This window comes from Jaculus jaculus, chromosome 2 (genome assembly GCF_020740685.1).
Source record: "Jaculus jaculus isolate mJacJac1 chromosome 2, mJacJac1.mat.Y.cur, whole genome shotgun sequence".
NCBI lineage: Eukaryota > Metazoa > Chordata > Mammalia > Rodentia > Dipodidae > Jaculus > Jaculus jaculus.
The window spans coordinates 11,870,867-11,941,835 of record NC_059103.1 but is presented as its reverse complement, the minus strand read 5'-3'; the positions used below and the strand labels follow the sequence as shown (position 1 = coordinate 11,941,835).

At 48.5% G+C, this 70,969-nt stretch overlaps 2 protein-coding genes across 2 annotated transcripts; one reads left to right on the top strand and one right to left on the bottom strand.

Annotated features, from left to right (window-relative positions):
• The first annotated feature begins 4,243 nt into the window (after positions 1-4,243).
• Hspb1 (heat shock protein family B (small) member 1) lies at positions 4,244-6,848 on the top strand. Its single transcript, XM_045144093.1, has 3 exons — positions 4,244-4,803; positions 6,328-6,391; positions 6,516-6,848. Exons 1-3 carry the CDS (start codon positions 4,422-4,424, stop codon positions 6,703-6,705), a joined length of 636 nt encoding a protein of 211 aa, XP_045000028.1. The 5' UTR covers positions 4,244-4,421; the 3' UTR covers positions 6,706-6,848.
• A 25,573-nt stretch (positions 6,849-32,421) lies between these two features.
• Positions 32,422-69,444, bottom strand: Ywhag (tyrosine 3-monooxygenase/tryptophan 5-monooxygenase activation protein gamma). The gene is made up of 2 exons (XM_004666275.2): positions 69,086-69,444; positions 32,422-35,740 (listed from the first exon to the last, which is right to left on the bottom strand). Exons 1-2 carry the CDS (start codon positions 69,170-69,172, stop codon positions 35,084-35,086), a joined length of 744 nt encoding a protein of 247 aa, XP_004666332.1. The 5' UTR covers positions 69,173-69,444; the 3' UTR covers positions 32,422-35,083.
• Between the last annotated feature and the right edge of the window lie 1,525 nt (positions 69,445-70,969).

Genomic DNA, 70,969 nt, shown 5'->3' with positions numbered 1-70,969 from the left:
CTGCCTTTCTCTCTCGTTCCCTCCTTTCTCCCCTCCCTCCCTCCTCCCCCTTCTCTCTATCGCTCTCAAATAAATAAAAATAAACAAAAAATTATCTATTTGCAAGGAGAGAGAATGGGTGCACCAGTGCCTCTAGCCACTGCAAACCAACTCCAGCTGCGTGTGTCACTTTGTGCATCTGGCTTTATGAGGGTACTGGAGAATCAAACTTGGATCCTTAGTCTTTGCAGGCAAACATCTTAACTGCTAAGCCATCTCTCCAGCCCAAAACGGATAATTTTTTTCAAAGATGATGAATTCAGATTAAGTGAGCAGAGTGGCTGCTGTGCCCTGGGTTGCACAACTTCCCCTGCCCCGGACAGCAAACAACCTCCTCGCCCTGGTTTCAGGCAAGATGAAGGGAGCTTGCGTCTACAAAGACTGGCAGCCCTCACCCAAGCGTGGCTGGGCCTGGCAGGGCCACACTTGAAAGCACCCATGACCACACCTGACAGCTCTGTCTAGGGTGGGGTAACTTGGACTCCCGTCCAGACCAAGGTGGGCAGGCAGAGTCAAGCAAGCATGCTCTGACCTCACCACAAATTTATAGCGCTAGGGGTGGGTAGGGCACGGAACAAAGGCCCAAGCTTCCTAAAGAGAGATATTGGGAAGGATAGGGTGGCCAAGAATGATAAAAAATCATGACATGGCTGAGCAAGGAAGGTGGAAAGGGAGCACAGCTCCTGAGTGCTTCCCACTCATGGCCCCTAAGAGCTTCGGGATCTCACAGGTCTCGCCAGCGTGACTCAGACGCATGACCCAGTTCTAGACTAACAAGTCGGTAGGAAAGACAGGTCTCTCATAAAAGGATACTGAAGCCAGGCTTGGGGGAACAGGTCTATAATCCCAGCTACTTAGGAGCGGAGGCAGGATGATCACAAGTTCAAGGCTGGTTTAGGCCACTTCGACCCTGTATCAAAAGAGAGTAAAGAGCTGGGTGTGGTGTTGCACGCCTTTAATATCAGCATTCAGGAGGCAAAAGTAGGAGGATCACCATGAGTTCGAGGGCATTCTGAAACTACATAGTGAATTCCAAGTCAGCCTGGATTAGAGTGAGACCGACCCTACCTTGAAAAACCAAAAAAAAAAAAAAAAAAAAATTTAAAAATTTAAAAAAAGAAAGAAAAGTAAAAAGAGGGCTGGGGGTGTAGCAGAAACTTCTGCCTATAACCCCTCAATGAGGGGTTGGGTATGTGGCTCACTGGTAGAGCACTTGACTAGAACCCCCCAGTGAGGGGTTAAAGACCTGGCTCAGTGGTATAGTGCTTGCCAAGAATGCAGGACAGTTCATCTCCAGCAACAGGAGAGACAGAGAGAGAGAACAAATAACCGAGGCTCACAGAGGGCTCAGAACTTTCTGCTCCCCAGTTCAGCTCACCAAGATGTATAGTCTGAAATCTTGCTACCAGTTCTTCAGATTCCCCTGGAGAACATTAGTGACCTTGCTACTATAGAACTCATAAGAATAGAGCCTCCGGTCCTGACATTTTACCATGACAGTGGTCAGTCAATATCTGTGGTTCTTGCCTGGATGTATTGATGTATTGACACCGGTCTATAATCCTAGTACTTGGGAAGCTTGAGGCAGGAGGATCAACAAAAGTTCTAGGTCAGCATGGTCTACATAGAAAATTCTAGGCCAGTCAAGGCTACCCCAGGAGACTTTGCCTCAAAAACAGACCAAAAAAAGGGGGGGGGGTGCTGGAGAGATGGCTTAGTGGTTAAGGCTTGTCTGCAAAGCCAAAGGACCTTGTTTGATTCCCCAATACCCATGTAAGCCAGGTGCACAAGGTGGCACATGCATCTGGAGTTCATTTGTAGTGGCTGGATACCCTGATGCACCCATTCTCTCTCTTATTCCCTCCCTCCCTCCCTCTCCCTCTCCCTCTCCCTCTTTCCCTCTCTCAAATAAATAAATAAAAATAAAATATTTTTTTTCAAAAAAAAAAGGAGGCTGGAGAGATGCGGTCAAGGCGCTTGCCTGTGAAGCCTAAGGACCTAGGTTCAATTCCCCAGTACCCACGTAAGCCAGATGCAGGGTGGTGCATATGTCTGGAGTTCGTTTGCAGTGGCTGGAGGCCCTGGTGTGTCCCATTCTCTATCTGCCCCTCTCCCTCTGTCTCTCTCTCCCCCTCTTTCTCTCTCAAATAAATAAATAATATTAAAAAAAAAAAAGACAAACACTGGGCATGGTGGTGCACGCCTTTAATCCCAGCACTCAGGAGGCAGAGGTAGGTGGATCACCATGAGTTCGAGGCCACCCTGAGACTCCATAGCGAATTCCAGGTCAGCCTGAGCTAGAGTGAGACCAAAGAGATCACAGGATCTAAGCGATGGGCGAAGGCAGTCTGGGGCAGGGGGTTACAAATGCAGGAAAGAACCAGGTCAGTGTGGGTTAGGGCCGGGGGGACCCGGGAGTGCCTGCCTCTAAGCTGGCAGATGGACGTCTGACCTTCCCTACAGGTAGTCAGATGGAGGAGGACAAATCAAGGGGTTGGTGACAGGCTAAGACATGTTTCTATTACTCAGACCTCTGTGGGCCCCTGTGTTCTGCCAAGACTCAAGCACAATGGGGTATGAGTGGGACATGGTGACCCACTGGAGGGTGACATTAAACTCCTGATCCTCCTACTTTTACCTCACCAGTACTGAGTTCACAGGCTTGCACTGACTCCCTTGGGGGAGGGGGGGGTTTCTGATTTAGGCCAGTCCCGTCCCACCTTTTGTTATTTGGGGCAGGGGAAGAGATGACTAAACCATTCCAACTGCCCAGGTCGATCACAATGACCTGCAATTATGACGCACCAAGCCCTGGGCTATCATCTTCTCGTCTATGAAGTCACTAAGTTCTCATGCCAGCCTGGTGATGTCAGCACTATCACCGTCCTCTTCACCCCCTCCATCTTGTACATGCAGAACGTGAGGAGGAGGCCGGGCGGGGCGGTGCACGCCTTTAATCCCAGCACTCGGGAGGCAGAGGTAGGAGGACTGCGGTGAGTTTAAGGCCAGCCTGAGACTACATAGTGAATTTCAGGTCAGCCTGGGCTACAGTGAGACCCTATCTCGAAAAGCCAAAAGGGCTGCAGAGATGGCTTAGCGGTTAAGCGCTTGCCTGTGAAGCCTAAGGACCCCGGTTTGAGGCTCGGTTCCCCAGGTCCCACGTTAGCCAGATGCACAAGGGAGCGCACGCGTCTGGAGTTCGTTTGCAGAGGCTGGAAGCCCTGGCGCGCCCATTCTCTCTCTCTCCCTCTTTCTTTCTCTCTGTGTCTGTCGCTGTCAAATAAATAAATAATTTTAAAATATATATTTTAAAAAAAGAGAAAGCTGGAGAAATGGCTTAGTGGTTAATGTGCTTGCCTGCAAAGCCAAATGACCTAGGTTTGATTCCCCAAGACCCATGTAAGCCAAATGCACAAGGTGGCAAATGCATCTGAAGTTTGTCCACAGTGACCAGAGGCCCTGGCACACCCATTCTCTATCTGCCTTTCTCTCTCTCTCTCTCTCTCTCTCTCTGAAATAAATGCACCTGATCTTAGCCAAAAGGCCAGAAAGCAATTCAAATAAATAAAAATATTTTTTAAAAAAGAGAAAGAAATGAAGAGAGAATCTAACGTTTACAAAATCACCAGCTCAATTGCATTAATGGAACAGTCTGGTGGTCCCAGGCCACCTCCCCCCACCCCGCCCCAACACACACACTCCCAAAGGCCACATCAAGCAGTTATGTCACATTCCTGTTAGGCATGGCCACATATGCCTGTAATCCCAGCACCTGGGAGGCGCACCTAGAAGGATCAGGAGTCCAAGGTAACACAGTGAGTTCGAGGTCAACTTGGAATACACGAGACCCTGTCCAGTCCCCTCCCCCCCCCCAAAAAAAATTAAAGACAACACGCATAATCAGAGCTTCCCTCCTGGGGTTCGAACTTGACTTTGACACTTCTTAACTGCGAGACAACCCACGCTCTCCTGGTTTTGTTTTCCAGAAAAAAGATGGAACGGGGTCGGGGTCACCAGCTGTCAGCGCCCCGCAGCCTGCAGCGGATTTAGCGCCCGGGGGAGGGGTGGGGTGCCGTGACAACTGCCCTACAGTGGGCGACGTTCCAAAGGCCCGGTGCTCCAGTCATTTGTTTTCTTTCACCAGCGAAGTTTCCAGATGGGGGCAGAGCCTTCCACGCCCCGCCCGCAGCTCGGGATAGACCCGGGACGCGCGAGTGTAAGTGGAGTGCGCGGGGGCGGGGCAGGCCCTGGACGGTCATGGCCATTAATAGAGACCTGAGCACCGCCTGCTAAAAATACCCGGCTGGGAGACCCATAAAAGCGCCAACGCGGAGCCCCGGCCCGGCACTTCCACCTTCCAGTCCGACTCGCCAGAACCGAACATGACCGAGCGCCGCGTGCCTTTCTCGCTCCTGCGCAGCCCCAGCTGGGACCCTTTCCGGGACTGGTACCCTGCCCACAGCCGCCTCTTCGATCAGGCCTTCGGATTGCCCCGGCTGCCCGAGGAATGGTCGCAGTGGTTTGGAGCCAGCGGCTGGCCCGGCTACGTGCGCCCGCTGCCGCCGGCCGCCGAGGCCCCCGGCGCCGTGACCGTGGCCGCGGCCGCGCCCCCCTACGGTAGCCGCGCGCTCAGCCGGCAGCTCAGCAGCGGCGTCTCGGAGATCCGGCACACCGCCGACCGCTGGCGGGTGTCCCTGGACGTCAATCACTTCGCCCCCGAGGAGCTCACGGTCAAGACCAAGGACGGCGTGGTGGAGATCACCGGTGAGACCACCCCTCCCCCCCGAAACCCACCCCCACACACCCCAACTTGCCCCTGCAGGGAACGGAGCTGGCACGCTTTGAGGGCGCTGTGGGTGGGTGTGTGGAGGTGGAGGACGGATGCGGCTTGCTTTTTAAGCGTCCTGGGGGACTCTTAAAAAACCCTCCAAAAGTGGCCCCAGATCTCATACTCACAAGTGACCACAGCAGGCTGTTTTATGTCACATTCCTGTTGGGCATAGTCCATGGGGGGGGGGGGGGGAGGAGTGGGGGTTAGAACCGGGCGTGGTGGCGCACGCCTTTTCATTCCAGCACCCGGGAGGCAGAGGTTTGGAGGGTCGCAGTGAGCTCGAGGCCAGCCTGAGACTACATAGTGAATTCCAGGTCAGCCTGGGCTAGAGGGAGACCCTACCTTGGAAAAAAAAAAAAAAGAGGGAGGAGAAACAGCTGAGAATGTAGGTCAGTGGTAGAGTCTTTCTAGCACTCCAAAAGCCCTAGGTTCTATCCCTAGCACAGGAGAGAGACAGAGACAGACAGACAGACAGACAGACAGACAGCTCATTCCCCAGACCCCAGCAGCCTCATCCCCAACTAACTACTCTCCAGCCCAGGCCGCGGAGGGGGCGTGTGCGCCTGCGCTGGTGCCCAGCTTCCTCCACCAGGGCCGAGCCCCTGGCGCTGCTCCCTTTCGCGTCCCGAATCCCTGCATGGAACTTTCCGGAAAAGTTTTTTTTTTTTTTTTTTTTTTTCGAGGTAGGGTCTCACTCTAGCTCAGGCTGACCTGGAATTCACTATGGAGTCTCAGGGTGGCCTCGAACCCACGGCGATCCTCCTAAACCTTTGCCGCCCAAGTGCTGGGATTAAAGGCGTGCGCCACCACGCCCGGCTTCCGGAAAAGTTTTTGAGGGTCGCGTCAGTCAGGCAGCCCGCCAAACTCCTTTAGTCCGTTCAGTGTGCGGTTAGGGATCCAATGACACCCCCCCCCCCGCGCCCTCTGAGCAGGTGGTGGTGGGGCCCCCTGGCCAGCGAGGCATGTTAGGATGCCTCTGACCTCTATCCGCACACAGACACCCACCCATCCATCCTTCACATCCCAGCAGGCGCAACCCCCAAATAAGCAAGTCCCCAAGGCTCCACCCTTTCGGGTCCCCTGTCGGGTCCTCTGAACTCGATCAAGCCCCTTCCCCCGCCGCCGTGCGTGCAGCTCTATGTGCGCCTGCGCGGGTGCCCAAGCGGCACACACTCTTGATCCCAGCACTCAGGAGGCCGAGATAGGAGGGATCATTGTGAGTTCGAGGCCACCCTGAGACTGCAGAGTGAATTCCAGGGCTAGAGTGAGACCCTACCTCGAAAACAAAACAAACACCCCCCCCCAAAATAATAAATAAATAAATAAATAAAATAAATCATTGTGCATTTGGAGATTGTGAGCCCTGAACAGGTGATGGGGCCCCTGACCAGCAGGGCATGTCGGGGTGTTCTCTGTAGATAACCTTCTGACCTCCCCCTCCTGTCCCTACTCCCCAGGCAAGCACGAAGAGAGGCAGGATGAGCATGGCTACATCTCCCGGTGCTTCACGCGGAAATACACGTGAGTCCGGGTGTCATGTATGGGGGCGGGGGGCTGGTTAGGGAGAGGGGTCCGGAGGGGAGGCTCGAGCGCGTGGGGAAAAGAGAGGCGTGTTAACTCATGTCCTGCTTCCCTGCGCCTCTAGGCTGCCTCCCGGTGTAGACCCGACCCTGGTGTCCTCTTCCCTGTCCCCCGAGGGCACACTTACTGTGGAGGCTCCACTGCCCAAGCCAGCCACACAGTCAGCGGAAATCACCATTCCAGTCACCTTCGAAGCCCGTGCCCAGATTGGGGGCCCCGAAACCGGGAAGTCAGAACAAACTGAAGCCAAGTAGATGCCAGCCACCCTGCTGCCACACCCAGTAGGGGTTCACACATGACCGTGCCCTGCTGCCAATCTGTATGCTTTTCTTTTTATATACATATGTACACACATAACCTTCTGTTTTTCTCAAATAAATTTGGAAGCAACCTCTTGCCACTGCCTCAGACTTTGGAGTTTGTGGAAGCTTAGGGGTGAGGGCTCTAAAAGGTGTGTGTGTGGGGGGGCGGTGCTGGTGCGTTCAGAAGACACAACGCCTTCCGACACCCTCACATCCACCCATGGTGGTAACTTCGTGATTAAGACTTAAAAGCGCGCGGGGGAGGGAGGGGGGGCTGATGGTTCAGTGCTTGCCTGCAATACCTAATGACCTGGGTTCGATTTCCCAGTACACACGTAAAGTCAGATGTACAAAGTGGTGCATGCATCTGGAGTTCATTTGCAGTGGTTAGAGGCCTTGGTGTGATTGCTCGCACTCACATACTCTCTAAAAACCTTAAGGGCTTGGGAGATGGCTTAGTGGTTAAGGCACTCGCCTGCAAAGCCTGAGGTCCCAGGTTTGATCCTCCAGTACCCATATAAGCCATATACACAGGGTGTGTTTGGAGTTCCTTTGCAGTGGCTAGAGACCCTGGCCCATACCATTCTTTCTCACTAGCTGCCTCTTTCTCTCTCATAAATAAATAAGTGAGCAAATAAATAAAATATTTAAAAAGAGAGAGAAGCCTGACGTGGTGATGCATGCCTGTAATTGCAGCACTGCAAAGGCAGAGGTAGGAGGATCGCCATGAGTTCGAGGCCACCCTGAGACTACATAATGAATTCCAGGTCAGCCTGAGTACAGTGAGACCCTACCTCAAAAAAAAAAAAATTAAAAGGGACTTGGGTTGATGGCTCAGTGGATAAAGTACTTGCCTTGCAAGTACGAGAACCTGAGTGGGACCCCCTACCTTGAAAAACAAAATAATAATAATAATGATGATGATGACCTTCAAGGGTCAGGTGTAGGGTAGGAGAATCGTGGAGAAATTCACAGGTGGTGAGGCAGTCCCAGGCAGATTTCTAAGGAGTCCTCCCATGCAGGTGTCTGCAGGATGGGACCTGAGCTGCCAGTCTTGGGAACCCTGCAAAGAATGATGGGTGTGGTGAGGCTTGGGTCAAGATTGACAGTGATCCTGGCATAGGCTCAGGAGAGCTTGTCTTGACTAGCCTGGGCCAGAGCAATGACACCTACCTCAGCCTTCCCTTGTCTGTATCCCCACCTTCCCCCAGCAGGTCCCACAGGGGTGTGAGGGAACCTGGAGGGCTTCGGAGCCCAGTCTGGAGTTCTCTTAAGAGTTCTAGGGACCCAGATGGACACGGTAGTATGAACACAAAGTACAGCTTAATCCCAGGACTCTGGAGTCAGAGGAGGATGGCTGGTTCAAGGTCTGCCCTGGGCTACATAATGAGACCCTGTCTGGAAACAAAGGCAGGGATGGGATGTAGCTCAGTTGGCAGAAGGCTTGCCTTGCATACACAAAGTCCTGGGTTCCATGTCCAGTACCCCATAAAATTGGTCATGGGGGTGCCTGTCTGCAATCATTAAAGGACCAGAAGTTCAAAGTCATCATCCTCCTCCACTACAAATCCAATTCAAGACTAGACTAGGCTACCATGAATCCCTGTGTCAGGGACGAAAACAAACAGGGACTGGAGAGATGGCTTGGTGGTTAAGGCACTTGCCTGTGAAGGCTAAGGATCCAGCTTCAATTCCCCAGCTACTAGGTAAAGCCAGATACACAAGGTGGCACATGCCTATTCTCTCCCTCATTCTAATAAATAGAAACAAAATATTAAAAAATATTTCATTATTTATTTATTTGAGAAAGAGAATTGGCATGCCAGGGCCTCCAGCCACTGCGATTGAACTCCAGACATGTGTGCCACCTTGTGCATCTGGCTGATATGGGATCTGGGCAATTGAACCTTGGTCCTTAGGCTTCACAGGCAAGCGCCTTAAGTGCTAAGCCATCTCTCCAGTCCCAAAATAATGAAAAAATTAAAAAAAAAAAAATCCACACACACACACAGCCTGAGCTGAACTTGTTGGAACAGCCTTTACTCCTAGCACTTGGGAGACAGAGGTAGGAGGATCACTGTGAGTTTAAGGCCACTCTGAGGCTACATAGTGAATTACAGGTTAGCCTGGTCTAAAGTGAGACCCTACCTCAAAGAAAGAAAGAGAGAGGGGGCTGGAGGGATGGCTTAGTGGTTAAGGTGTTTGCTTGCAAAGCCAAAGGACGCATGTTTGAATCCCCAGGACCCACATTAGCCAGATGCACAAGGGGCCACACGCAACTGGAGCTGGTCTGCAGTGGCTGGAGGCCCTGGAACACTCATTCTCTCTCTCTCTTCCTCTTTCTCTGTCAAATAAATAAATAAATAAAATAAAATTTTTTAAAAAAGAGAGAGAGAGGGAACGAAAGAAAGAAAAAAGAAAGAAAAGGAAGGGAGAGAAAGGGAAAGAAAAACTGAGGGGACCCACAGGCATTTCACCTGGAAGGTCTCGGAGCAAGACACACCCGCATTCCTTTCCTACAGGGACCCTTTTCCGTACCCCACCAGTTTAGCTTCTCCATCTACACCTCCTCTTCCCTGGTGTGGCCCCCGTCACACTCCCCACATCTGAAGCAGGCAACCAGCCAGGGCAGGGCCTGGAGGGCGGCCAACGGGAAATAAACACCAGCAGAAGAAATGATACCGGTCCAGCTGGCGGTACGGGTCTGAGCCCATCAGCCCGGGCACTGCCCGGCCTCCCCACCCTTCCACCCACTGGCCAAGTCTGTTCAGACCCATCCCGAGCTCCAGACCCCACCACGCCTCGTCCTGGACAGACATCTTCTCTCTCTCTCTTTCTCGGAGGACTTCTGGACATCACCTCTGTGACGGGTCCAGGAGAATCAGGCTGGCTTTGCTGGCAGGATTGCAGGGATGGTTTGCAGGGGTACGCCTCCATCACAGTGGGCAGGGGCAAGGAGGCCCCGAGGCACCCATAATGTAAGTGGCATCGTCCTGCCAATCCTGCAGAGAGGTAACAATTACTCCTGCTTAACAACGGGGTATGGTGTGTAAGAAATGGCCAGACTTGCTGGAGGAAGAAGGCGGGCTAGAGGCCAGGAAAGCCCGCTGGACCCAGGCTCAAAGGCAGGGAGGGGGCACGCCCAGCTGCGGCTTGGAGCACAGGTTCGCGTGTATGTGTGTGTGATGTGGGTTGCCCAGGCACACGTGTGTGCAAAGGCCCGAGGAAAACATCAGGTATCCTCCTCCATTGCTTTTTTTTTTTTTTTTTTTTTTTAAGGTAGGGTTTCACTCTAGCCTAGGCTGACCTGGAATTCTCTCAGGGTGGCCTCGAACTCACAGCGATCCTCCCACCTCTGTCTCCTGAGTGCTGGGATTAAAGGCGTGTGCCTGGCTCTCATGGCTCTTTGGTTGGGACCAAGTCTCTCTCTCTTTTAATTTTTTAAATATTTTATTTTTATTTTTTTATTTGAGAGAGAGAGACGAAGAGGCAGAGAGAGGGAGAGAGAGGAAGAGAGAAAGAGAGAGAGAGAGAGAGAGAATGGCATCAGGGTATCCAGCTACTGCAAATGAACTCCAGACACATGTGCCTTATGTGGGTCCTGAGGAATTGAACATGGGTCCTTTGACTTTGCAGGCAAGTGCCTTAACTACTAAGCCATCTCTCCAGCCCTCTTTTAATTAATTTAATTTTTTTTGTTTGTTTTAGAAAGTACCATCTGGCTTTAGCCCAGACTGACCTGGAATTCACTATTTGGTCTCAAGATGTCCTCAAACTCACAGCAATCCTCCTACCTCATCCTTCCAAGTGCTGAGATTAAAGGTGTGTACCACCATGCCCAATAAATTTTTTTTGTTTTTTTTTTTTTTTTTCAAGATAGGGTTTCTTAGCTAGGAGTGGTAGTGCATGACTTTAATCCCTGAATTTAGGAGGCAGAGGTAGAAGGATTGATGAGAGTTCAAGGCCACACTTAGAATTCAGAGTGAATTCCAGGTCAGCCAGAGCTAGATGAGACCCTACCTCAAAAAAACAAAAATAAATAAAATAAAATAAAATAAAGTTTTAAAAAAGGTGTGCACCACCACACCCAGCTTCTAATTATTTTTAAAAATATTCATAGGGGCCTAGAGAGATGGTTTAGCAGTTAAGCACTTGCCTGTGAAGCCTAAGGACCATGGTTCAAGGCTCGATTCCCCAGGACCCACATAAGCCAGATCACAAGGTGGCACATGCATCAGGAGTTCATTTGCAGTAGCTGGAGGTCCTGGAGCACCCATTTTCTCTCTATCTATCTGCCTCTTTCTCTCTTTGTCTGTTGCTCTCAAATATACATACATACATACATACAGATAGATAGATAGATACATACATACATACATACATACATACATACATACATACATATTTTTTTTTAAACACTGATCACTTGGGAACTTCCAGCTGTGGATGTTTTTCCCTTGGCTCTGCTGAGGCCCTGTCCCAGGCCCAGCCAGGAGTGAACCCAGCCCTTACTCTCCACATGGGCTTCTTGATCCCTTCCAGTTCCCCACATAGCAGAAGCTCCTTGGACTTTCTTCTTTTCTTTCCATGCTGTCTTCTAGCAGGCCCTCAACATGGAATCTCTAGCTAGCCAGATGGTGCCTTTCCTTAGCTCTGTTCTTCCCTCAACAAATAGAATAATTTAATAATTAGACTTTTTTTTTTTTTTTTGGTTTTTAGAGGTAGGGTCTCACTAGCCCAGGCTGACCTGGAATTCACTATTTTGTCTCAGGGTGGCCTCAAACTCACAGCGATCCTCCTACCTCTGCCTCCCGAGTGCTGGGATTAAAGGTGTGCGCCACCACATCCATCTTAAAAAGTAATTTTAGTGATTTCTTTGCACACAGAGAGAAAGAGAGGATATGGGTGCACTAGGGCCTCCAGTCTTCTTTTTCGTTTAATTATTTGACTAAAATTATAAATGAACCTAGGGTTTGGGCGTTTGAGGACTTTCCTGGACCCTAACCCCCTGCCCCCCATTACAAGCTCTGGCAGAGGGGGTCCCTGCTACTGGCTGCCCTTTCGTGTTTGCCGCTTTGGGTTTTGATGGGCCGTTCGGTTGTTCCTCTCTGCCTGGATGCAGGGAAGCAGCATCTTCCACCACTGAGGGAACTTCCCCCTGATCTGTAAACTTGAAATCAACCCCTTCCTCCCATAAATGGTGTCTGGTTTCCATGTTCATCCCAGCCACTTTGAACTGTCCACAACAGAAGTTTGATTTTGGTGTTTTGGAACTTGTGTGTTGGAGGACGAATATGTACGGACTTGTAACTGCAGACGCCTTGCAGTGTGGTAAGCCAAACTTTATGGGCTATTTTGGTGATTTGAAAAATGCTAAACGAAGAGGGAATTGTATTTGGAGGCTTAGATTATGAAATTTCAAGAGGGAAGGAAAGATGCCGAGTGTGGTGGTGCACACCTTTAATGCCAGCACTCAGGAGGCAGAGGTAGGAGGATCACGGTGAGTTTGAGGCCACCCTGAGACTCCATAGTGAACTACAGGTCAGCCTGGGCCAGAGTGAGACCCTACCTTGAAAAAAAAAAAAAAAAGAAAAGAAAAGAAAAGGTTAGGGAAGACCACAGAGAACTTTGTTGGAACTGGGCTACTGGCATAAAGGCTGTCTGCACCCTGTTGCCCATGCCCGGAGGTTTTCAAAGTTGAACTTGAAAGTAATGGACTGATGTGCTTAGAGGAAGATACAGAACCAAAAGTGTTCAGATATAAAATTCGAAAAATTCAAGGACGTTTGAAGGTACAGGCATAGAGACAAGTTTTAGGTTACTGAAGCTGCCACTGTTAAACAGATCACCACTATTACCTGCTACAAACTGAAGCAATGGAGGGAGGGTGCCTGAGGTATTCCACCCAGGAAGGACAGACTGAATGGTAGGAATGCCAAAGGAGATGACATGAAGAAAGGAAAACATCTGATCTTGAAGGTTAAGGTTTATTTCCCCTTGAATTAAAAATGGCTGTGTCTGTAGCCAGGCGTGGTGGTGCACGCCTTTAATCCCAGAACTCGAGAAGCAGAGGTAGGAGGATTGCCATGAGTTCGAGGCCACCCTGAGACTACATAGTGAATTCCAGGTTAGCCTGGGCTAGTGAGACCCCACCTCGAAAAACAAAAAACAAAAACAAAACAAAAATGGCTGTGTCTGCTGGACTTGAACTGCAGATCTTTGATGTTGTGCTGATGGTTGTTGACTTTCATTGGTCCAGTCTCTCCTTGTTATGCCTTATAACAATGGAAAGATTTACTCTCTGCCATTATATGTTGAATATGTAACCTGTTTAGATTTTACAGAATTCACAGTTAAGAGACTGTCTTAAATCTCCGATGAAACTTTGAGACAATCTTAAAGTTGGAAAAACCTATGGAGACTTTTGCAGTCGGACTGAATACATTTTTTTTTCTGAATACAATTTTTTTAAAATTTTATTAACATTTTCCATGATTACAAAATATATCCCATGGTAATTCCCTCCCTCCCCACCCCCACACTTTCCCATTTGAAATTCCATTCTCCATCATATTACCTCCCCATTACAATCATTGTACTTGCATATATACAATATCAACCTATTAAGTACCCTCCTCCCTTCCTTTCTCTTTCCTTTATGTCTCCTTTTTACCTTACTGGCCTCTGCTACCAAGTATTTTCACTGAATATAATTTTTATGTGAGACGTGGTCATGAGTCTATTGGGGGGCCAGAGGCAGATGTGGTTGTTTGAATGTATGCTCCCCAGAGACTCAGGTGTTTTGTTAAAGTTTGTAACTTGGGTATCCAGCTGCCTAGCTGGAGAAGGTGCCACTGGGGGTGGATGCTGGGGTCCAGCCCTAAGGTGTGTTTGGGGGAAGACATCTAAGAGAGCACTCAAAGCTCTGGCAGAGTCCCTGCGGCTTACTGCTTTTTTTTTTTTTGGTGGGGGGGGGGGATCTGAGTGTGTGTGTGTGTGTGTGTGTGTGTGTGTGTATGTTGGTGCTGTTGTTTAGTTTGATGCAGTTTTTCTTTCTGCTTGGATTTATGGATTTATGAAAGGGAGCCAGCTTCTTCTGCCATCAGTGGAACTTCTCTTGAGTCTGTAAGCTTGAAATAAATCCCTTCCCTCCAAAAAATGTGTGTGTGTGTTTGTGTGTGTGTATACATATACATATATTTATGATATTTGATTTATTTCTTTGCAAGCAGGGAGAGATAGAAGAGAGACAAGGAGGATCAGGGCCTTCAGCTGCTGCAAATAAACTCCAGATACATATGTCACTTTGTGCACTTGGCTTTACATGGGCACTGGGGAATCAAACTCTGGTCATCAGTCTCTGTAAGCAAGTACCTTAACTGCTAAGCCATCTCTCCAGAAACCTTCTTTTTTGAGGTAGGGTTTGTCTCTACCCCAGGCTGACCTGCAATTTACTATGTAGTCTCAGGGTAGCCTCAAACTCATGGCAATCCTCCTATCTCTGCCTCCCAAGTGCTGGGAGTAAAGGCATATGCCACCATGCCTGGCTTCTGTTTCATATATATATATATAATTCATATATATATATATGAATTATATATATATATACACATATATATACATATATATATATGTATGTAATATGTAATATGTAATTTTACTTGACAGGGGGAGAGAAATTGGTGAGAATGGGCATGCCAGAGCCTCTAGCCACTGCAAATGAATTCCAGACACATGTGCCACTTTATACTTCTGGCTTATGTGGGTCCTGGGGAATTGAACCTGGGTCCTTTGGCTTTGCAGGTAAGTGCCTTAACCACCAAGCCATTTCTCCAGCCCTTGTTTTCTGTTTGTTTGTTTTGTTTTGTTTTTCAAAGTAGGGTCTCATTCTAGCTCAGGCTGACCTGGAATTTACCATGTAGTCTCATGGTGGCCTTGAACTCACAGCGATCCTCCTACCCCTGCTTCCCGAGATCTGGGATTAAAGGTGTGCACCACCACACCTGGCCAGCCCTGGTTTTGTTTTTTGAAATTGGTTTTCATATAGCCCAGGCTGGTCTTAAACTCCTGATCCTCCTGCCTCCACTTCCTGAATGTAGGGATTACTGTTGCTGTGCTTGCTACTATGAAGGTGGTGGAAGTAGGTCCTTGGTGACGCACCTCTTTGAAGGTTGTGGCTTAGCTCTAGTTCTTTCTGCTCACTGGGTCAGCATGTCTACAACAGCCACCACTCACGCCACACCTTCTCCCACTGTGATAGCCTGTAACTCTCAGAAACCGCGAGCCAAAATAAGCCTTTTCAGTGTAGTGTTAGTGGTAGAGTGAACACAAAGTAGATGTTTTCTTCCACAAGTTGTTTCTGTTGTGTATTTTGTTCACAGTAATGCAAAAGTAAGTAATACAGTCAGCATCCTTAGGCAATGTTGTGTATGCTGGTCCCTGGAGAAGGGTGGCAGACCCAGCTCCCTTGGAAACCCATCCCTCACTGGCTCTGGTTTCCCCAGAGATCTATAGGTTCCCCAAGCCACCTCAACTCCAGGGTGATCCCCTCCCCAGCACCCCCCCCCCCGTTTCCCTCTTCACCAATGCAGAAATAAGACATGGGGGTGCACAACTATCATCCCAGCACTTGGAAATCAGGAGTTCATCATCTTTGGCTACAAAACAAGTTCAAGGCTAGCTTGCACTACATGAAACCCTGTCTCAAAAAGAGGGTAGGGGGCTGGAGAGATGGCTTAGCGGTTAAGCGCTTGCCTGTGAAGCCTAAGGACCCCAGTTCGAGGCTCGGTTCCCCAGGTCCCACGTTAGCCAGATGCACAAGGGGCGCACGCGTCTGGAGTTCGTTTGCAGAGGCTGGAAGCCCTGGCGCGCCCATTCTCTCTCTCTCCCTCTACCTGTCTTTCTCTCTATGTCTGTCGCTCTCAAATACATAAATAAATAAAGTGAACAAAAAAAAAAAAGAGGGGAGGGGGCTGGAGAGATTGCTCAGTGGTTAAAGCACTTGTTTGTAAAGCCTAACAACCGGGTTCCATTCTACAGTACCCATGTTCAGCCAGATCCCTCAAAGTGCTACATGAATCTGGGGTTCATCTGCAGTGGCTGGAGGCCCTAGTGCACCCATATTCTCTCTTTCTCTCTGAGTGCAAATAAATCAACAAAAAATATTTTTTTAAGATGGATGTGGTGCACACATCTTTAATTCCCAACACTCAGGAGACAGAGGTAGGAGGATCACTGTGAGTTCAAGACCACCCTGAGACTACATAGTGATGGTGAATTTCATGTCAGCCTTGGCTAGAGTGAAACCCTATCTTGAAAAACAAACAAGACAAACAAACAAAAAAACACCCACAGCTCTTGCCTGTGCAGCCTAAGGACCCACATGCGCCATATGCACAAGGGGGCACACGCGTCTGGAGTTTGTAGCAGCTGAAGGCCCTGGCACATGCATTCTCTCTCTCTTTCTCTCTAATAAAATAAATAAAAATAAACTTTCTAAATAAGAAACGCCAAAAACAGGGCTGGAATGATGGCTTAGCAGTTAAGCACTTGCCTGCAAAACCTAACGGCCCTGGTTCAAGGCTTGATTTTCCAGGACCCACGTTAGCCAGATGCACAAGGGGGCAAAGAGGTCTGGAGTTCATTTGCAGTATCTGGAGGCCCTGACTTGCCCATTCTCTCTTTTTCTGCCTCTTTCTCTCTGTGTCTGTCTGTTGCTCTCAAGTAAATAAATAAAAATAAACAAAAATTATATAAAAGAAACACCACAAACAATATGTATGCATGTATGTATGTAAGTAAAAAGGCATGGCAGAGGGAGAAAACCTGAAGGTGTCTGTCACTCAGTGGTAGATTGCTAATTTACTTCCATCCCCGAAACCACCTACATGTACAAAAAGCAGTCATGAGGAATTCAGAGTCCTTCATTGCAGGACCCGCTGCACTGGCCAGTGAAACTCTCTGACAGGGAAATGAGAAGACAGTGGGTGAAGCTAGATCTCCCACCCAGGATCGGCCCCATTGTTGACCTTGCTCCAGGTCCACCCAGGGGAAACTCAGGGCAGGGTAGGAATCCATCAGGCTGATCACATTTCAGTTTTGTGGCCTCACATGGAAACCCCAGCATGCACACAGTGGGACCAGGAAGTTTGGGTTAGTTCTAGAGGTCAGACTTAGGTTTGTCCAGCAGTCACCCTACTGGCCAGCTGAGGAACACACATGGAAGGGGGTGAGGAAGTCACAGGGCAGAGGGGACAGTGAGGGAGGAAGGCCAGCCTTAGCAGTGTAGTGTTGATCTCCAAAGTCCCTGGGAAGCTGCCCTGAAAACACAGGAGGATTCCTTGTGTGTTTATACATACATACATACATATATATATATATATATATATATATATATATATATATATATATATATAATTTTTATTTATTTGAGAGAAAGAGAGAGAGAGTGGCAGGTACATAGAAAGAGAGAATGGGTGTGCCAGGGCTTTCAGCCACTGCAAATAAACTCCAGATGCATACGCCCCCTTGTGCATCTGGTTTACATGGGTCCTGGGGAATCGAACCTGGGTCCTTTGGCTTTGCAGGCAAATGCCTTAACCGCTAAGCCATCCTTCCAGCCTTCCTTGTGTGTTCTTGAGTGTTGGGGTCAGCCTGGGCTACACAGGGAGTTGTAAGCCATCATGAGCTTTTTATTTCTAAATATTTTATTTTATTTATTCATTTTTTTTTGTTTGTTTACATTTTTGTTTTTTTGAGATAGGGTTTCATTCTAATCCAAGCTGACCTGAAATTCACTATGCAGTCTCAGGGTAGCCTCGAACACACGGTGATCCTTCTACCACTGCCTCTCGAGTGCTGGGATGAAAAGAGTACGCCACCATACCCGGCCATATTTATTTGTTAGCAGAGTGAGAGTGACGGGAGAAAGAAAAGAAACAGACAAACAGAATGGGCACACCAGGGCCTCTAGTCAACTGCAAACCAGTTCCAGACACACATGTCACTTTGTGCATCTATCTGGCTGTACATGGGGACGAAGGGATTGAGCCAGGATTTTTGGCTTTGCCAACAGGCGCTTTAACCTCTGAGCCATCCCTACAGGCTCATATTTACTTGTTTTGCTTGTTTTGAGATAGGGCCTTACTCTAGCCTAAGGTGACTGGCCTCAAACTCAGAGCACCCCTGAGTGCTGGGATTAAAGGCGTGAGCCACCACACCCAGCTCCTTTGAATTCACTTTGTCTTGCTATGTAGCCCAGGTTGGCCTCAAAATTGTGCTCTTCCTGCCTCGGCCTCCCTGGTGCTGGCATTATGGCGGGTATCACCTCATCCAGATCTAACTACCCTTTTACAGTGGGCTTGAAGACTGCTTAACTCCATGGTGGCCTTGAACCCTGGGGGTGTCCACACAAGTCAGTCCTTCAGCAGAGGTCCTGGAGTGCCACGGCAAAGGACTTTGGCGTGGAGAAAGCAGGGGTTGGGGTGGGGTTGGGGGAGTTATTGATCCCCAGCAAGCAGGTGGAAAAGCCCTCAGGGGTGTTTAAGACACTGAGCCCAGGCAGGAAGCTTGGGTCCCACCAGTACCAAGTGATGCTTTGAGACTGCCCTTGCAAGATCCCCAGGACAGGAAGTGACTGGCCCCCTGGTGCTCTCAAGAAACCCCACAATGTCCATCTTTGCAAATCAATGCCCAGGTTCCAGGCTGTGCCAAATAAGAGTACAAATAAGGGCAAGAGGTCCCATCCCCACCAGGCCTTTGGCCAACCAAGGTCTTCTCTGCTCCCAGCCTCTTTCTCCAGGAGTTCCCAAGGCTGCTGGAATTTTCCATGGGATGATCTCACTCACCTGGCTGCTTGCCCAGCTCAGCTACTCCAGGATCTGGCAGCAAAGAACTAGACCCTGTTCTTTGGCCTGCCCTGGTGCTCCTTTGGGGCAGGAATAGTTAGTTGTTCAGGGTGTCTGATACTATGGGGCACCTGCTAGCTGCCACTCACTCGTCAGCTGACTAAGTTCTCCTAGCTACCTTAGGCTACTGAAAAGCAGTAGAGGCTCATGCATGTATTTGCTCAAACTGCTGATTTCAAATCTCCACTCAATCTTTTTGTTGTTTTTATTTTTTTTATAAATTAATTAATTAATTAGTTTTTTTGAGGGAGAGAGAGAGAATGGGCATGCCAGGGCCTCTAGCCACTGCAAACGAACTCCAGATGCATGCGTCACCTTGTGCATCTGGCTTATGTGGGTCCTGGGGAATTTGGCTTTACAAGCAAGTATCTTTAACTGCTAAGCCATTTCTCCAGCCCTGTGGCTTTTATTTTGTTTTGCTACAAGATCTCGCGTATCTCAGGTTGGCCTTGAATGCTTGAACTTGTTATATAAGTACTGCGCTTAGCTAAGAATGACTTTGAACTCCTGATCCTCCTGCTTCTACCTTCCAAGTGCTGAAATTAACAGGCAAGCACCAGCACACCTGGTTTATGCAGCACTGAGGATGGAAGCCAGGGCTCTGAATATGCTAAGCAAGCACTCTACCAACTAAGCCACACCAACAACCCCTCCTGCTTCCCCCCCTCTCTTATTTTTTATTTTCAAGGTATTTCCTTGACCTGGAACTCACACTGTAGCTCCAAGGCTGACTTCAAACTCTACCTCTGCCTCCCCGAGTGCTGTGATCAAAGTGTGTGTCACCACGCCTGGCCCTTTCTTTGTTTCTTCTTCACAGGTTCTCACTGTGTAGTCCAGGCAGGCCTTGAATTCATGATCCTCTTTTCTCAACCTCCCCACTGCTGGGGTTACAGGTGTATATCCCCACACTTACCTTCTCTGTCATTTTTGCCATGCTGGGGAATTGAACCCACTGCCTTCAGCATACTAGTGTGGGCCCAACAACCGAGCCTCATCCATACCCTCTAAGCTTTAGTCTCTTCATTTACAAAAATGAAATGGATTACAGGAATACATGTGATGTCTTCAGGATATTACCTGGGGTAAACAGCAAGAACCCAGTAAACACCAGACATTCATTCATCCATTTATTTATTGCTGTGGTACTGAGGATTGAACCTAGGGTCTTGCACATGATAGTCAAGTTTTATTTATTTGCAATCAGAGAGAAAGAAAGAGAGAGAAACAGAGAAAAGGGCGCACCGGGGCCTTCAGCCATTGAAAATGAGCTTCAGAAGCATGTGCCACTTTGTGTATCTGGTCTTATGTCAGTACTGAGGAATTGAGCTTGAGTCGTTGGGCTTTGCAGGTAAGCACCTTAACCACTAAGCTATCGCTCCAGCATCCACTTATTTACATGAGTACTGGGGAATCGAACCTGGATCCTTGGGCTTTGCAGGCAAACACCTTAACCTCTAGAGGAGCCATCTTTCTAACACCTCTAGTCATTTTTTCTAAGCTATATAGGGCTATGGTTGTGCCACATACCTAGGATACAATGGAATGTGAATTCAAATCTTGAGTTTTCACCCCCATGATAGTGCACACCTTTAACACCAGCACTGGGGAAGCATAGGTAGAAGGATCGCTATGAGTCTGTGGCAGGCCTGGGCCGACAGAGTGAATTCCAGGGCAGTCTGGGCTACAGTGAGACCCTACCTTGTAAAACCCAAAACAACAAGAAAAACAATTTTGAAAGTTATTTATATTTGTTTATTTATTTGACAGAGAAAGAGGGAGAGGATGGGTGCGCCAGGGCCTCCAGCCAGACGATCTGGCTGACGTGGGTCTTGGGGAATGGAACCTGGGTCCTTTGGCTTTGCAGGCAAACGCTTAACTGCTACGCCATCCTTCCAAACCCCCTCCCCATTTTTTTAAAATATTTTTTGTTTATTTTTATTTTATTTATTTGAGAGCGACAGACAGAGAGAAAGAGACAGAGAGAGAGAGGGAATGGGTGCCCCAGGACTTCCAGCCACTGCAAACGAACTCCAGATGCGTGCGCCCCCTTGTGCATCTGGCGAACAAGGGTCCTGGGGAATCGAGCCTCGAACCGGGGTCCTTAGGCTTCACAGGCAAGCGCTTAACCGCTAAGCCATCTCTCCAGACCCCCAATTCTGTTTTAAAATTTTTCTTCCCACGCAGATGATGAGCCATGGCTGAACGACAGAACAAAACGGATCGTTTACTGATAAACTTAGGAAATTGGGGTGGGGACACCGGGGTGTCACTTCCAACGTCGTTACAAGGCTGACTTCACTGACTGCCGGAAGCGTGAGGACATCTGAACGCCTGGGACATGTGCACAGCTGCGTCTGCACGGGTTGACTGATGCCTTTGGTTGCGAGAGAGGCGTGGGCAGGCCGATGCCCTCAGGGCACCAGCTGTGCCGCCCACGCCCGCCTGGGCGCGCTGACGTGGGTCCAGAGACGCGAGATGAGGGAACCTTCCAGAACCAAGCCGCCAAGTACCTTTGGAACTCTCCCAACAGTGGCGTGGATTTTGGGGGTGGTGCCAGGACGCGGAGCCCAGATGGGAGCCCTGCGCCGCCACCGCGAGGCGTGCGGATGAAGAGCAGCGAGTCTTTACGGAGCTCCGGCCAGCGCGTCGCCGTTCCTATGACAACCCCCGGGGCATGCGCAGAACTCTCCCGGAAGCTGGTCACCTCCTTCCGGGGACAACGCCCATGGAGGTCACTGCGCCCTATTAATAGAAACCTACAGCGGTTTATTCTGGCAGGGAAGGCAAGGGTGGAGACCCAGGGGAGGGAAGAGGATAAAGAAGCCGGGTGGTGGTCGGGGAAAACAAAGCCCGCAGATAGCTAGACGGCTGAGGGGGTAAACACACGGAGCGCGCGGCAGCCTCAGAGAAGACCGATTCCGAAGCAGTGCTCAAGAGCCCTAGCAACAGGCCGGCCATTGGCGGCCTGCGAAGGATGCTGGCTTATGATTGGTTCTCGTCGCCGCCCACGCCACAGGGCGAGCGCGTCGCCTGGCGGGCCAGCCGGGCTCACATCCGGGTACCTGAGAATGCTAAAGCAGCAGCCCGGATACCCGCTTCCCCAGTGGGCACTCGGAGGCTTGTTCAGGGGTGCAGGCGTTTGGGGAAGGAAGGTTCCCGGAGACAAAACGCGGAAGGAGCTCTCGGATGATGGGCTCAGGGCGCTGCTGTTGCTCCGGGGCCGGAGGAACGGCGGGAAGGGCAGCTGCAGAGCCGCTGACAGCCACCAGGGGTCAGCAGAGGACGGCAGCCAGGAGGGCGAAGAGGTTGTGAGATAGACACCCAGGGACAACGCCCAGACCTGGGCCCCAGGAGGACGCTGAATCCCAGGCCCCAAAACCCAAGGCCCTGAAATCCAGTGTGGTTGCATTCTGTAACCAGATAGGAAAAAGGGCTCAGGCTCGTTGTCCATGTTGGACTCTTGGTCTTTAAAAAAAAAAAAAAAAGTTTAGGGCTGGAGGGATGGCCTAGCAGTTAAGACGTTTGCCTGCAAAGCCAAAGGACACTGGTTCGATTCCACAGGACCCACGTTAGCCAGATGCAGAAGGTGCTGCATGTGTCTGGAGTTCGTTTGCAGTGGCTGGAGGCCCTGGCACGCCCGTTCTCTCTGTCAAATAAATAATTTTTAAAACTTTTATTTATTTATGAGCAGAGATAGAGAATGGACACGTCAGGACCTCTAACTACCGTAATCAAACTCCAGATGCATGAGCCACCATGTACATCTGGCTTACGTGGGTACAGGGGAATCGAACGTGCTCCTTAGGCTTCATAGGCAAGTGCCTTAATCTCTGAGCCATCTCTCCAGCCCCCACTTCTTTTGAGGCTTCTTTTATTTAGTTTATTTTTTTCCTTGAGGTAGGTTCTCATTCTAGCCCACGATAACCTGAAATTCACTATGTAATCTCAGGCTGGCCTGGAACTCACTGCAATCCTACCTTTACCTCCCAAGTGCTGGGATTGAAGGCGTGTACCACCACGTCCGGCTTGCACTTTTTTTTTTTAAGATTTATTTTTATTTATTTATTTAGCGAGAGGGAGAGAGAATGAGCATGCCAGGGCCTCTAGCCACTGCAAAGAACTCCAAACTCATGCTCCACATAAGCCAGATGCACAAGGGGGTACATGCATCTGGAGTTAGTTAGCAGTGGCTAGAGGCCCTGGTGCACCCATTGTGTATTTCCTCTCTGTGTCCTTGCAAATAAATAAATAAGACAAACCAAAAATAAATACGTAAAACATTTTATTTATTGATTTGAGAGAGAGAGAATGGGCATGCCAGGGTCTCCAGGCACTGCAAACGAATTCCAGATGCATGTGCCCCTTTGTGCATCTGGCTTATGTGGATCCTGAGGAATTGAGAGACCAGGTCCTTTGGCTTTGCAGGCAAGCACTTTAACTGCTAAGCCATCTCTCTAGCCCAAATTAAATATTTTTTAAAGATATTTTTATTTACTTATTTATTTATTTGAGAGTGACAGACACAGAGAGAAAGACAGGTAGAGGGAGAGAGAATGGGCACGCCAGGTCTTCCAGCCTCTGCAAACGAACTCCAGACGCGTGCACCCCTTGTGCATCTGGCTAACGTGGGACCTGGGGAACCGAGCCTCGAACTGGGGTCCTTAGGCTTCACAGGCAAGCGCTTAACCGCTAAGCCATCTCTCCAGCCCCAAATTAAATATTTTTAAAGATATTTTAAAATACTTTTATTTATTTATTTGAGAGAGAGACTGGGTGCACTCAGGCTTCCAGCCACTGCAAACGAACTCCAGATGCATGCGCCACCTTGTGCATCTGGCTTACAGGGGTCCCTGGGGAATCGAGACCCTTTGAACCGAGATCCTTTGGTTTTGCAGGCAAATGCCTTAACTGCTAGGCCATCTCTCCAGCCCAAATAAAAATATTTTTTAAAAAGGAATAGAGCAAGGTGTGGAGGCACATGCCTTAAACATTTTTTATTTTTCGAGGTAGGGTCACTCTAGCTCAGGCTGACCTGGAATTCACTATTATAGTCTCAGGGTAGCCTTGAACTCATGTCAACCCTCCTACCTCTGCCTCCCGAGTGCTGGGATTAAAGGTGTGCGCCACCTCACCCGGCTAAAAATTATCTTTTTTAGAATTAAAAAAAAAAAAAAAACCATGAGGGCAGGAAAGATGGATTAGCAGTTAAGGTGCTTGCCTGCGAGGCCTAGGGACCCACATTCGATTTCTCTCCAATCCCACGTAAGACAGATGTACAAAGGTGACACAAGTACCTGGTCATATTTGCACACTAAGTGTTACAAGTGTCTAGAGCTCGGTTTCAGTGGCTGAGGTCCTGACATGCCAATTCTCTCTTGTGTTTTCTTAAAAAAAAAAATATAGGGCTGGACAGATGGCTTAGCCATTAAGGCGTTTCCTTGCAAAGCCAAAGGATCCCAGTTCAACTCTCCAGGATCCACGTTAGCCAAGTGCACAAGGGGCGTGTGCATCTGGAGTTTGCTTGCAGTGGCTGGAGTGCCCATTCTCTCTCTCTTTCTAATAAATAAATAAATAATATATTTGCATATATATATATATATATATTTTTTTTTTTTTGAGGTAGGGTCTCACTCTAGCCCTATGGAGTCTCAGGGTAGCCTTGAACTCATGGCAGTCCTCCTACTTCTGCTTCCCAAATTCTAGAATTAAAGGCATGTGGCACCACACCCAGCTAAAATATATTTTAAGAATAATGAAATGGGTAAAAATGTGCCAGGCATGGTGGCGCATGCTTTTAATTCCAGCACTGAGGAGGCAGAGGTAAGAGGATCACAGTGAGTTTGAGGCCATCCTGAGACTGCATAGTGAACTTCAGGTCAGGCTGGGCTAGAGTGAGAGCCTACCTCAAAAAACAAAAACAACAAATAAAAAAAGCAAGCCAAGTATGGTGGTTCAAACCTTTAAATCTCGGCCCACTGGAGGCTGAGGTAGGAGGATCGACCTGAATTTGAGGTCAGTTTGGGTTTCAGAGGGAGTTTCAGCTCAGCCTGAGCTAGAGTAAGACCTAACCTCAAACAAACAAAACAAGGTAAAGCAATGGATGGCACTTTGTAGTGATAAGCCCAAGAATCTTTTTTGTTTTTTTCGAGGTAGGGTCTCGAACTAGCCCAGGGTGACCTGGAATTCACTATGTAGTACCAGGGTGGCCTTGAACTCAAGGTGATCCTCCTACCTCTGCTTCCCAAGTGCTAAGATTAAAAGCATGCGCCACCACGCCCGGCTTAAGCCTAAGAATAAAATATGAGCTTTTCAACCTGTATAAAGATCAGCCAGTATAAAGAGAACCAGGGACTGGAGAGATAACTCTGATTAAACCAAAACCTGTGGCCCACATTTGGTTCCCCAGTATCCACATAAAGGCAGATGGGTAAAGTGACAAGTGTATCTAGAGTACATGTGCAAGAACAGGTGGCTCTGGAATGCCCATAGTCTCTTAAATAAAAATTAATCATTCCATAGTGAATTCCAGGTCAGCTTGAGATAACATCAGACCCTACCTCAAAACACCATAAAAAAAAAATAAAGTTTGGGCTGGAGAGATGGCTTAGCGGTTAAGCGCTTGCCTGTGAAGCCTAAGGACCCTGGTTCGAGGCTCGGTTCCCCAGGTCCCACGTTAGCCAGATGCACAAGGGGGCGCACGCGTCTGGAGTTCGTTTGCAGAGGCTGGAAGCCCTGGCGCGCCCATTCTCTCTCTCTCCCTCTCTCTGTCCTTCTCTCTGTGTCTGTCGCTCTCAAATAAATAAATAAAAATTTAAAAAAATAAAAATAAAAAAAAATAAAGTTTAATAAAAGAACTGATCTTGTGCACAAGGGGGCACACGTGTCTGGAGTACGTTTGCAGTGGCTGGAAGCACTGGCACGCCCATTCTCTCCCTCCCACTCTCCCTCTTTCTCTGTCAAATAAATTAAATTTTAAAAAAGAACTGATCTTGGCTAAGGCATGGTTCAGCAGTAGAACACCTGCCTAGAATCCCTCAGAGAGGATCTAGGGGTGTGGCTCAGTGGTAGAGCTCCTGCCTAGAATCCCTCAGAGAGGGGCTGGGGGCGTGGCTCAGTGATAGAGCTCCTGCCTAGAATCCCCCAGTGAGGGGCTGGGGGCGTGGCTCAGAGGTAGAGCTCCTGCCTAGAATCCCTCAGAGAGGGGCTGGGGGCGTGGCTCACTGGTAGAGCCCCTGTCTAGAATCCCCCAGTGAGGGGCTGGGGGCGTGGCTCAGTGGTAGAGCTCCTGCCTAGAATCCCCAGTGAGGGGCTGGGGCGTGGCTCAGTGGTAGAGCTCCTGCCTAGAATCCCCAGTGAGGGGCTGGGGCGTGGCTCAGTGGTAGAGCCCCTGCCTAGAATCCCCCAGTGAGGGGCTGGGGACGTGGCTCAGTGGTAGAGCCCCTGTCTAGAATCCCCCAGTGAGGGTCTGGGGTGTGGCTCAGTGGTAGAGCTCCTGCCTAGAATATCCCCAGTGAGGGGCTGGGGTGTGGCTCAGTGGTAGAGCTCCAGCCTAGAATCCCCAGTGAGGGGCTGGGGTGTGGCCCAGTGGTAGAGCTCCTGCCTAGAATCCCCCAGTGAGGGGCTGGGGGCGTGGCTCAGTGGTAGAGCCCCTGTCTAGAATCCCCCAGTGAGGGTCTGGGGTGTGGCTCAGTGGTAGAGCTCCAGCCTAGAATCCCCAGTGAGGGGCTGGGGTGTGGCCCAGTGGTAGAGCTCCTGCCTAGAATCCCCCAGTGAGGGGCTAGGGGCGTGGCTCACTGGTAGAGCCCCTGTCTAGAATCCCCCAGTGAGGGGCTGGGGGCGTGGCTCAGTGGTAGAGCTCCTGCCTAGAATCCCCCAGTGAGGGGCTGGGGGCTTGGCTCAGTGGTAGAGCTCCTGCCTAGAATCCCCAGTGAGGGGCTGGGGTCATGGCTCAGTGGTAGAGCTCCTGCCTAGAATCCCCCAGTGAGGGGCTGAGGTCGTGGCTCAGTGGTAGAGCTCCTGCCTAGAATCCCCCAGTGAGGGGCTGGGGGTGTGGCTCAGGGGTAGAACTCCTGCCTAGAATCCCCCAGTGAGGGGCTGGGGGTGTGGCTCAGGGGTAGAGCACTTCCTTCATGTGAGGACCGAGTAAAGAGGGGGCTTTTGGTAAGTCATCCCTCATGATGCGAAGTCATCTCTCAGACATACTTGCCTGTTCCCGAGGTCGCATGTGCTATCGTTAGCTTCCTGCTTCTTCAGGAATGGGGGCACAACAGCTGCACACCATTAGCTCTCACCAAGCCCAGCAAGCAGGTGTATTAAGTGTGCTGGGTCAAAGCCATGCCTCTTGATGGCTAGTACTTTTTCCATCGGGCCAAGGCAGGAGGGGACTAAGAGAAAGCCGCCACCCTAGCATGGAAAACTTCAGACGGAAAGCATGGAGGGCTCCCACTGGGGGTGGGGGGTGTAATCCTCATATTTCCAGTTTCCATCTACATTTTTTTTTTTTCGAGGTAGGGTTTCACTCTAGCTCTGGCCGACCTGGAATTCCCTGTGTAATTTCAGGGTGGCCTTGAACTCATGACAGTTCTCTCCTACCTCTGTCTCCTACGTGCTGGGATCAAATGCATGTGCCTCCATGCCTGGCTCTATCCATCTTAATTATTTTTTTCCATCTTAATTTTCAAAAAATGTTTATTTACTGCAAACACCAGATGCATGCACCACACTGTGCATCCGGCTTTACATGGGTAATCAAGCCTAGTTTATTAGGCTTTTCAGGCAAGCATCTTAACAGCTAAGCTCTCCAGCCCCACCTCCCCCTTTTTTTTTGTTGGTGAAATCTCTGGCAATTCCCAGGTCTCTGCTACCACCCCCTCCCCACAGGACGGGGGTTACAGGCACCTCATCCACACCTAGACTTTGTTTTTGTTCATTTTTACTTATTTCTTTGAGAGCGACACAGAGAGGCAGAGAGAGAGAGAGAGAGAATGCCGGGGCCTCCAGCCTCTGCAAACGAACTCCAGACACGTGCGCCCCCTTGTGCATCTGGCTAACGTGGGACCTGGGGAGTCGAGCTTCAAACTGGGATCATTAGGTTTCACAGGCAAGTGCTTAACAGCTAAGCCATCTCTCCAGCCCCACACCTAGACTTTTATGTGGGTTCTCAAGACTCAAACAGTGGTCCCAGTTCACTTCAGGTCCTCATGCTTGCTCAGAAAGCACACTTAAACCACTGAGCCATCTCTCCAGCCCACAGTGGGATTTTGTTGAGGAATGGTATTGCTCCGGCTGACTTAGGACTCAGGGTGGTCCTCCTATCTCAATCTCCAGAGTTCTGGAATTAAGTGCATGACCCACCATAGCGTATTCTGTGTGTGTATTTGCCCACACGGTGGCCCATGAGCTTGTTTGTGGTATCCTGCTCCATTGCACTTCTCTCTTATCATGTTTTTTTCAATTGTATTTATTTTGAGAGGCCGACAGAGAACAAGAGAATGGGCATGCCAGGGCCACCAGCCACTGCAAAGGAACTCCAAATGCATGCGCCACCTTGTGCACCTGGCTTTTGTGGTGTGGTGGGTTGATTCAGGCGTTTCCCATAAATTTACTGTTCTGAATGCATCTGCAGTTTGTTTACAGCAGCCAGAGACCCTGGCAGGCTCATTCTGTCTGTTGCTCTTCCCAGGGCACAACAGGAATTAGAAATGGGAGAAGCGCCCCAAAGATGAGAGCCTGCTTCAAACACTGAAGGTGGGAGTGACATCTGAAGGTGTCCTCTGATCGCCGCACATCCACCTCAGCGAGTGTGAGCCAGGTGCGGTGGTTCAGGTCTATACCAGCACTCAGGAGGCTGAGGCAGGAAAACTGCCACAAGCTCAAGAATCCTAAAACAACCAGGTGTGGTGGCTCGCACCTTTAACCCCAGCACTCAGGAGGCAGAGATAGGAGGATCACAGTGAGTTGTAGGCCATCCTGAGACTACATAGTGAATTCCAGGTCAGCCTGGGTTAGAGTAAAACCCTGTTGTCATTTTGACAGGGTCTCGTGTACAACAGATGGGCCTTGAATTTGTTGTTGTTTTTCGAGGTAGGGTCTTGCTATAGCCCAGGCTGACCTGGAATTCACTATGTAGTCTCAGGGTGGCCTCGAACTCAAGGTGATTCTCCCACCTCTGCCTCCCAAGTGCTGGAATTAAAGGCGAGTGCCACCACTCCAGGCAGGCCTTGAATTCTTGATCCTCCTGCCACACCTGGTTCACTGGGAAACCACGGTTTGCCCGTCACACCTGTGTGATCCAGTCCCACCCCCTCAATGACCATGCTTATTTACGGGTCATGACCAAGAAGAGTTCACAGGCATTCCAATTTAAACCGCACTCATCCACACGGGAACTGGAAGAGTCAAACCAAGCTAATCAATTGGCAAGCTGGGATAGCACATTTGTATGTGGTCACTTAATGTCACCTCCCAGAAATAGAGCAGTTTACCCAGCTAACTTTCAGAAACTGTTCCTCCAAGCTTGCTTCGGGTCTCAGGCTGCCAACGTGAGCCACTCAAATCATCAGCATGAGTCAACATACGGGCTCAGCTGACCGGTGTGGAAGCCAGCACATGCGGTAATCACGCCTAAATAGCGTGGGGGTGAGCGGTGCTCCTCCTGACAGCAACTTCGCTGGACTGTGAGACAGGCAACTGCTCCACTCCCAGAGTTCCTGGGGCGGAGGTGCACTTGGAGGCCTCCCGAACACAAGTGAATCAACTTTTATGACCACTCCCCAGCTCCTGTCTACTGCCTTAGTTTTATTGTTTTAACACTCCTGGTTATTGCTGAGGCTGTTCGGGGGATGTATGTAGTATGTGTGCTGTGTGGTATGTGCACATGTATGTGCAGAGGTCCAGCAACCATCTAGTGTCCTACTCATGGATCATTCATCCTTGTACTTCCTTGAGAGTCTGTCTCTCTAACCACGGAACCAACGTTTCTTGGGAGCTCCAAGAATTCTCCGGGCTCTTCTCACAGGATCGGGGTTACTGATGTGTCTGAGCACACCCAGCTGTTTATGTGGGACCTAGGGAATTGAACTGTGGTAGTCTCAGGCACTTGGGCTTGCAGTAAGGGCTCTTTCCCACTGAGACAACCTTCTCCCAGCCCTATTTGTTTTCTTTGAGATACAGTCTTGGCTATGCAACCCAGGTCGGCCCTGAACTCAACATCCTACCTTGGTTTATAGTATATTCTAGAACTTTAATAACAACAGACCAAGGAGCACTCAAAAGGCTGGGGTACAAGGATCACGGGGATCTGACCAGTCTGAGCCACACAGTGAGACCCTGTCTTTGGTGGCCAGCCCAGAGCAGTACTTCCTCAGTGTGAGAAGTCCCTCACTTTATTCTTCTGCCACTGACCCCCAACTTGCAGGGTTGTCCTTTCGAACAACTTTGTCTATGACACCCAAACTCCTACAGAACCTGTAAGAGATGTACGCTGTGCAAAGGCCTCAAATAAGAGACCCCATAAGATTGTGGAAAGCAGGAAGCCATGGGATCCATCTCTAGCACCGCATACACCAGGTGGGGTCACGCACGCACACCTCTAATCCCAGCACTCTGAAGGTGGAAGTAGATGGTGGTTTCATTCAGGTGTCTGTCTCCTATAAACTTAAGCATTCTGAATGCTAGGCTCCCAGCCGATGGCGATTTGGGAATTAACGCCTCCTGGAGCCAGTGTATTGTTGGGGGCGAGCTTATGGGTAGTATTGCCAGCTTCCCCTTTCCAGAGTTTTGGCACACTCTGGTTCCTGTTGTCCACCTTATGTTGGCAAGGAGGTGATGTCCACCCTCTGCTCATGTTATCATGGAGCTTCTCCTCAAGTCTGCAAGCCAAAATAAACCTTTTTTCCCCCCACAAGCTTCTCTTGGTCGGGTGATTTCTGCCAGCAATGCGAACCTGACTGCAACAAGGTAGGAGGATTAGAAGTTCAAAGTCATCCTCAGCTACATAAAGATTTGGAGGCCAGCTTGAGTTACATGAAATCCTGCAAAGTTAAAGGACCCAGGTTCGATTCCCCAGGACCCACGTTAGCCAGATGCCTAAGGGGGCACACGCATCTGGATTTCATTTGCAGTGACTGGAGGCTCTGTTGTGCTCATTCTCTCTCCCTCCCTCTTTCTCTGTCAAATAAATAAATAAAAATTTTTTAAAATAATAAAAGGGGGGCTGGAGAGATGGCTTAGCGGTTAAGCGCTTGCCTGTGAAGCCTAAGGACCCCGGTTCGAGGCTCAGTTCCCCAGATCCCACGTTAGCCAGATGCACAAAGGGGCACACGTGTGTGGAGTTCGTTTGCAGAGGCTGGAAGCCCTGGCGCGCCCATTCTCTCTCTCTCCCTCTATCTGTCTTTCTCTCTGTGTCTGTCGCTCTCAAATAAATAAATTGAAAAAAATTTAAAAAAAAATAATAACAATAAAAGGGAAACAGGTGGGCATGGTGGTGCATGCCTTTCATCCCAGCACTGGGGAGGCACAGGTAGGAGGATCGCTGTGAGTTTGAGGCCACCCTGAAACTACATACAGGTCAGCCTGGGCTAGAGTGAGACCCTACCTCGGAAAAAAAAAAAAAAAAAAGAAAAAAAGCAAAGAAAACAGAGCTAAGTGTGGTGGCACATGCCTTTAATCCCACTCAGAGGCACAGGTAGGAGGACTGCCATGAGTTTTAGGAATTCCAGGTCAGCCTGTGCTAGAGACACTACTTCGAAAAACCAAAAAAAGAAACCAGGTTGAAGAGTGGTTAAATCATTTGTGTGAGGGCTGGAGAGATGGCTTAGCGGTTAAGCGCTTGCCTGTGAAGCCTAAGGACCCCGGTTTGAGGCTCGGTTCCCCAGGTCCCACGTTAGCCAGATGCACAAGGGGGCGCACGCGTCTGGAATTCGTTTGCAGAGGCTGGAAGCCCTGGCGTGCCCATTCTCTCTCTCTCCCTCTATCTGTCTTTCTCTCTGTGTCTGTCGCTCTCAAATTAAAAAATAATAATAATAAATAAATAAAAATCTTTAAAAAAAAATCATTTGTGTGAGACACGAGTTGAGTTTGATCTCCAGCACCCACAGCAACGGGGGGCGGGGGATGGAGACGGGAGGGTCACAGCAGCTCCCAGATCTCACTGGAAAATGGAAAGCTCCGAGCGGAAGGACTGTCATCGGGATGGATATAAGGTGGGAGAGTGACAGGAGACTCAGTGTCCTCCTCTGGCCTCTACATGTATGAACTTAGGGCATGCACACGCACATACCACATACTACACATACGTGGCTGTGGGGGAGGGGGAGAAAAATAATTATCTTTCAAGAGATTGCTAATATATTTTTTAAAAGACTTTATTTATTTTTGCAGTGCTGGGATTGAACCCAGGGCCTTGGGCATGCTAAGCAAGAGCTCGACCACTGAACTATATCCCCAACTCTTGTGCTTTTAAGACTTTATCTGCCTACAGGCTCAGGCCTGGTGATTCTCCCACCTTGGGCTCCCATGAGCCTAGGGTAACAGGCATGCACCACCACACCCAGGTGGGTTTTTTTGTTTTTTTTTGTTTTTTTTTTTTTTGCACTACCAGAAAACCAAACCCAAGGCCTGCCCCACGCCAGGTAACTCTACCCGAGCAGAGCAGAGCGCCTCCCCATCTTGATATTTATGCCTCATTTCTTGTGGGGGAGGAGGACACCCACATCCAATCAAGTCTTCGAAAGCAGTGAAAGTGAGCGAAAGCAGGCGGCACTGACATCAGAGCTGTAAGTTTATTTGCCAATGTACGACAGCTACATAATGACTCACATTCATGATATTCCATCACTGAGGAAAACGGCTAAGAATGGTCCGTGTGCGAAATAATTCCTTAGCGAAACACGGAGTTGGAAAAATAACCACTGATTAGACCTTAAAAATAGTTCACTGCATAACATGAGAAAAGCACGAAGGCTCATTCAGAGAGCATGGGCCATGTTCTCCTACACTGTGATAGTTAGAATTTCACCACGACAAACACCAGACATTAAGGTTAAGCTAACACTGGTGTTTTTTTTTTTTCTTTTGCCCCACCCACCCCCTTAAAAACAAAATATAGAACTGCATGTCACGATAGCAACATCCAAAAACAGATCAATTGGTTACAATCACTATTTGGTAGAGCAAACTTTACCCCCAAAAGGAAAAAAAAAAAATTAAATTAAAAAAATTTTTTAAAAATTTGAAGACTTAATTTTTTTTGTCATAGGAATACATAACACCTACAGTATAAGTTAATAAACCTCAAGCTACTGTATAGAAATGCAACACTAGCATGCACAACACTGTATCATAGAGTAATGGAGGAGTAATCATTTCACTGGAGACAGGATCATAGGCAAGTGCGCTTTTTGTTTTCTTTTAAATAAACGAAAGAAACCATTCAAGCTGTTTAGACGTCACGTCCCCGCTCCTCTCCAGTCCTGGCCCTCTCACTCGATCTACCTTGCATTCTCCTAAAATGTAGCCAAAGCCAGAGCTGAAATTTAAAGAAAAACTAGGTTTTGTAATTCCAGTAAATCCTTTCCAAACACCATAAGGAAGGACACGACAGTGCTCACTGGACATGAAGGTGGACTGGACAGCCCTGCCTGTCCCCTTGCCAGTGTTTTCCTGTCCAAGACACCCACTCCTGGATCCTTTGATGGTGTCGCTGTGATCAAACTTTCTTTACTCAAGTTCGTGGGGACTTCGCTAAAGCACGGGCTTTTAAGGAGAGCCGCGTGCCACGTGACAGTGTGTGCTACTGTTCCTATGGCCACCGCTGCTCTTGCATCTCCACTGTCACCTGTGCCCTGTCCACGCTCATTTCACAATGAGCAGCTTGGTCTGGGCCTCCGCAAAAGCACCTGCCCCACGTCCGTAAATTGTTCCTCAGACTCTCTTTGCCTGAACAAAACAAATAAATTCCAAGTTTGGGGCTGTTTTCCATCTTGGGAATGCACACAGCTACTGATCCTATAAAACACACACCACCCCCTGAAGAAGAAAAAAAAAAAAATCAACATGCCACAGGTCATGTTTGTGGGTAAGATTTATCCAAAGCAAGAACGAGGGACCTAGGGTGAGCTTTGGGGACAGAATGTACAGGAAACAGCAATGTGGCTTCCTTTAACTGCCGGCTGTACGGTGACTGCACACGTGAGAAGGCCGACGCTCTCATTAGAAAGAAAAACAGAGAGGAAAAGCTCTGGCCAAACAGGAAGTAAGCATTCACTTCCCACCAGTGACTTCTAAGGAAGCTGGGGAAGGGTGTTTCAAGGAAAATTGACCAGAAACTGGAAATGTTTCCTCACCACTGACTTCCCACACACCTTGAGGACTGCTCGCTTGGCCCAGGATGCTGAGCAAACTCAGGGACAGACAGCGTGATCCCTGAGCAAGGAGCCCTGGCCACTGGAAGCCGGAGCATCTCAGAGAATGCCAGAGATGACATACTGACCATACCTTCTCTATTTTTATAGTATTTAGGTTTTCTATTAAAACTATTCAAAACTTTTGTGGTGGATTTTATGCAGAAACTTGAGGACCAAAAACTGAAGGAAAAAAAAGAAAAGCCACAGCCACCTGCCAAGCACCTAATTACCCAAACTTCAAGTCGCTTCGATTCTCCCAGTCACATCTTCCAGCCTAGCAGACACGAGGAATGGCCTATCCTACTTGGATAACGGCTGAATCCGCACGTAGAGCCAAAAGAACCAGCAACAAAAAGCTCACCAACCAATGGCTTGATGTCACGTATGGCTGTGATGTAGAAATACTGTAAACTGCAATTTAGTGTTAATACTGACAACTCACGGGACTTCAGAGGGCAGGCCAGGCCTGAGCCACGAGGACGAGCCCCAGGCTCTAGGTCTGTCTGTCTGGGACTTAAACTATGCCTTGTGTGGCACGGGACACTCTGGCTGGGCAATAAAAGAAAGAGAAAGCACAGCTACGGGGGGGGGGGGGGGGAAATACCCACAACTCGAAGACAAGAGCGCAGGCATGTAAAAATCCTTACTGGAACCACAGAACTTAACTGAATGAGGGCCATCTGCTTCCGATTTCTATTCCTCTCACAAACCCTAGCATCTAGCAATAAGTTAAATTAAAGACTGAACACTCCACTTGCATGAACCGGCAGAACAGTCCGTGTGCCCACGTGAGGCTTGCTACTCCAATACCAGCACAGCTAGCCTGACTTTCCACTAGTGGTATTTTGGCAAAAATGTCAAAGAGGCGATCAAAGACAGGACAGGTCGTGGGTTTCTCCCTGGGAAGGTCAGCCCTCCCTCTCCCCTCCCCCACCCGACCCCCCAACTCATGGGAAAAAAATAAAGACTGCAGTAGTAGCATCAGCGTGCGCTGCCAGTCCACCTGGGGGGGGGGGGGTCTTAATTGTTGCCTTCGCCGCCGTCGTCGTCTTGCTGGTCGCTGGTCCAGAGCGTCAGGTTGTCGCGGAGCAGCTGCATGATGAGGGTGGAGTCCTTGTACGAGTCCTCGTTCAGAGTGTCGAGCTCGGCGATGGCGTCGTCGAAGGCGGTCTTGGCCAAGTGGCAGGCCTGCTCGGGCGCGTTCTGGATCTCGTAGTAGAAGACGGAGTAGTTGAGGGCCAGGCCCAGCCGGATGGGGTGGGTTGGCTGCATGTGCTCCTTGCTGATCTCGTGGGCTTCGCTGTAGGCCTTCTCGGAGGACTCCACGACAGTGGCCCTCTTCTCCCCAGTGGCCACCTCGGCCAGGTAGCGGTAATAGTCCCCTTTCATCTTCAGGTAGAACACCTTGCTCTCGTACTGGGTCTCGCTGCAGTTCTTGATCAGGTAGTTGTCCAGCAGGCTCAGCACGTCCTGACACACGGCCTCCAGCTCCTTCTCGATCTTCTCACGGTAGGCGCGGACCATCTCGATCTTCTTCTCGTTGCCATCCGCGGACGTCTTCTGCTCGATGCTGCTGATGACCCGCCAAGAGGAGCGGCGTGCCCCCACCACGTTCTTGTAGGCCACCGACAGGAGGTTCCGCTCCTCGTTGGACAGTGGCTCGTTCAGCTCCGTCACCTGCAGGAGGAAGGAATGGAGAGCTGTTACAGCAGCCAGGATACCAGGCAGGTGAATCACATCTTCACACCCAGGCATCACAACACGGGCTGGAGAGGTGGCTCCGTGGTGAAGAGCAAACAAACGCAAGGACCTGAGATTGGGTCTCCGGTGCCCACCTAAAAGCTGGGCACCTGAGCATTAGCACCCATAGGCCCAGCGAGCCTAGAGCCACGGTGGAGGTGGACAGGAGAGTCTCCTGGAGACTCGCAGGTCAGCTAGCCTGCAGAATGCACTGGAGGACAATGAAAGACCCTGCCTCAAACCAGGAAGGAGGCAAAGACTGGCACTCAGTGTTGTCCTGTGACCTCAACACATGCACACCATGGCACATGTGCCCCTAGTCTCTCATATACAGCACACACAAAACACAACTGTTCACTGACAGAGAAGATCCGGGTGATTCATAGAAGTTACCCTGCCTGGGTGCAAGTGAGCAAGCTACAAAGAGCAGAAACAGCTAGTCATGTTGGTACATGTGGGTAGGAAACTGCTGGAGACAGAGGCAGGAGGACAAAGAGCTAGAGGCCAGCCCAGGCTACACATTAAAAAAGAAAAAAATGGAGAAATTGCCGGGCATGGTGGCGCACACCTTTAATCCTAGCACTCGGGAGGCAGAGGTAGGAGGATCACCGTGAGTTCAAGGCCACCCTGAGACTACAGAGTTAATTCCAGGTCAGCCTGGACCAGAGTGAGACCCTACCTCGAAAAACCAAAAAAAAAAAAAAAAAAGAGAAATAAAGCTTAATTAAAAAGCGTAATTAACAGTCATGAACAGCAGCGACATGATGGCTCTTGCTCATTTCGGTGGGCAACAGGATTTAGAGTCACCATGAAATGGGACTGTGTGAGGGGTTTTTCTAGTTATGGTAAATTTACACAGGAGGACCCACCCCAGCTGTGGATGGTACCATCCCATGGGCTGGAGTCCTGGAGAAAATAAAAAGGAGACAGTGAGCTGAACATTCAGTATACACAGTTCTCTGCTTCCTGACTGCACGCAATGTGACCAACTCCGCTAAGCTCCTGCCTTGCCCTTGCCCTGGGAACTGTGAGTCAAAATAAACCCTTCCTTCCTTAAATTGCCCCAGGTCAAGGTTTTAGTCACAGCAGAGAGAGATTAGCAAATACAAGCGGCACCCACCACAAGTTCTCGAAGGAACCTTAACCCAGGTTGATGACCTGAGATGCTCTCATGTACGAATCCACACATACCAACCCCAGGGTTTCAGCCAAACAGGGTGGCAACACACCTTTAAGCCCACAGCCAGAGTGAGGTTCTGCCTCAAAGAACAAACAAAAAACACCCACAGGGTTTAAGTCACGAAGTCCATGTATACCTCTGTTTTCAGGAAAAAACACTGACAATTTCTACCTAATCCTGCCGCCGTGTCTTATCCCCCTTGGGAGAAAGTATATGAGTGGTCTTCAGGATGACTTCTGAGAAACAAAGAAGCTTTTCCGACAATGGAGTAAGACCAGATGAATGACCAGCCACAGGAGAGGAGTCAAAATTAGGGACATTAAGTTTGTTTGCTTTGAGGTAGGGTCTCACTCTAGCCCAGGCTGACCTGGATCTCACTGTATTTAGCTCAGACTAGCCTCGAACTCACAGTGATCTTCCTAGCTCAGCTTCCTGAGTGCATAGCCATTCTCTGCCGGGCTTGTTCATTGCTAAGACAGGGTCTTGCTACAGTTAAGCAGACAGGCCTTATATGCTCAATCCTCAATCGTGCTTCATCTCCGGAGATGACAGGCTGGGGCTAGCTCTTGTTTTTTTTTCCAATACGGGCATTTCTAAACAGTTCTGAAAGTGATGCTGGGCAAGTTAAAATAAATAATAATAAAACATTTCAGTCTTGACCATATACAGGACAAATCTAATCACCCTGAGGAAAGGGAAAACATCACACCAATGTTTTGTATTTTTATGCCGACCAATCAGCTGCTGGAGAGAGGGCTCGAAGGGTACAAGCGCTTCCCCACTGCCACGGGGGGTGGGGGGTCCCGAGTTCACCTCAGCACACTCTGCAGTCAGAGACTCCACCTCAACCTGTTCTCTGGCCTCCACGCACATGCGCGCTCTCTCTGCAGCGCACCCATCTGCTAAGTGACCTCGGGGACAAGCCATTACTACACTTCCTTCATCTATAAAATGAGTTTCTACACGTCCACCAGGTTCTCCCGGTGTGGGAGGCTGAGGTGGCATCTCACTAGACTAGACTAGGCAGGGGCTTTGGGGGATGTTCTGAGCATCTCTTCCTTCTGAAGACAGGGTTCCGCATAGCACAGGCTACCCGTGATGTGTGGCCAAGGCTGACGGTAGATCTCTGATCCTCCTGTCTCCACCCCCTTAGTGATGGGATTATAGGCTACACCACCACACTTAATTTGTGCAGTGCCAGGGATGGAACCCAAGGCTTCATGCAGAACTATGACCCCAGCCCGTAGTTCTGCCTGCAGAGCTGTCTATATTTCTTACACAACGTCTCTTCTCTATTTTACCCTCTTCCCTAGCCTGACAACTCCTTAGCTCCTAATACCACTTCCCTCCCTTGAACTGCAAAAGCAGCCTGCGAAAGACTTCTCCAGACTGGCTGGGACACAGGTCTCATGCCACCAGACGCTGGCCTCTTCTCAGGCCTTTGCAGACACTCAAGTCCCACCACAGTGCAACCTAATAACCGGCTCAGATGTCGGAAGGAGCCTGCGGCCAGAGATCCAGTTCTGGCCTTTGCCCTAAATCATGCTGTCCTTCTTTCAAGAGCGGGGCGCTATTTAAAGCGGCAGTGACCTTCCCAGCGCGCTGTGCCGCTGGGGCTGCTCCGGCTGCAGCGGCGTGGGGCTGGAAGCAAGCTCCTCTCCAGGCTGTGAGGTGCAACAGGGAGATTGTGCAACGCCAGCACCACCTTTAGCTAGAGTAACTCAGCCACATCTGGAACAAACTTGGTATTCTCTGCCAGAGGAAAACTAAGTTAGAGGGGAAAACTGTAAGCTCGAAAATATCTGCTCAAGCTGGCTACGGTGGTGCATGCCTTGTGAGTTCAAGAACAGCCTGAGACTACACAGTGAATTCCAGGCCAGCTTGGGCTAGAGTGAGACCCTAATTCAGAAAACAAAACAAACAGGGAGTCGGCCTAATGAGCAGACCTGTCATTCTGGCTTCTCAGGAGGCTGGGACAGAAGAGAAGAATCCTAAACTAAAGGCCTGCCTGGGCTACTGAGCAAGGCTGGTTCAAGACCAGCCTGGGCTGGTAAAAGTAAGCAACAAGCGGGGTGTGGTGGCACATACCTTTAATCCCAGAACTCTGGGAGGCACAGGAAGGAGGATCGCTGTGAGTTCCAGGCCACTGCCAGACTACACAGTGAATTCCAGGTCAGCCTGGGCTACAGTGAGACCCTACCTCGAAAAACAAAAACAAACCAAAACAAAAATTAAAACAAACAAAAAAAGAATAAGCCAATGGCCAGACATGGTGAACCACGCCTTTAATCCCATCATGCAGGAGGCAAAGGTAGGAGGGTCACCGTAAATTCAAGGCCAACCTGAGACTACATAGTAAATTCCAGGTCAGCACAAGACCTTACCTCAAAAGACTAAGAAAGGGGCTGGAGAGAGATGGCTTAGCAGTTAAGGCACTTGCCTGTGAAACCTAAGGACCCAGGTTCAATTCCCCAGTACCCATGTAAGCCAGATGCACAAGGGGATGCATGCATCTGGAGATCATATCCACTGACTAGAGGCCCTGGTGTGCACATTCTCTCTCTCTCAAATAACTAAAAATATTCTTTTAAAAAAGTAAGCCAAGTGTGGTGGTGCATGCCTGTTGTTCCAGAGATAAGATCATTAACAAAATTTAAGCCAGCCTAGGGTACTCCGAGATCTTGTCTCAAAAAACAATATGAGGGCTGGAAAAATGCTTAGCAGTTAAGGCACTTGCCTACCAAGCTAGCCCAGCCTAGGTTTGATTCTCCAGGTCCAACATAAGCCAGATGCACAAGGTGGCACATGTTTCTGGAATTTGTTTGCAGTGGTTTGAAGCCCTGGCGTGCCTATTCTCTTTCTCTGTCTCAAAAAAAAAAAATTAATTAAATAAATAAAATAAAATAAATTAAGCCAGGCGTGGTGGCACATAACTTTAATCCCAGCATTTGGGAGGCAGAGGATGGCCATGAGATCGAGGACACTCTGAGACTACATAGTGAACTCCAGGTCAGCCTGGGCCAGAGTGAGACCCTACCTCGAAAAACCAAAGATAAATAAAACAAAAGAAGAGGGGCTGGAGAGATAGGGAGGTAGACAGATGAGTTCCAGGTCAGCCTGAATTAGAGAGAGACCCTGCCTCAAGATGGGGGCGTGCTGCGGGTGCCAGGCATGTCTCCAACTCCAGTGCTGGGGGGTAGAGTGAGGGCAGAGGGTAGACAGGAGAATGGCTGGGGATGACTGCTCAACAATCTTAACTGAAACATGTCTCAAGCTCCAAGGTTCAGTGAGAGACCCTGTCTCAAAGAAATAAGGCAGAAGAGCAAGAGGATATCCCATGTCCCCTTCTTGCCTCCAAATGTACACTTGCAGGACACACACATCTGTACACAGCCCCACACACTACACACACCAAATAAATGAATAAAATACAGTTCTTAAAGTGGTGAGATCAGCTGGGCATGGTGGCACATGCCTGTCATCCCAGCACTTGAGAGGCAGAGGTTGGAAAATCACTGTGAAAGCCGGGCATGGTGGCGCATGCCTTTAATCCCAGCACTCGGGAGGCAGAGGTAGGAGGATTGCCATGAGTTCAAGGCCACCCTGAGATGACAGAGTTAATTCCAGGTCAGCCTGGACCAGAGTGAAACCCTACCTCAAAAAACAAAACAAAACAACAACAACAAAAAAAGAAAATCACTGTGAGTTCAAGGCCAGCCTGGGACTACAGAGTGAGCTCCAGGTCAGCCTGGGCTTGAGAGATCCTAACTCGAGAGAAAGAAAACAGTGGCGAGGATGTCACCTGGAGAGGACTGACTAACATCACAGGAGAGGCTACACAGTCACTCCCCGGAGGACAACATGTTTTTTTTTTCAACTCCTAACTCAAAGTTCATGTGTCTATTAGTTATTAGATGATATCAAAGACAGGGCTGGAGAGATGGCTTAGCGGTTATGGTGCATACTTGCAAAGCCTAAGGATGTATGTTCCACGTAAGTCAGAGGCAAGCACACAATGTCGCAAACGTGCATGGGGGGAGGGGTGCATGAGTTCTACTGCAGTGGCTGGAGGCCCTGGCACGTCAATTCTCTCTCTCAAATGAAAAAAAGTTGTCAGGGCTGGAGAGATGGTTTAGTGGTTAAGGCGCCTGCCTGCGAAGCCTAAGGACTCAGGTTCAATTCTCCAGGTCCCACTAAGCCAGATGCACATGCATCTGGAGTTTGTTTGAAGTGGCTAAAGACCCTGGTGGGCCCATTTTTTTTTCTCTCTCTCTCAAATAAATAAATAAAATTTTAAAATAAGACATCAAAGATAAAAACTATTAGTAAAAACATCTGAAAACTTGTAACTCCTACTGATTTGAAAAGTAAAACTCCCTAAATCACAGTTGGTAAGTGTTAACTCTTCCCCTAAGAGTTATAAACCACAAAGAAAGATTTTTCAAACTAAGATTAGCCACTCTTGAGCTTCTTAGAAAGTAACACAGAGGATGTGCTGACCTACAGCCTTGGAGTATCAGGTCATTCACAATTTCCACAACTTACCTGTCAAACGTTAATGAGTAATGAGTAAGGCCAGAGGTGGCGGCTCACAGGCGAATTCCTAGCATTACGATGAACGCTGTGAGTTCAAAATTACGTAGTGAGTTTCAGATGAGATAGTGTAAGGCATTCTCAAAAAGCTTTAAAAAAAAAAAAAAAGGCAGGACTGGAAGGATGGTTTAACATTTAAGGCATTTACCTGCAAAGCCAAAGGTCCTAGGTTTGATTCCCCAGGACCCACATTAGTCAGATGCACAAGGGGGCGCATGTGTCTAGAGTTCGTCTGTAGTGGCTGGAGGCCCTGGCATGCCCATTCTCTCTCTCCCTTTTTTTTAAAAATATTTTTTGTTCATTTTTTATTTGTTAATTTGAGAGCGACAGACACAGAGAGAAAGACAGGTAGAGGGAGAGAGAGAGAATGGGCGCGCCAGGGATTCCAGCCACTGTAAACAAACTCCAGATGTGTGCGCCCCCTTGTGCACCTGGCTAACGTGGGTCCTAGGGAACCGAGCCTCAAACCAGGGTCCTTAAGCTTCACAGACAAGCACTTAACCACTAAGCCATCTCTCCAGCCCTCTCTCTCCCTTTCTTTGTCAAATAAATAACCTCCTATCTCAGAATTACAAAAGTGTACCATCACACCTGGTTCAAATTTAATAAATATTCAAAAATTTACAGAAAGGTAGGGGAAGATGGCTCAGCAGTTAAGGCGCTTCCCTGAAAAACCAAAGGACCTAGGTTCAATTCCCCAGGACCCATGTGAGCCATATGCACAAGGTGGCACATTTCTCTGGAGTTTGTTTGCAGCAGCTTGGGGCCATGACGTGACCATTCTCTCTCCCTCTCTTTCAAATAAACAAATAAAAATAAATTTTAAAAAAGCAGGGAGGGAGAGGATACATCCCTCCCTAACAAGTATAGCCATCCATGGCTGCTGGAAGAGAGACGTTTCCTTCAGCACCGGACAGCTGCTGGAGCATCTGCAATGAATGCCTACCGCGTGCTCCTATAAGCAAGCCTAATTCAGTTCACTGGGTCACCAGAAACCCAATACCTAGGAGATCTAAGAGACACACCTAGGGTTCTAGAGAGTTCTTAGGACAGTGAAAGGATTGTGGAATACCATTATGGGGACTCTATGGACACACTTGTCAAAATGTACAAGAGGAAACCCCAATATAAACTGCCGAGACTGGGTGAGAGGAAGACATGAAATGGCCAGGCACCATGGCACACACCTTCAATCTGAGCACTGGAAAGGCTGAGGCAGGAGGATTGAAAGCTCAAGGCCAGCCTAAGCAGCTACTAAGATCTTTATCTCCAACCACTCCCCTCCCACAATCAAAACAGACAGGAAAGTTCACTAACCATAACAAGTTAATAAGTTAACTGCCCTGTGAGGATGCTGGTACGGAGGAAGGCTGTGTCTGGATAGAGAACTCTACTCAATTTTACTTTTTAAAAAATTAAAGTGCTCCACAATAAAACTAGAGGAATCTAGGAATATTTGGCCCCATTTCCCTGTCCTGAGATTTGAGAATACAGTCCATAAAAAAGGCCAAGCCATGAACAAGTAAGTAGAATATAAAATCAAAACAAAATGGCTAAGTGCAAGATATGCATGGATGTCCATGGAATGTTCCAGAACGTGCATTACTGAAGGCAATGGGATAAATCACAGCAAACCAAGAGGACACAGTCCTGTTTAATTACAAGAAACTATGCATCCCATAGGCAGGCCTTATGCCTACTAAATAATCAACTAAAAATTTAGGAGGTAATCTTTACGTTACGTCTTGCATTATTGAATACAATACCTCACTCCGAATTAGGTTCTGCGCAGGAAAGGGTTAACATACCAGCTTTGCCATCGCTATCTTTAGAAAGGCCTGGGTAAGGTTAGCCCTTGGCTGGCATCTGAGCACTTGGATTCAGGAAGGTTCTCACCCTCCCCAGATAAGAATGGTTCACTGTGTCTAAACCTCTTGTGTGAGCTGCAGAGTTTACGGCAATCTCCTTGTGGGAGCCTGCTCTTTCGCTCAGCCATCCAGCGCTTGCCACAGTGAGGCACAACCGGTGTGGTCTTCCTGGGCAAGGACTCTGGGGAGCCGGTGCCGGTCTCCCCTGCTCTGTGCTGACTGGGCTTGGCACATGCCCACTGCAGTCAACCTTAACCGGGAGCAGACTCATCTTAAATCACTGAGTCTGAGGGTGACCTTGTGGACTCACAACACACATGCCTCCTGTAAAACGGAAGTTACGGGGCTGGAGAGATAGATGCCTTAGCAGTTAAAGCGCTTGTCTGTGAAGCCTTAGGACCCAGGTTCAATTCCCCAGTGCCCACATAAGCCAAATGCACAAAGTGGTGCATGCGTCTGGAGCTCATTTTGCAGTGGCTAGAGGCCCTGGCATGCTCTTTCTCCCTCCCTCCCTCTAATAAAATAATATATTTTTTAAATTTTTTATTAACATTTCCCATGATTATAAAAAAAATATCCCATGGTAATTCCCTCCCTCCCCCCTGACACTTTCCCCTTTGAAAAATGATATATTTTTTTAAATGGTTGCCAGGTGTGGTGGCGCATGCCTGGATTCCAGGTCAGCCAGGGCTAGAGTCAGACTCTACTTAGAAAAACAAACATGGGCTGGAGAGACGGCTTAGCAGTTAAGCGCTTGCCTGTGAAGCCTAAGGACCCCGGTTCGAGGCTTGGTTCCCCAGGACCCACGTTAGCCAGATGCACAAGGGGGCGCACGCATCTGGAGTTCGTTTGCAGTGGCTGGAAGCCCTGGCGCGTCCATTCTCTCTCTCTCCCTCTATCTGTCTTTCTCTCTGTGTCTGTCGCTCTCAAATAAAATAAATTAAAAAATAAAATAAAAAAACAAACAAACATGTCATGGCTTGGGGAGGTGGTGGGCTCAGCAGTTAAGAGAGCTTCCTAGGAGGAGGCCTGAGATCCCCTAACCCCACGTAAGCAGATGGGTGTGACCACACACGCCTGTAAGCGAAGACCAGAAAACGCGGGTGAAAAACACCTGGCCAGTTCCGGAATCGGTGAGGCTCCATCTCAAGAAAACGCATGAGGAGTGATGGAGGGAACAGCCGGTATTCTCCTTTGGCCTTCACATGCAGGACTGATCTGCACATGTACATGTGTACACAGCACACAACACACATGCAAAAAAAAAAAATTAATTAATTAATTTAAAAAGGGTACTTGGGAGGGAGAGATAGAAGACAGAGTTCAAAGCCAGCCTGGGATACATTGAGTTACAGGTCAGCCCGGGCTAGAGTGAGACCTTACCTCAAAGCAAACAAGCAAACAAACAATAACAAAAGAAACCTGAGACTTGAGTTAGCATATCCTAGAAGAGCCAATGAGCTGGGGGATGGTGATGCACGACTCCAACTCCAGTACTCAGAGGGTGAAGGCAGGGGCTGGAAAGATGGCTCAGTGGTTAAGATGCTTGCCCACAAAGCCTAAGGACCCGAGTTTAATTCTCGTTACCCACGTAAAACCAAATGCACAGCTTGTTTGCAGTGGCCTAAGAGGCTCTGGTGCACCCTGCACCCTCTCCCTCGAGACACATAAATAAGATATATTAAAAGAAAAAAAAATTGGAGACAGGATTTCTAGTTCGAGTCCATCCTGGGATACATAGTGAGACCCTGTCACAAAGTCTTATGACAAAGGACTTGCACTCAAAGAACAATAGTCATCAGAGGAAACAGGCAATTCCAGATGATTTGAGGGGCTCTTTCTGGCACTTGGTTTGGTTTGGAGGTGTGTGTACCCATGTGCATCGTGCGTGTGTGGACACCAGAGGACGACCTCTAGCTGTTGGTCCTCCTTGTGGTTTCCTGCTGCGTACACCAGACAAGCTTGCACATGAACTTTGGGATTCTCTAGATTCCCACTGCTGCAGACGTGCTGGAATTACTAGTGTGCACTACTGCATCTGGCTTAATGTGAGCCCTGGAGATCCAAACTTCAGCCATTAGGCTTGTGCAGCAAGCACTTTTAATCACTAAGCCACCTCCCTAGCCTGTTTTTTGTTCGCTTATTTTATTTATTTACTTATTTATTTGAGAATAACAGAGAGAGAAAAGAGACAGAGAGAGAGAAAGAGGGAGAGAATGGGTGCGCCAGGGCCTTCAGCCACTGCAAATGAATTCCAGATGCATGTGCCACCTTGTGCATCTGGCTTACGTGGGTCCTGGAGAATGGAGCCTTGAACTAGGGTCCTTAGGCTTCACAGGCAAGCACTTAACTGCTAAGCCATCTCCCAGCCCTGTTTTTTTTTCTTGTTGTTTTAAATGAGGTCCAATGTAGTCCAGGCTTGTCTTGAACTCACTATATAGCTAATGATGACCTTGAACTTCTGATCCTCTTGCCTCCACCTACCAGTGCTGAAATTGCATTTTTGAGGTAGCAATGCAACCTGGGAAACTAAGCATGCCTTTAATCCCAGCACTTGGGAGACAAAGGTAGATCATCGTGGGTTCAAGACCACCCTGAGACTCCACAGTGAATTCCAGGTCAGCCTGAGCTAGAGTGAGACCCTACCTCGAAAACAAAAACAAAAAGAACACCTTTAGCTGGGATTTCCTGACAGCTATCACCCTGAATAAAAACTGTATAAAAGGGAAACATTTCATGAAAAACACTTGCTCACAAGACATCTATGGCCACGGCCTCTTGAGGGCCAAGCTCTCAGAGGAGACAGAACGGGACAAGCACCTGCAGTTTCTTAACAGCCACCAAGTCCTTTTTTTTTTTTTTTTTTTCCCCCAAGGCAGGGTCTCACTCCAGCTCAGGCAGACTTGAAATTCACTATGCAGTCTCAGGGTAGCCTCGAACTCACAACAATCCTCCTACCTCTGCCTCCTGTGTCTGGGAATAAAGGCATGTGCCTGGCCAAATCCTACATATGTGTTATAACCACTAGACCATGTCGGTAATGACACTCACTATGTAAATGTGATTCAAAGAGAGAGTAACCACAAATTCTCACCACTGCCAAACAGCAGCGCAGAGAGCCAAACTCCACCCTGTAGACTTTCAATTGTTTTAAAAGATGTTGTCGACAATTTCATACAAGTATATGTGGTTTGTTTGTTTAAATATTTTGTTTATTTGAGAGAGAAAATGAGGCAGATAGAGAATGGGATGCCAGGGCCTCTAGCCACTGCAAATGAACTCCAGACACATGCGCCACCTTGTGCATCTGGCTTTATGTGAGTACTGGGGAATTGAACTCAGGTCCTTAGGCATTGCAAGCAAGCGCCTTAACCACTGAGCCATCTCTCCGGCCCGAGTATGTTTTGACCATATGCAGTTCCTAATACCATCTCTTATACCACCCTTCCTTCCTTCCAACTAGTCCTTGCCCACTTTCATGTTTTTAAGTTGCGTGTGTGACCCACTGAGCTTGGGTATGGAATCATTAACAGCAGCCTGGGGACGGCCTGTGGCACTGAAAAGGCTAACCTCCCCCCCGTCATGAACTGCCAACAGGGCCTCAGGGAAGGGGGCCCGTAAGACCCACGCACAGCACTGCCTGCATGCTCTAGGCCTTCGATTCTCCCCGGCTGCAGGAGGGGTGCTAAGCACTTAACAGACACTGAATTCTCGGCACCTTGACCACTTAGCTGGGAGTCTCGGCGTTTCCTGTGAAGTATCTTCGATGAGGAAGACAAACATCACAAAACAGAGAGAAAGGCAATTTCTCTAATAAACACTTAAAGAATATGTAAGACTGAGCCGGGCACAGTGGCGCATGCCTTTAATCCCAGCACTTGGAAGGCAGAGGCAAGAGGATCGCCGAGAGTTCGAGGCTACCCTGAGACTACAGAGTAAATTCCTGGTCAGCTTGGGCTACAGTGAGACCCTACCTTGAAAAGAAAAACTGTATGTAACATCACCCAGTAGTCAGGCATAGTAGCTCATGCCTGCAGTCCCAGTAACTGGGGAGGCTAAGGCAGGAGGCTTAAAGTTCCAAAGGATCTTGGGACTAAATGCAAAGACTCTGTCCTCTGCGACCCCCCCCCCCCACTTCCCAAAAGAAAAAGGCCAGGCACAGTGGTGCACGCCTTTAATCCCAGCACTCGGGAGGCAGAGGTAGGAGGATCACCATGAGTTCCAGGCCACCTTGAGACTCCATAGTGAATTCCAGGTCAGCCTGGAGAGACAGCTCAGTGGTGAAGGCTCTTGCCTGCAAAACCTAACAGCCTGGGTTTGATTCCCCAGTTCCCATGTAAAGCCAGATGCATGTAGAGGCACATGCATCTGCAGTATGTTTACAGCAGCCAGAGACCCTGGCAGGCTCAGTGAAGTGAAACCCTACCTTGAAAAACAAAAATAAGTAAGAAGAAAAATAAATAAAAAAGGAAAGCTGAGTGTGGTGATGCACACCTTTAATCCCAGCATTCAACTAGGGTTAGTGTTAGAGGTAGGAGGATCACCTGTGAGTTTGATGCCAGCCTGAGACTAATTCCAGGTCAGCCTACCTTGAAAAGCAAGCAAACAAATATAAATAAATAAATAAATAAATTGGAGGCTGGGCAGATAGCTCAGTGATTAAAGGCACTTGCTTACAAAGCTTGCCAGGCCAGATTCAAATACCCAGCCACTCATGTACATCTGATGGGCATTCATTTGCAGTGGCAAGAGACCTGGTGCACGCACGTAAATAATTTTTGTGGGGTGGGGGGGTGGGGGGGTTAGGGTTTCGTTCTAGCCAAGGCTGACCTGGAATTCACTGTGTAGTCTGACTGGCCTCAAATTCACAGCAATCCTCCTACCTCTGCTGGGATTAAAGGTCGATTCACCACCATGCCCGGCTACATCCTCTTGTTAAATGGTTTATGAGCCAGCCCGAGTGTACGGTATGCGTATCTGAGTGTGTGAGGTTAGAGGACAATGACAGTTGTCAGCCCTCACCTTGCACCTTGGGTGAAAGCAGGTTCTCCATTTGCCACTCTAGCTCACTCGGGAGCTTCCAGAAGATTCTGAGATAGGAAGATCACTGTGAGTTGAGGCCAGCCTGGGACTACAGAATGAATTCCAGGTCAGCCTGGGACTACAGCAAGACTCTACCTCCAAAACCAAAAATAAATACATAAAATAAGAGAGAGGATGTTATCTGTTTATGTATTGCATAGAAACAATAAGACAAAGATGAAAAACAGGTAAGAGGATTTCATTCCCTACCATGGAAACCTTTCATGGGGAGGCAGATAAATCCTGCCATGATGGAGGTAATAAAGCACATTTTTCCCTCAAATGCACACTCACAATACACCCCAAACCAGCACTTCTTTCCCTCTTAGAAATCCTACTGAGTCCTTAACCCTCTTACACAACCCTGGGAGAACTCACCTTAGTCCACCTTAAGGTATTAACATTACTGGGATCAACCCAGAGTTTATTTCCTTACAACTGCCACTCACAACCAGGTGTGGTGGCACACACCCTCAACTTGGCACTGGGGGACCTGAGGCACAAGGACTGCTGCAAGTTTGGGATCAGCCTGGGCTACCCAGTGAATTGCAGGTCAGCTGGGGCCAGAATGAGGCCCCATCTCGAAAACTGATAAATGGTGCATAGACAACACAAAATTCCTGCTTCCTGTGTGGGTAATGTCTGTCACTGCTGGTCAAGGGGACAACTTCCGCCCCACCCTGTTTGAGGCTGGTTCTCTCAGTGCTCCTTGTTTATCGCTCCATTTACCAGGATAGCTGGTTTGAGAGCTTATAGGAAATTTTCCTTCCTCTGCCTCCCACGTCTCCGCAGGCATGCTGGATTTACAGAAGGCGGCCACAGCTTCCACCTTTTAAGATGGGCCTGGGCATCTGAGCTTGTGTCACAAGGGCTTTATCCGCGGAATGCTGTTTAATACCCCACAACGCATAAGACAGCCTCACCCAACAGCTAAAACTAATGTGGCCCTAATGTCAGTCTTATTCAGGTAGAAAAACTACACTCCAAGCCGCCAATTCCCAGGATGGAATAACTGGACTCTTCCTCATCCCGAACAACTCTGCTTTTCCACACCACTGTAATGCTCACACTCCACCCGATAATCTAAGGTTGGTCATGTGAATCACCAGTGAATCATTGTGGCAACAAGGTCACTTGTGAATGGCTAAAGTGACAGGAACACACAGCAGATGAATCCAGCCCACAAGGTTTGGGAAAACGGGCCCAACAATCCCTCCCAACCCGGCATACACCCACCCTCCCCTTTCTAGTGGCCACGTCGCACCTCCAGGAGATGGAATTTTCTCTCTAGCCCTGTGAACGGGGCCTGGACACCTGACCAGCAGCAGCCAAGTCAGCATTAGCAAGTCTGAGGCAAGCAGCAGGGTATGACGTGTGAACACCCAGGCAGCAGATAGGAATGTCTGGCTGCCACCACAGGAGGAATCCTAGGTTAACGTGGAGAGATGGCTCAGGGATTAAGAGTGAACCCCTAGGGCTGGAGAGTGGTTTAGTGGTTAAGGTGCTTACCTGCAAAGCCTAAGGACCCAGATTCGACTCCCTAGTACCCACTTAAGCCAGATGCGCAAGATGACACATCTATCGAGTTATTTGCAGTGGCTGGAGGCCCTGGTACATCCACTCTCTCTTTTATCTGCCTCTTTTACTCTGTCTCTCTGAAATACACACACACACACACACACACACACACACACACACATTTTTTTGGTTTTTTGAGGTAGGGTCTCACTCTAGTCCAGGTTGACCTGGAATTCACTGTGGAGTCTCAGGGTGGCCTCGAACTCATGGTGATCCTCCTACCTCTGCCTCCCAAGTGCTGGGATTAAAGGCGTGCGCCACCACACCCGGCTTTATACCTATATATTTAAAAAGAGTGCTTCCCTAGCACAAAAAACCTTGAATAGCCAAAACAATTTTGAGCAACAGAAAAAAGGCTGGTTAGATCACCATACTTGATCTTAAGCTATGTCACAGAGCCCTGGTAACAGAAACAGCGGAGTACTGACATAAAAACAGACATGGAGCCCAAGATCCAGATGTACACCCAGGCAGCTACAGCCATCTGATCTGACAAAAATACCAAGAAGAGCCGGGCGTGGTGCCACAAGCCTTTAATCCCAGCACTTGGGAGGCAGGGGTAGGAGGATTGTCGTGAGTTCAAGGTCACCCTGAGACTCCACAGTGAATTCCATGTCAGCTTGGACTAGGCTGAGATCCTACCTCAAAAACAAAAAACAAAATTATTCATTGGAGAAAAGAGCCTCTTTAACAAATGGTGCTGGGAAAACTGGCTATCAATATATGTAGAAGGATGAAAATGCACAAGGATCAAGTCCAAATGGACCAAAAACTTTAATATCAGACCTGATATTCTGAAACTACTATAGGGAAAAAAGTAGGAGAAACCCTTCAACATATTGAATAGGCAACAACTTTCTGAATAGAACCCTAGTTGATCAGGAAATAAAGCCACTAATAAGCAGGGCATGGTGGTGCACGCCTTTAATCCCAACATTCAGGAGGCAGAGGTAGGAGGATCGCTGTGAGTTCGAGACTACCCTGAGACTACATAGTGAATTCCAAGTCAGCCTGAGCTACAACGAGATCCTACAGCAAACACACACACACACACACACACACACACACAACACAAAAACAATACTAATCAACCACTGGGACCTCATGAAGTTAAAAGTGTTTTTCTTCTTTCCTTTTCAAGGTAGGCTCTCACTCCAGCCCAGGCTGACCTGGAATGCCCACAGGACCGGGGTTTTAGATGTGCATGGCCACACCCAGCTGCTGAGGTAGAGATTCTGTCTCCAAGAAACAAGTGGATGAGTAAAGACGGAGACACCTGCGGGTTGCCTCTAGCACCTGTGCGGGCAGGCCCGCACGGCAGGGAGGAGAGTGAGGGATGGGCATACAAGCAGGGGAAGGATCTTCTCTTCTGGCAGTGGACAGAGGGAAGCACAGTGACAGTTATTTGTCTAGAAAGGCCCTTAGGGGTTGTGGCTTGGTGAATAGCGTGCTTGCTTCACACGCATGAAGCTGTAGGGTTTATCTCTATATAAACTTTTTTTTTCATTTATTTATTTGAGAGTGACAGACACAGAGAGAAAGACAGATAGAGGGAGAGAGAGAGAATGGGCGCGCCAGGGCTTCCAGCCACTGCAAACGAACTCCAGACGCGTGCGCCCCCTTGTGCATCTGGCTAACGTGGGACCTGGGGAACCAAGCCTCGAACCGGGGTCCTTAGGCTTCACAGGCAAGCGCTTAACCGCTAAGCCATCTCTCCAGCCCTATCTCTATATAAACTTTTAGAGGCCTTAAAGTTTGATTAATTGGGAGTCACAGGCAGAATTTAGTCCGCAAAGCAACTTACTGACACCCTGTCTCAAAAACAGAAAATAGGGCTGGGAAGATTGACTTAGAGGTTAACGAGCTTGCCTACTAAGCCTGAAGAGAAGACGTAGGTTCAAATCCCCAGTATCCACATAAACTAAATGCACAAGGTGGCACATGCAGTGGCTAGAGACCCTGGTGCATCCATTCCTTGTATGTATGTATCTATCCTCTCTAATAAATAAAATAAAATAATCTTAAAAAAAATAAAAAAAGCCAGCCAGGCATGGTGGCGCACGCCTTTAATCCCAGCACTCGCACTTGGGAGACAAGAGGTAGGAGGATCGCTGCGAGTTCGAGGCCACCCTGACACTCCATAGCGAATTCCAGGTCAGCTGGGCTAGAGTGAGACCCTACCTCAAAAACAACAAACAAAACAAAAAACAACAACAAAAACAGAAATTGCTCTGACCACTTGGGAAATTCCAGCTGTGGGTCAGTTTTTCCCTCTGCTGGATCTGGTCTGGCTTTGCTCAGGCCCAGGTCCAGCCTCAACAGCCCCCTAGCCCTTACTCTCCACATGAGCTCCCACAGGGCAGGAGCTCTCTTTTTTCCATGCACTCCAAGAAGGACCTTCAGCCACATGGGTGCCTTTCCTTGGCTCTGCACTAATAAATTTCAGCACTCAAGAAGCCACCGGAGACTACGTAGTGAATTCCAGATCAGTTTGGACCAGAGTGGGACCCTATCTGGGGGGCAGGGGAAGGGGTTAGAATGGGACAGATATTATAGGCAGGTGTGCTTGCCTTAAGTCCCAGCATTCAGGAGGCAGAAATAGGATTGTGTGGTGGTTTGATTCAGGTGTCCCCATAAACTTAGGTGTTCTGAATTCTAGGTTCCCAGTTGATGTCAATTGGAAATTAATGCCTCCTGGAGGCGGTGTATTATTGGGGGTGGGCTTATGGGTGTTACAGCCAGTTTCCCCATGTCAGTGTTTGGCACATTCTCCTGTACCTGTTGCCCACCCTCTGCTCATGCCATTGTTTTCCCCTCAAGACTGTAAGCCAAAATAAACCTTTTGCCCACAAGCTGCTCTTGGTTGGGTGATTTTTACCAGCAATGCAAACGTGATTGTAACAGTAAAAAGTGGTACCGAGGAGAGGGATTGCTGCTAGATACCTGATTGTGTGGCTTTGGCCTTTTGGAGCTGATTTTTAAGAGGAATGTGGAAGGATTTGAAACCTTGGCCTAAGAGATGCCTTGCAGTGCTGTAAGTACAGCTTGATGGACTGTTCTGGTCTGAGCTGCAAGACCTGAATGCAGTAAGAACTGTGGGCTGTGAGGTTTGGCTTGTGAGGGTGAGAAAGAGCTTTGCCTGGACTGAGTTAGAGGCAGTTTGTGTGAAACGCTTATGCCCATGTCCTGAGAAGTTGTGCAGTGATGCTTGGTGTAGAAATTAACTGATGTGAGCAGAGGGATATGGCACAGAAAAAAATGAAATCGTTGGGCCTAAACTGCTTCCCACTCACTTACAAATTGTTTGAGAGATTACAACCATTGAAATTGGGCCAGCTGACCTGCACTGGGGCAACAGGAAGAATGTAGACTCTTTTGAAGGGGCCTGAGTGCTCAAGGAGAGTCCTGTTCTTCAAAGTCTGCTTTATTCCCTCCTGGATTAACAAGTTGGCACCCTACCTGGTATTATGGAGTATCAGAAATGCAGGAAAGACAGGGTCATTGGGTTTACAACAGTCTTGTGTTTTGGAAATGGCCTTGGGCAGTGTGAAACAGGTGTGCTGGATGCCTGCATGGAGACCCCATGGGGCCATGAGGATGAACCGTAGATTGCAGTGAAGACCCAGTGGAGATGCTGGGGCCATGAGATGGCTGCCAAGGAGAGCTGCTGGCCCCGATGAAGTTTTCCTAGCTGGAGGGGCGGAATTGGAACTCCAGAGACTTGTTGCTGGTTAGTTATCAAACTGGGAGGTTTGTCACTGAGTTGTTGCACTTGGAGCTACAGAGTTTGGTATTTGCCCTGTTTAAATCATGTATTTCTTGAGTACTTTTTTTGCTATGCCCAATGCCATATTAGCAGTATGTTTATTCTGTGCCATTATGGGTTTGGGGGGGGGAATTTTGGCTCAGTTAAAAGACCTTGGATTATGGGGATGTTTGAACATCACTGGAATTGATAAAAACTATGGGGACTGTTAAAAGTTCGGTTGAATACACTGTCAAGGGCGGAATATAGTGGTTTGAGTCAGGTGTCCAGTATAAACTTAGGTGTCCTGAATGCTAGGTTCCCCAGCTGATGGCAATTGGAAATTAAAGCCTCCTGGAGGTGGTGTATTGTTGGGGGCGGGTTTATGGGTGTTATAGCCAGTTTCCTCATGCCAGTGTTTGGCGCACTCTCCTGTTGCTGTTGTCCACCTTATGTTGGCTAGGGGGTGATGTCCACCTTCATGCTCATTGTTTTCCCCTTGCCATCATGGAGCTTCCCCTCAAGCCTGTAAGCCAAAATAAACCTCTGCTTTTCCCACAGGCTGCTCTTGGTTAGGTGATTTCTACCAGCAAAGCAAACCTGACTGCCACAGAGCTATGAGTTCAAGGCTAGCCTGGGACTAGAGTGAGTTCCAGGTCAGCCTGAGCTACAGTGAGATCCTACTACAGAAAAAAACCAAGTTCTCCCTAGGTAAATGATACAAAAATACTGAATCATGGGGCCAAATGACAGTTTCAAAAAGAAGCCTAGGACTGCTCTTAGAGAACAGTTCTGTCATAATTTAAGCCTCAACTATACAGCCATCGAGGTCAAATAAATGGTAAGCAATATTAAATAATCAGCAGTGAAAGAAAGAAACTTAGGAAACTGAGATAGGAATATAAAGTCCAGGACCAGACCCTGTCTCAAAACAAAAATAAGCCAGGGGCTGGAAAGATGACTCAGTGGTTAAGGTGCTTGCCTGCAAAGCCTAAGGGGCCAAATTAGAGTTCACAGTACCCACATAAAGCCAGATGAACGAGGTGGCACATGTGTCAAGTTTGTTTGCAAGAGCTAGAGTGTCTATCCTCCATCTGCCTCTATCAAATAATCGTTTTTTTTTTTTTGTTTTTTTTTTTGGTTTCTTTGAGGAAGGGTCTCACTCTAGCTCAGGCTGACCTGGTATTCACTATCTACTCTCAGGGTGGCCTCACGGCAATCCTCCTACCTCTGCCCCCTGAGGGCTGGGATTAAAAGTGTACACCATCATGCCCAGCTAATTTTTAAAATGTAAACACAAAAACAAAACAAAAAAACCCAGGTGTGGTGGTGGTACACGTCTAACCTGCCTGTAGACAGAAGCTGGATCACGTATCCAAGGTCAAGCTAGCCTGGTCTGTGTAGTTAGTTCCAGGCCAGTCAAGTCTGTAACAGTGAAACTATCTCAAAAAAAAAAAAAAAAAAAAAAAGGTCAAATAAAGAGGCAGGGTGGGTGGCATCCTTGCGCCTGCTCAGCATGTACGAAGCAATCAGTGAGAGACTCCATCTCAGAGTGGATAGACGGGTGACGGCGGAGGGGAGGGGTGTTCTTCTCTGGCCTCCCTACCACACATTCACAGGGTGTGCACATTTACACACACACACATATATGCACACATCACACATTCTAAATATCACATACAAAAAAAAAAAGCCAAAGTGTGGAGCTATGGCTTAGTGCTTAAGGCACTTACCAGCAAAACCCAAGACTGAGGTTCGATTTTCTAGTACCCACGTGAACCCAGATGCACAAGGTGGCACATGCATCTGGAGTTCATCTATAGTGACTAGAGGCCCTGGCGCACCCACTCTGTCTCTTCCTCTCTCAAATATTTCTTTATTATTATTTTTTTTTTTTCTGGTTTTTTGAGGTAGGGTCTCACTCTAGCCCAGGCTGACCTGGAATTCACTATGGAGTCTCAGGGTGGCCTCGAACTCACAGCGATCCTCCTACCTCTGCCTCCCGAGTGCAGGGATTAAAGGCGTACGCCACCACGCCCGGCTTTCGAATATTTTTTTAAAGGCCAAAATAATGATGATGTTTGGCAGGCAAAAAAGCCAAGCAAGCCAGATATGGTGGTGCACAGGCAGAAGTAGGAGGATCCCTGTGAGTTCAAGGCCACTCTGAGATTACACAGTGAACTCCAGGTCAGCATGAACCAATGAAACCCTACCTCAGGAAAAAAAAAAAAAAAATTAAAAAGCAAGTATGGTTTAAGCACACAGCCCCTAAGAAATCCAGTGGGCATTAGCTTTTCTATCAGATTACAGCTAGCGCCAGAACAGAATCATCCTTTCGGAAAAGGCAGCAAGAAAGGGGGCAGCGTACCCACAGACTCAGCATCCCCCTCTCCACCCACCCAGGATTTCTTCCCCTCACACAGCTACAAGATAATAGCAGCTCACACTTGGGTGCACCTCTGTAATACTGCGGTGGGTTGATTCAGGGGTCCCCCATAAACATAAGTGTTCTGAATGCTATATCCCCAGCTGATGGCAAGTTAGGAATTAGAGCCTCCTGGAGGCAGTGCATTGCTGGGGGCGGGCTTATGGGCATTATAGCCAACTTCCCCTTGCCAGTGTTTGACACACTCTCCTGTTGCTATTGTCCATCTGATGCTGGACAGGAGGTGATGTCCATCTTCTGCCATGCCATCACTTCCCCCTGCCATCATGGAGCTTCCCCTTGAGTCTGTAAACCAAAATAAACCCCTTTTTTCCCCACAAGCTGCTCTTGGTCTGGTATCTTCTGCCAGCAATGTGAACCTGACTGCAACAAGTACCAAGGAAGAAAATGAACTACCTGCCATCTGACTTAATGCTGTAAGCAAGACCAAAAGCAACAACAAAGTAACATTGAATTTAAAGATACTGTGGGGCGTGGGCTGGAGAGATGGCTTAACAATTAAGGCACTTGCCTGCAAAGCCTAAAGACACAGGTTGGATTCCCCAGTACCCAGGAAAGCCTGTGGCACACATCTGGGCTTTGTTTGCAGTGGCTAGAGGCCCTAACACACCCATCCTATCCCTCTCTCTTCCTCTTTCTAATAAATAAATAAAATATTTAAGCCAGGTGTGGTGACTCACATCTTTAATCCCAGCACTCAGGAGGCAGAGGCAGGAGAATCGCTGTCAGTTCAACGCCACCCTGAGACTACATAGTGAATTCCAGATTAGCCTGGGGTAGAGAGAAAAACTTTAAAACCTTGAAAAACTAAGGAAAAAAAAAGGTACTGTGGGGCTGGAGAGATGGCTTAGTGGTTAAGGCACTTGTCTGAAAAGCCAAAGGACCCAGGTTCAATTCTCCAGATCCCACATTAGCCAGAGGCACAAGGTGGCTCACACATCTGAAGCTCATTTGCAGTGGCTAGAGGCTCTGGCACACCCATTCACTCTGTCTCAAATAAAAATAAATTTTAAAATCAGGAGCTGGGCACAGTGGCGCATGCCTTTAATCCCAGCATTCTGGAGGCAGAGGTAGAAGGATCACTGTGAGTTTCAGGCCACTCTCAGACTACATAGTGAATTCCAGGTCAGCCTGGACTAGAGTGAAACCCTACCTTGGAGGGGGAAAAAACTATCAATAATATGGGCTGCTGTGACAGATAAGGAGTAATTTTAGGTAGTTAGAAAGCCCATCTTCCAAACTGGTAAATAATCCCCAAGGGGGCTAGAAGCAAAGAAAAGCATTTAGAGCTAGGCATGGTGGTGCACACCTTTAATCCAACCACTCTGAAGGCAGAGTTAGAAGGATCCCTATGAGTTCGAGGCCACCCTGAGACTACATAGTGAATTCCAGGTCAGCCTGGGCCAGAGTGAGGCCCTACCTCAAAAAACCAAAAAGCATTTAGATAAAAGATTGTGCTGGGAGTGGAGAGCCATCTGTGTGGGGGCTTATTATCTTACCCCACCCTTATTGTGTCTGTCTGAAAGTGCCCATTATGAAAAGGCACATGTTCCGTCCATAACCAAGCAGCAAATGAAGCCAGGCACGGTGATGTACTTCTGCAATCCCAGCATTGGGGAGGGGGCAGATCAGCTCAATGCTAGCCTGGATTACTTGAGATCCTGTCTCCAAAAAAGAGAGGGGAGAGCAGGCTGGAGAGATGGCTCAGCAGTTAAGGGGCTTGCCTACAAAAAGCCTAAGGATGTGAGTTCAATTCCCTACTACACACGTAAAGCCGGATGCACAGAGTGGCACACGCACTTGGACTTCAGAGTTCATTTGCAGTGGATGGAGGCCTTGGAGTGTCATTCTTCCTCACCAATCTGTTCCATTTCACTCCGCATACAAATAAATATTTTTTTTTAAAAAAGGGGAGGTGGCAGGTGTGATGGCAGATGCGTTTAATCCCAGCACTTGGGAGGCAGAGGTGGGTGGATCACTGTGACTTCAAGGCCACCCTGAGACTACATAGCGAATTCCAGATCAGCCTGGGCAAGGAGTTCTCCACGTGGCTGCCCTCATCTTCAGCCTCTGCTACAGTGACAATGCTGAACTACCTCATGCTGGAAGACTAGGGAAGTAAAACTGTATAAAAACTTGTCAAGCCAAAAAAAAAATCTTAGCCAGGCACTGTGGCTGTATTCAAGAGACTGAGGCCAGAGATCCCTGAATTAAGTGTGGGGCTACTGAGGAACATGTGGAGATCCTCTCTAAAAGTAATAGGGGGCTCCACAGGAGTGTGGCTCACTGGTAGAGCGGGTGTTTAGCATTATGGGTCCTCAAGTTAAAAAACAAAATTTAAGCCTATTTCTAGATGCCTCAAGTACTAGCAATGCTTTCCAGACCTGAAACTGCATCACCCCACTAATCCCTTTCAGAGGCAGGGGAATGGCTCCATTGGAAAAGCACGTGCTATGCAAGCATGAGGACCTGAGTTCACTAAAAGTGTGGTGGTGTGCACCTGGAACCCCAGCACTCAGGAGGCAGAGGTAGGCGGTTCACTGAGAGTTTGAGGCCACCCTGAGACTACATAGTAAATTACAGGTCAGCCTGAGTGAGAGTGAGACCCTACCTCTAAACAAAGTATGGTGATGTGTACCTGGAACCCCAGCATTGGAGAGAGAGAGACATGAGGACCCAGGGGGCTCATTGTGACCTCCAAAGTCAACGAGACTCTGAAGGATAAGATGATGAGTGATTTGCGGAAGAAACCCTGGGCCACACACGCCAACACAAACCCACACGCATGTGAACACAAAAACTTCCTTGCAGAAGAAAATTGAAGATTCCAAAATGAATGATCTCCATTCCTCAGATGGCTAAATTCTACTGTCAACTTATCAGATCAAGAATCAAACATGCCTCTTGGGCAGGCTTATGAGGTGTTTCCAGGAGGGATTGGAGAAGACCTTCCCCCAGAGTGGGCGGGAGCACACTGGGCCTTCAGTCTGACTGCCTGAGGCATCTGTTGACCCTGTGGCAGACATCAGAACCCATTTCACTGGCCTCCCAGCATAGACTGGGGACTGGCAGCTCTCCAGGACTCCACCAGGCCTTCAGTGCCAGACTGGACTGCTGAGGCATCCGGCCTCCTAGACAGAGCAGCCACTGGGTTCTCTGCCTCTCCAGCCACGCTAGGACTTCCCAGCCGGTATACTGTAAGTTAATCTCTAATAAAAATCCCTTTATGATACACATTCATATCCTATCAGTTCGCTCACTACATGGCTTCAAAGGAACTGTTTTGCTTCCTTTCTCACTTAAAAAAATATTTTTTCATTTATTTGTGAGATAGACAGATACACTATGGGCATGCCAAGATCTCTTTCTGCTCCTGATGCACACACCACTTTGCATATCTGGCTTTATGTGGGTACTGGGGAATTAAACCCAGGCCAGCAGGCTTTGCAAACAAGGCCCTTTAACTGCTGAGCCATCTCCCCAGCCTCCAACTTCTTAGTTTGACACAGGGTTTCACTAGGTGGCTTGGGAAGTCCTTTAACTTTCCATCATCCAGCCTCAGCCTCCAAGTGCTAAGTTACAGTTGTGTACCACCACCCCCCATGCTCACCTCGGAATTTTCTTGTGTAACTGCTGAGATATCTTCCCTACCCAGATATTTTGCTCCCCCCCCTCCCCCCCCCCCCTGCCGGTAAGGTTTTACTCCAGTCCAAACAGACCTGAAATTCACTATGTAGTCTCAGGGTGGCCTCAAACTCACAACAATCCTCCTATCTCAGCCTCTCATCAGATTTTTTTTTCTTAATGTTATGTTTAATATCTATATAAAAAATAAATGGGGGGTACTGGAGAGATGGCTCAGCAGTTAAGGCACTTGCCGGCAAAGCCTAATGACCTAGGTTTGATTCCCTGGTACCACGTAAAACCAGATGCACAAAGTGACAATGCATCTGGAGTTCGTTGCAGCAGATGGAGACCCTGGCCTGCCCATTCTATCTTCATCTCTCTGCTTATAAATAAGCAAGGGGGCTGGAGAGTTGGCTTAGTGGTTAAAGTTGCTTGGTTGCAAAGCCTGAAAGCCTGATGGCATGGATTCAGTTCTCCAATACCCACATAAAGCCAGATGCACAAAGTGGCACATGTATCTGGAATTCATTTACAGTGACAGGAGGCCCTGGCATGCCCATACTCACCCTTTCTGTCTCTGAAATAAAAAAAAAAAATTAAAAAGTACAAAAAGTGAAAAATGAGGGCTGGAGAAATGGCTTAGCGGTTAAGGCGCTTGCCTGCAAAGCCAAAGGACCCAGGTTCAATTCCTCGGGACCCACATAAGCCAGATGCACAAGGGCACACACATTTGGAGTTTGTTTGCAGTGGCTGGAGGCTCTGTGTGCCCATTTTCTCTCTCTCTCTCTCTCTAATAAATAAAGAAAAAATAAAATATTTTTTAAAAATTAAAAAGTAGAGCTGAATGTGGTGGTGCATGCCTTTAGTCCCAGCACTCAGGAGGCTGAGGTAGGAGGATCACATTGAGTTTGAGGCCTGCCTGAGAGACAGAGTGAAGTCCAGGTAGCCTGGGCTACAGCTCTACCTTGGAAAACCAAATTACCCAGGTGTGGTGAACTGACATGAATTCAGAGTTACAGAACAAGCTTTGGGTCAGCCTGGGCTGGAGTGAAATCCTGCCTTAACCCCCACCCTCCCAACCCAAGACAACTCTGAGCCTGGCACCTGTGAGCCCAGCAGTGGGGAGGTGGAGGCAGGAGGATCAGCCCAAGCTACTTGAGACAGAAATAAATTACCTGCAACAGACAGGCATTGTGGCACATGCCTTTAGTCTCAGCACTTGGGAGGCAGAGGTAGGTAAATTTCCATGAGTTCAAAACCACCCTGAGACTACCTAGTGAATTCCAGGTCAGCCTCAGCTAGAGTGAGACCCTACCTCGAAAAACAAAGACAACAACAAAAATTATCTGCAATTCTTGTATTCACCACTTCAGGAGTAGAGCTAATGCCATGTGGATGATCAGTGCTATCCAATCAGGTGAGACGTGCTTCACGGTGAGAGGGACTCACTCTTACATTGCTGGTGGCAACCTGGCTAACCTTCCACCAGCTTCTTACAAACAGAGAAAGCTGGGGCAATGGCTGGGGGTTTAGCACCCATGTAGAAAGCTGGGTATGGTGGTATGCCCCGCAATCACACACTGGGGAGGCAGTTCGAGGCCACCCTGACCACCTGGTGAATTCCAGTCTAGGTCAGCCTGAACTAGAGTGAGACAATACTTCACAATTCCAAAAAGAAAAAAAACAAAATTCATACAACCAGTTGAATGCAATGCATATGCCTGCAATCCCACAGTACTCTGGAGGCTGAGGCATGAGGATCTTGAGTTCAAGGCTACTGGGGACGACATAGTGAGTTCCAGGGCAGCCTGGGCTAGGACATGAGACCCTGTCTCCCAAAAATTAAAAAATAAAACCAACACCAGATGTACTTTCATAATTTTTTTTTTTTTTTTGGTTCCGAGATAGGGTCTTACTCTAGCCCAGGCTGACCTGGAATTCACTATGGAGTCTCAGGGTAGCCTCGAACTCACAGCAATCCTCCTACCTCTGCCTCCCAAGTGCTGGGATTAAAGGTGTGTGCCACCACGCCCGGCTTCATAATTAAATATTTGAAAGCGAAGGGATGTAAGACAGTTGGCTCCAGAAGGCTTTCCAACCTAGAAAGGCAGCCAATGAGACGCCCCCCACCCCGTCCCCGTCCATAGAACTGAAACATGTACTTCAGTAGGAAGAAGCAACACAGAAAGAAAACGCAAAGAGCCAGGCAAGATGGCTGACAGCTGTAATCCCAGCACTTGGAAGGCTGAGGCAGGTGGATCACAAGTTCAAGACCAGTGTGAGTTCCATCCAAGTCAACCTGGGCTTGTGGGATTCTGCCAACAAGTAAATACATGAAAGTCAGGCACGCCTTTAATCCCAGCACTAGGGAGGCACAAGCAGGAGGATCGCCGGGAATTCTAGGCCAGCCTGGACTAAAGTGAGATCCTACCTTGAAAAACCGAAACAGTAAGTAAGTAGAAATGTAAAGTGGTCTTTGCTTTCTTTTTTTGCTCCCCATTTCCCATGGAATCTGGCAGGAATACAGAACTCACCAAAAGTCTTGCCAGATAAAAGATTAGGGTTGGGGTCTGGAGATATGGCTTAGCAGTTAAAACGTTTGCCTGCAAAGCCAGAGGATCCCAGTTTGACTCTCCAGGACCTATGTAAGCCAGAGCGCAGGGGGGCAACTGGAGTTTGCAGTGGCTGGAGACCCTGGCGTGCCCATTATCTCTCTTCTCTGCCTCTTTCTCTCTCTTAAGTAAATAAATAAAGATTAGAGTTGGGCCGGAGAGCATTTGAAGGCACTTGCTTGCAAAGCCTGAAGGCCTGTGTTCAATTCCCCAGTACCCGTATAATGCCAGGTGCAAAGTGGAGCATGGGTATGGAGCTCGTTTCCAGTGGCACCAGGTCCTGGCACACCCATTCTCACCCCGCTCCCTCTGCTTGCAAATTAAAAAGTTTTTTTTTTTTTTTTTTCAAGGTAGGGTCTCATTCTAGTCCAAGCTGACCTGGAATTCACTAGGTAGTCTGAGTGACCTCCAACTCACAGCAATCCTCCTACCTCTGCTTCCCGAGTACTGGGATTAAACGCGTGTGCAACCACGCCCCGGAAAAAAAATATTTTTTTAAAGAGTGCAGGGCTGGAGAGATGGCTTAGCAGTTAAGGCACTTGCCTGCGAAGCCTAAGGACCCATGTTCAATTCCCCAGAACCCACAAAAGCCAGACACACAAGGTGACGCATGTATCTGATGTTTGAGTGCAGAGGCTAGAAGCCCTGGTGAGCCAATTCTCTCCCTCCCTTCCTCCCCCCCTCGTGTGTGTGTGTGTGTATCATAAAAAATAAAATAAAAGATTACAGATGGAGGGCTGGAGAGGTGGCTTAGTTAAGGTGTTTGCCTACAAAGCCAAAGGACCTCAGTTCAACTCCCCAGGACCCGCGTAAGCCAGATGCACAACGTGGCACATATGTCTAGAGTTCATTTGCAAAGGCTAGAGGCCCTTGAATGCCCATTCTCTCCCTCTCTCTCTCTCTTTCTCTCACTCTCTCAAGTAAATAGTTAATTAAAAAAAATTACAGATGGGCTGGAGAGATGGCTTAGCAGTTAAGGCACCTGCCTGCAAAGCCAAAGGAGCCAGGTTCAATTCCCCAGGACCCAAGTAAGCCAAATGCACAAGGGGGCGCATATGTCCAGAGTTCATTTGCAGAGGCTAGAGGCCCTGGTACGCCCATTCTCTGCTAGTCTTTTTCTCTCAAAATAAATATATTTTTTTCCTTTTTCATGGTAAAGTTTCACTCTAGCCCAGGCTGATCTGGAATTTACTATGTAGTGTCAGCAAAGCCTTGAACTCACAGCAATACCCCAACTGCCTCCAAGTGGTGGGATTAAAAGCATGTGCCACCAAGCCTGACTTTAAATAATTTTTGAATAAATCTAAAAAATTAATAATTAAAAAAAAAAAAAAAAGAAGCTGGGCATGATAGTGCATGCCTTTAATCCCAGCACTTGGAAGGCAGAGGTAGGAGGACTGCCATGAATCCAAGGCCACCCTGAGACTACATAGTGAATTCCAGGTCAGCCTGGGCTAGGGCGAGACCCTGCCTCGAAAATAATAATAGTAATAAAAAGGTTATGGTTGGTGGTAGAAGAGTGGGAAAGGTAATGCTTACTTTGTGGGAGCCCCCCAGCTCCAGAAGCATCCTGGTAACCATAACACACCCCGCATCTTATAGCTTGCAAGGCCAGGCTTGAACCGCCCTCTGTTCTCAATGCTCAGGAGTGCTCATTAGGGGGAGAACACTACCACATGGCAGGAAGGCGTTTCCTCAGTCAGCCTTGGGTTGAATATAGTTGCCAGAAGACCCCAGCACTTTCCTCAGCCCCCGGGAGTTAATGGTTTGCTCACATTTCAGGTGAATGACTCTTGTTTATTTAGGCGAATGTCATATGGCTTTTAAGTCCTGTGACTCCAAATGGAAACACAAAGCCAGCTAAAGCTAAGTCCCTGTGAAAAGGGGCTGGATGATGACGGGAAACAAAACTACTGGATAACCACGATCACTGGCTGTGAGCTGTGGTGGGCATTTCATTGACACATTCTTGAATGGGTAATCAGGGTCTGAAATCCGGCCAGCGGTAGTCTAGGTCAGCATGATTCTTTAAACCTCCCTCCCCCCTCCCCTTCGCTCTCTCTAAGTTTTTATGAAACAGGGTCATGCGCCTTTAATCCCAGCACTCTGGAGGCAGAGGTAGGAGGATCCCAGTGAGTTCAAGGCCAGTCTGGAGCTACAGAGTGAATACCACGCCAGCCTGGGCTAGCGTGAGACCCTACATGGAAACAAACAATTCTCAAACTTGCTATGTACCAGAAACTGGCCTTGAACTCTCTGCATCCTCCTGCCTCACCTCCCACATCCTGATTGCGGCATGCACCACCACACCTGGCTTACCTTTTTTAAAAAACTAAACAAGAGGTGGACTGAAGTAATGGCTTAGCAGTAAGGCCTTCAAAGCCTAAGGACACAGGCTCTAATTCCTCAGGACCCACGTAAGCCAGATGCACATGGTGGCGTATGCACATGAAATTCATCTGCAGTGATTGAGGCCCTGGCACGCCCATTCTCCCTCTCTCTCACAAATAAATAAGCTAACTAGAAGTAATGGCTGTATAATACTATAGATTGTGCTAGATACTACTAAGTTTTACCATTAAACTGGGTATTAGTGACTAGTGCCTTTAAATATCAGCACTCACAATGTTAAGGTAGGTGAGACCTCCATGAATTCAAGGCCACCTGGTCTAGAGTGAGGCCATGCCTCAATAATAATAAATAAATAAAAATGGGCTCTTTGAGATTTTGTTATTATGAGCAGGCTACGTTCATGTTACATGGTTTTAACTGCAATAGACACAACACTGCTTCCTCCACTCTTTTCAATATAGTTCGGCTTAAAGCTTAATAAGCAAGGCTTCCCCAAGCTTTAGATCTGGAATCCTGCATCAGGATCTGCTCTTAATCCAAGAATGTACACCTCAAAGCATCTTTTATCTCTAAAGATCCAGAAGTTACATGAGATTTTTTTTAACTATCAGAACAGCACTTAATATTCATTTCTGCATTGTGAAGCATAATGTGTAAAAACAAAGTTATCTATTCTCTTGGCTCCAGAGAGAACAATTCAGACCACATGACTGAGAATAATGGCTGGCACGGGCAAGCTCCACCTCCTAAGGATCTACAGAGGTGGCCAGCACCCCATTAGGGATAATGGCTATTGATCTAGCCTCCTGGGAGCACCAGTGCAAACAGAGCATAGCAGACAGTAAGAATTTTAAAATATATTGATTCCACTCGGAAGACATGTTGATATAACCATTAGGGCTTTTTGCACCCCGAGTCCCCAGTTAAGAATGCTTAACCCAGTAACTTCAGGAAGATTAGTAGTCTACCTTTTCTCCCCGTGAGGCAAGGACCAGTAGCCTAATTAGGATATTACCTTCTCAGGAGGCTATGAAAAGCTTAAGAACAGAACAATTCAGTGGTCTGCCCCGTTCTCTGAATTCCCTAGCAGACCCCTGAAACTGTAGGTAATCCCAAACACTGTTTCCAATGTCCCCTGTCCATGATATAGCTGATAAAATCTAATCTCTAAATTAGGCACAGTAAGAGATTAATAATAAATCAGAAACAATGATAACAACAGACAGTCATAGAAGTTGAAAATTTATTACTTTTTAATATTTTTGGACCATGGTTGACCAATGGTGAACAGAATATAGAAAAATGTGGCTGAGGGACAACTGTGTCATGTAACAAGAGGTGCTCGTGCTTTCCTCAAATGCAAGTCACACATTTAACTGAACCGACCTTTCTCTCGCCCTTTTCAAAATTCCTGTTTCTATCCTGCTCACCAACAGTCCGACAATGTTACTAGCAGGATAATTCCCCTAGGTGCAGCTACACTCGAACTCCCCCAGAATCACCAAGTCAGCCTTCCCAGCAGAGCTCAACTGAGTATTAATACGAAATTTCTTTCTTTATCCTAAGTTCTCATATGATGACTGTTTAAATTGGGGGGGGGGGTACTGAAGACTGAACCCTGGGCCTCCCCAGCACTCATGACCTTTAGCAGCATTAGTAGTTACCATGTGCCCCTCACTTTTTGGCATTGTTTCCTACAGATGTGGAAAATGAGGGCCAGAGGTAAGCGGATTTTCTCAGAATCACAGTAAGCAGACACACAGATGAGCAAAGAGGGAACCTTCCCAGGTTCAGAGCTAAAACACTCTGTAATGGATTCTCATTCCCTAACAGTTACTTACTGGAAATGGCCAGCAGGAAGCCATCGCTTTTTTTTTTAAGGTTCTTATCAAAGCCCATCAAATGAATTATCTCCAATAACCAAATTACCCATCCCACCTCTGCATAAGGACTGTACACACATTCTTATTTTAAAACTCCTTCAAGTAAGTGATGTGGAGCTTATAAATGTACAAGTAGCTCTTGACTTGAACTTTTATAAGAAAATTAGACCTAGAGGTCACTGCTTTGCATATTTAAAGGAGAATGAATTTTAATGCTGTGGAGCCATTCTCTCTAGAAGTGCTTCATTTCCACCTGGCTTATCAGCTCCAATTTCTGCATTACCTTGGACAAATGCCACTTGAAAAACTCCCTACCAGCCCTTAGGTGCATTGCAGCCTCTGTGTCATTGCATGTGACATCACTGGGTTGCTATGGATATAGGTGCGAGGTCACTCGCTTTCCTGCGAAACTAGAAATACGGAAAAATTAGCCTAAATATCACAAGCTAAAGAGGTATTTCCAAGATTGGCGAGTTCCAGAAAGCCCAACATTGTGTCATTTGAGCACTGAAACATTATGAAACAGCAACTGTAACAGCATATGAATACAGCAAGATTTCCAATTTTAAAATCAATTCTTTTTCATAAGGAGAAAACCCTTTTTTGCAGCTGGCTTAAATGCAAAAAAAAAAAAAAAAATCAAGCATTGGCACTGATGCCTTTCAAAAAACTAGTAAAATTATGCAAAAAATAATTGGTAATATCTCTACTGCTTCATTTGAGAGATTAACATGCAAGGTACATGTCAGCGTCCACTTCACACCAGAGATGCATTTGAAAACCTTTGTTACATAAGGCAGGAACTTAAATATTAAGGTAGTGGAAAACCCAAATTATTAATTTTTTTGCATTTTATTTTACAATATTTAGTAATTCCCCTTCCTCTAATATCAAACTGGGTCCCAACTGGTTGGCTAAATTAGTGTTCCTGACAAATTGGTGCAACTCAGGCAAGGAACCTGCATCTCAGACAAAATGCGACAACTAGGAACCAGTAGTCTCTTATCGCAGAAGGAATGTATAAGCTTAGTAAAAAAAGGAAAAATAAAACCTCAGATACAGCTAACAAAATTAATTAAAAATAAAGAAAGACTCCCCCCCCCTTTAAAATAACTCCTCCCAGCCTCCACCCAGTCTAGGCTCTCTGCAATATGACAAATGCAGAATCTTCTGGAATGACTTGATACTGCCTCCCACCACTGCTTTGTTTGCAATATCACATCAGACAGAATATATGTGTGTGTGTATATGTATGTGTATATATATATATATTTTTTTTTTCCGACTTAGAGGAATTTCAGCAGAGGCGTGCCTGCATTCAAAAGAAAAACAGCATATATCACAAATGGGATTGGGTCAGCTAACAGTCACCACCTTAATTTTAGAAGACAATATACTAACCCTTTTCCACACAAAAACATTTAAGGAAAAATGAAGAAGGCAAGTGGAGGGCAAATCAACGAAAAATGTCAGTGAGACACTTGCCCCCCACCTTCCTAAAAGCCACAGGACTTGCTTTGGGAAATGGGTAAAAGAGAAGCCTTTTGTTAAGGGGGGAAAAAAAACGTGAACAAGGTGGTTTCGATTTTGCACCACTGAGGCCGCGTTTTGAGAAAAAGCTACATTTCCCACCCCGCTCCGCGAGAGATTCTTGAAAGGATGTGTCAGGAGAGCACAAGTAGGGGAAGAAGATGGGGTAGGAGTTTGAGGGGGATGGAAAACTGGGAGACCTGCGGAGTGAATGGAAAAGGCGCCGCCCAGACACCAGGGAGGGGGGGAAAAAAAAGGAGGAACCGCATCCATGCGGTCCCCCGCCCCCACGCCCAGCCTGGGAGGAGGGGAAGTGGGGCACAAAGGATGCTCACGGTCCCCCCCACACACACCTCCTTCCCCGGCTCGAATCCCCAGCAGACCCGCAGACATTCAGACCGGGGAGACCACCACACACACACACACACACCAAACCCCCCGGGTACTGAGACCCCGCCCCAGCCTGACCCCGGGGATGTGAGGGGGGGGGAAATGGGGCTCCCCGGGAACCCAGGGGAGAGGCCGCGTCACCGTTCGGATGCCCGCGGCTATCCAGACCCTCCCCAGATCTCCCCGCTGGAGTGCAATGGGGCGATCACCCTACAGTCACGACACAACACTGTAAGCCCCCGGCCTTTTTTTTTTTTTTTCTTTTTTAATTTTGATTTTATCCCCCACGCCGAAGGGATCGTGTCCCCCCGACACACACACACACCCCAACCCACCCCGGGTAGGGCTGGGGCGAGGCGAGGCGGGGCGGAGGGGGGGAGGGGAGGAGACACTCACGTTCTTCATGGCCGCGGCCATGTCGTCGTAGCGCTCCGCCTGCTCGGCCAGCCGGGCTTTCTGCACCAGTTGCTCGCGATCCACCATCTTTCACGGTCTGGAGTGTCGGGTGACGGGGCGGGGTGGGTGGGAGCAAGGAGACCGAGATGGCCTTGATGAGCGGAGGGTGGGGGAAAGCGCTTTTGGAAGCGAGCGAGCGAGCGGCTGGAGCCCGTGTGCCGGAGGGATCCGACTCACGAAGGCAGTGGCGGTGGCAGCGGCGACGGCACCGTGGAGGAGGAGGAGGAGGAGGAGGAGGAAGAGGCGACGCGAGCTGCGACCGCGGGACCCGGCGCGAGGCGGCTGCGGCTGATGTGCGTGCCGCGAGCGGACAACCCCCGGCGGCCCCGCCCACGTCGCGTGACGCAAGAAGCCCCGCCCACTCCCCCGCCCCGCCCGGCCCTGCTGTGGCCGGGCCTTCGGTCCCTGCCCCCTCACCCCGCCCAGCATGCACTCGCGCTCGCTATAGTCTTCTGAGCGCCGCCCCGCGCACTTTTCCACGATCCTCTCTCCCAGCTGCTCCTCTTCTTTTCTACCTCACCCCGAATCCCTTCATCTACATTCTCCAGACGACCCCCTCCTCCTCCTTTGCTCCCCCATCCCGGCCCTGCCCAGACTCTGGTTGCGCGGCCTCCTGGGAGTTGTAGTTCGACCGGCGGCTGGCCGGCTCGCTGAGTACACCAAGGACAAAGGAGGGGGCGGTCGAGACTACAACTCCCAGAAGGCGTAGCGCGCAGGGCGGAGGCGGGCGAGGTGGGGGTGGGGTCTAACCCCGAGGCCGCTGGGGACCCCTGGCGGGGATGAAGCTTGCATGTCTCGTAGCAAGTGCTGATTCACGGCCCCGCCCGGGTATCCTCCGGGCAGTTGAGAGGGGATAGGGCAGAGGGCCTTAATTCTAGACCTTGTTTCTGAAACTGAACTAGCTGGCCATAGGGGCGTGGGAGGGAAGGGGGAACAGAGAGGCGCATCCACTGTAGGTCCTCACTGTCCAGCACTACCATCCAAAGGAGTAGGCAGCCGGTAGGATGGCTGAATTAAATATGCAAAAATATTGGAGGAGGACTGGAGAGATGGCTTAGCGGTTAATAGCTTGCCTAGCCAAAGGACCTAGGTTCGATTCCCCAGCACCCACGAGAGCCAGATGCACAAGGTGACGCATGCATCTTGGAGTTCATTGGCAGGGCCTGGAGCCCTGACACACACCCATTCTCTCTATCTTTCTCTCTCTCGCTCGCTCTTTCTATCTCTCAAATATATATATATGATCTGTTAACCCCCCCCCCAGTGGAAATGCTAGTAATACCCACGAGGTATTAATGGTCAGTTTCTCGAAATGGTGCAGCTGTCTCTGTACACTAGAAAGACCCCTTCTTCCTCTGAGTGGATTCACTGGACCACCACGGGCTCCACAGAGCACACACCCAGAATTTTTCTTGGGGGATGTGTTACTTTTAAAGCAGAGTCTCACTCTATAACTTAGCTGACCTGGACCTCACTCCATTTCCCCAGGCTGGCCTCAAGCTCACAGTGATCATCCTATCTCAGCCTCACAAGTACTGGGATTAAAGAAAAACTTGTGTCACCAAACCTGGCATACATCCCATAATTTTGACAACATATTGTTTTTGTTTGGTTGGCTCATGTAACTAACCCGGGGTGGTCTAGAAGCCTTAAGTAGCTGAGGATGGCTTTCAACTTCTTTTCTCTCTCTCTCTTAAATTTTTGTCGTGGGGGGGGGGGTGCATATGGGCACACCAGGGTCTTTTGCCACTGCAAACACAGTCCAGACACACGTGCCACTTCTTGGGTCTGGCACATGTGGGTAGTGGGGAATTTAAACCTGGA

Bases quoted from the DNA above. Each gene is read 5' to 3' on its own strand.
- Ywhag (XM_004666275.2), bottom strand. From the start codon at position 69,172: ATGGTGGATCGCGAGCAACTGGTGCAGAAAGCCCGGCTGGCCGAGCAG. The intron at 35,741-69,085 runs GTGAGTGTCTCC...TTCCTCCTGCAG, and splicing joins TGGCCGCGGCCATGAAGAAC to GTGACGGAGCTGAACGAGCC.
- Hspb1 (XM_045144093.1), top strand. From the start codon at position 4,422: ATGACCGAGCGCCGCGTGCCTTTCTCGCTCCTGCGCAGCCCCAGCTGG. The intron at 4,804-6,327 runs GTGAGACCACCC...CCTACTCCCCAG, and splicing joins CGGCGTGGTGGAGATCACCG to GCAAGCACGAAGAGAGGCAG. The intron at 6,392-6,515 runs GTGAGTCCGGGT...CTGCGCCTCTAG, and splicing joins TGCTTCACGCGGAAATACAC to GCTGCCTCCCGGTGTAGACC.